A 72089-nucleotide genomic window follows, 5' to 3' on the forward strand; every position below is an offset into this window, starting at 1 on the left:
AACTTAGGCCTGGCTGAGGAAGTCCCTGTCACCCCATGTGGAATATTCCATTCTGGACCTACCTGAAAGTAGTCCCTGAGTAACTACAGCCTGATTTTAACTCTTTGACCCATACAAGCTAGACCCTAAATCCACCTCCTCGCACAACCTCCATCCCATGAGAAGGTTATGCCCTTTGCTGTTCTTCAATAAACAGTCCTTGCCTGTGGAAGATCAAGTCTGGCCTGTTTCCTTTTTCCCTCCTCCTCCATTCTCCTAACACCTCTTATGGTGGAAGCAGTATGCTAAGGGCTTGAGAGAGATCAGTGAACAAAACAAATGTCCCTTCGCCCATGGGGTTTCATTCCGGGAGGGAGATGAAAGAAGAGACAACAAGCACAATGAAGTATAACTTCTTAGAAAAATATAAATGCCACAGGAAGGAAAGAAAGGACAGGAAGAATTGTGCAGGTAACAGAAAATAAGGCTATTTCAAGGGGGTGGGGGAATAGTATGAACTTGAATGCTTGAGACCCCAGATTCCACCTGAAGCAGAGCAAATAAAAAGAAAGGCACAGCTGGAGGTGTGGTTCAAATGGTAGAGCACTGCTTAACCATTGCAAGACCCTCGGTTCAAATTCCAGTATTGATAAAACAGTCTATAATGACAGAAACAGAGGCATGAGACAGACACACAGACAGATAGGTGGAAGGATGGATGGATGGGCAGACAAGACAGATAGCTCTCCAGACAGGCAAAGTGGCTCACATTTATATCCTAGGTCCTTGGGAGTTAAAGATTGGGGTTTGAGGCTAGCCTACCAAAAAGTTAGGGAGACTCCATCTCTTCAACAATCTGAGTATAATGGTATGAATCTGCCAGCTAGGCAGAGGCTAGAAGAGTACAGTCCAGGCCAGCCCAGGCAAGAGACAAAAGACCTACCTGAAAATAACTAAGAAAAGGACTGAAAACATGGCTCAAGTGATATAGTCCCTGCCCAGCAAAGGCAAGGCTTCAAATTTCAAACCCCACTACTGCCAAAACAAACCAAAAACATGAACAAAGTCGAGCAAATTTAAGAGAAATAACAAAAATCAAAGAACGGACAGTAAGTAGTGTGGTACTGACCAGAGTAAAGAGCAGCAGTTAAGGGTGAGTAGGGTGCTTGCCTAGCCTTTTCAAGGCCTTGGCTTAGCAAAGGAAGGAAGGAAGGAAGGAAGGAAGGAAGGAAGGAAGGAAGGAAGGAAGGGAGGGAGGGAGGGAGGGAGGGAGGGAGGGAGGGAGGGAGGGAAAAATTAGTTGGTTTAAGCTTTAAAGCCATATGTTATGATCTAAGTTGGCCACTTATGAAATTATTTTCTACAACTTTAAAAATAGATAACAAAAAAAGTGTGTCTGGGATTACTTCTATTTTCTTTCTGTTTTTTGTTTTGTTTTGTTTTGTTTTTGTTTTTTTGTCGGTCGTGGGGCCTGAACTCTGGGCCTGGGCACTGTCCCTGAGCTTCTTTTGTTCAAGGCTAGCACTCTACCACTCGAGCCTCAGCCCCACTTCGGGCTTTTACTGCTTATGTGGTGCTAAGGAATCAAATCCAGGGTCTTATGCATGCAAGGCAAGACTCTACCACTGAGCCACCTTCCCAGACCCTGGGATTATTTCTTCTAAAGTCATAGTTGGGAGATGATAGAACAGGGGATTCTGCCTGAGATGCATGTCCGCATTCCTGGACATGTTAAATTGAAAGTCCCTTGTACAAGTAGCTAAGGTTAAAAATAAAAACAAAATTAAAATGGTCCCTGGGCACCAGTGGCTCACATCTGTAGTCGTAGCTACATAGGAGGCTGAGATCTGAGGACTGAAGTTCAAACCCACTCCAGGCAGAAAAATCCATGAGACTCTTCAATTAACCCCCAACTCTCTCCAAAAAGACAGAAGTAGAGCTATGGCTCAAGTGGTAGAGCCCTACCCTTGGGTGGGGGAAAAAAAAAAAAGATCAGGAACAGAATCCTGGCCCTGAGTTCAAGGCCCAGGACCAGCAATAAATAAATAAATAAATTGTGGGCAGGAGTCTCATGTCCTTGGAAAATGGAATTCTTCTGCCCCCTGCTGACCACTTTTAAAACTGCATGGAGAAAAACTGGAAATCACATATTTGCAAAAACAAATATCTCCCTCCGCTCTCTTTTATTCACATACATAAACATACACATACAACTCTAAACAAAAGCTACTGATGTTACTCCAGCTTAAGGGCTTCAAAAATATCTACCATCTGAACCCTTTATTGCCTGTGTCACCTAGATGCAATGCTAAACACCACAGACCAGGAGGACTGCAGGGTAGCATAGATCTGTCTTCTTAGACAGCTCAAAGTGTACATTCCCTTCTAAACAGAAAATCCCACAAATGCAGAGTGGAACTTGGCGTTTACATTTCATTCTCTGTCTTCCCCTTAACACATCCTCTCTACCACAGGTTACTAATGAGTAATTAATGTACTCAGTATAACTTTCTAGCAGAATTTCTATTATAATTACTTCCCACGCTGATATCACTGCTAAGTGTTTGAGGCACTAACAAGTTCTATGCACTCGTTGTAGAGCAATCTTGATGAATGGTCCTAGAGTCCAGAAGTCTGTTTTGGAATTAGAACTGTGTCCCAGTATCCAGGGCTGGACACAGTATGAGTCTGGGGGAGTGGCTTAGCCTGGCCAGGCCTGGCCTTACTGAACCTAGGATGCCATACCAAATACTAACACAATCCCACCCCATTGTTACTTATCACTGGCCTTGCGTATCTAATCTACTGTCTCTGGGCTTTCTGCTATGCAGCGCAAGGACTACTTCCTCAGACTCCGTGGTGTTACTAGGAATCCAGTATAAGTCACTCAGCACCCTTCTCACCCATCTCTCGTGTCAGTGTCAGACAGCTAGAGATGGCCGTGTGGTGGTTTGCTGCTACTGGGGTGTGAACACAAGGTTTCCCACTTGCTAGGCAGGGACTCTACTGTTTGAGTCATGCCTCTGGTCCCTTTTGCCATGTCATTTTCTTCAGTCACGGGGCTTGAACCAGGGCCCTGGGTGCTGTCCCTGAGCCTTTGTGCTCAAGGCTAGTACTCTAGCAATTGCCGCCACAGCTCCACTTCCAGCTTTCTGGTGGTTAATTGGAGATAAAAGTCTCATAGAAACAAAATGCTGAAACAAGGGCACAGGATGACCCATTGCAACAATGATACTCACAAGACACCATGTTGGAAATGAACCTTATCACTTTGGGGAAGGGGAGAGTGGAAGGGTGGAGTAGGGAAGGGAGAAAAGTAGGAGAAAAACAAAGGAGGGGTAACAATGCTTGACAAGAAATGTACTCATTACCTTACTGATGTCTGTAACCTCTCTGTACATCATCTTTACAAGAAAAAAAAATTTAAGTTTCATAGACTCCAATTTTCTGCACCAGCTGGCTTCAAACCACAATCCTCAGATCTCAAGTCTCCTGAGTAGCTAGGATTACAGGTGTGAGCCACCGACACTCAGCTGGCCCTGGTTATTTGTGAGGAAGTCTCCCTTTAGGCCAAGGCCAGCCTGAGCCATGCTCCTCACACTTGTACTTCCCTGTGTCGCCTACCCAGTGAGTGAGATGGAGTCTTACTATCTTTCATGCCTGGGCCGGCCTCAAACCACAATCCCCTGATCTCCATTTCCCAAATAGCTAGGATTACAGGCTGGAGCCTTTGTGTCCAGCAAGATGCAGTTCTGAACAATGAAATATAAGCAGACATCTGCTAAAAACAATTCCCAGGAAAAACTTGTTTTTCCAATAACAGAGGCAAAAAAACATCTTACTTGTCCCTCCCCCCCAACTTTACTGTAGATAGATCAATGGGCTCTGCAATGGCATTTTGAGATAGATGAGTGGAAAGGTCAGAGAACTGCAGAGCTCATTCAGAACATCTACTTCTGACTAACATTAGTAGCCACCTACCTCCAAGACTTATCAGTGCTTATAACAAGTTCTATGCACTTGTTGTAGAGCAATCTTGATGAATGGTCCTATAATCAATATCCTATCAAAACCATACAAAGAACTACAAGCCTAAGGGGTTCAGACTACATTAAGAACTAAACTGTGGAGACACTAGAAAGGGCCACTAAAAGTCTGGCCATCTACCTGTCATCCCAGATACAATGAGGAGCATAAACAGGAGTATCACAGTTGACATCTTTGTACGAGCTCTGATAAAGCAATCAAGGATGAAGGGTCACGGAATTGATGAATAGAGGATGATGGAAACACTACACATCCCACAGCAGCTAAAACTGAGATTTGGTTTGCTTGCTTGCTTGTTTGAATGGTAGGGTAAACCCTAATATTAGGAGAGCATTTAAAATTCAAATTCTACACCTAATTTATCGTATCTCCTAGGGAACATCTCCAAAGTCTGGAAATATTCCTGGTGTTCCTAATTAGCTGCTAGTGGACTTCATTACACAGAAGTCCAATACGTGGCCAAACATCCTACAATGAACAAAAGACCCCAACAAAAAAATACTCATCTAAAGTGGCAATAGTGCCAAGACTGAGAATCTCTGGTGAAGATTTGGAAAAACCACACAACTAAAAACACAAATACATAATTTCATCTAGTGCAATTGATATAAGCCCAGAAACCATTAATCAAGCTGCTTCAACAATAATGAATCCCTATGTAACTGTAACCCCTCTGTACATCACCTTTACAATAAAGGAAAAAATAATCATATACAAAGAAAATCAAAATCTTGTGACAATTATCAAGTTTCATGGTATTTACTATAATAATATTCAAATATATTAATCAGTCATATTCCTAACATTACATAGCAAATCCAAGGTCTCAGTAAAACACTGCTTGGTTAAAATTCCAAACTAAAGAATATAATATTAAATCTAACTTTTTTTTTTAAATACCTTTCAGCTTAATCCATTCCTTTTGAGCTTAATATGACATTACATAGTCCTATGTTCAGCAGCCCTTAGCTAGATACAGTTGTTCCCTATAGGAAGTTTATAACTTGTAAAAGGGGTTTTATGCAGAATACAAATTGGGAGTATTACATGACTGCCTCTTGAGCACACTGAGTTGTGCAAATAACATGGCTTTATCTGACGTAGTGGCTTTTGGTTGGTCTCTTTGGTCACTCTGGGGCTGTATGGAATTATAGATGAGGGACATCACTGCCATACCCCAGCTGCTACAGAAAGCTTCTGAAAGAAAAGTAGATTTATGAGTATTGGGGTTATACTGAACCAAGGATTCAGGAGCTATTCAGCAAGGAGCCTGGTGGCTCTAAATTATAGGCATTATGCAAAAAGAAAATGCAGAGTTGGGTGCCAAGGGAGTCCTCTACAAGCAATAGGACATCTTTGTAAATCTCTAAAGAATAAATTTAACAAGTTATTAAAGAACATCACCCTGTTGTTGCAGACGCCAAACTTTATATCATCAGAAGGGATACAAGGGACTTTCTGGAAAACATCTGTCATTTAACAGTGACAGAGACCTCGGCTCTGACAAGCAAATAAAATCCCAGGTGAGCAGAGTGATTTAACCCTGTGGGCATAGTTGAGGTTTAACATTAGTGAGTTATTGATATTTTGTCAGTTGAAAGCCTTTGATGCCAAAGGAAAAAAATATATATCCTTAACAACTGTGATGAGCTCTGTTGTATGAGACATGGGTGGATAATTTTTTTCAATTGTATCAAATCATCAAGTCTTGATTTCATTCATTTTGATCAAGACCAATGCAAAACTTTAAAAAGAAATGAAGCCAGGTGCTGGTGGCTCACACCTGTAATCCTAGCTACTCAGAAGACTGAGATTTGAGGATGGTGGTTCAAAGCCAGCCTGGCAGCAAAGTCCATGAGACTCATCTCCAATAAAGCACTCAGAAAACCGGAAGTGGCACTGTGGCTCAAGTGGTAGAGTGCTAGCCTTGAGCTGAAGAGCTGAGGGACAATACCCAGGCCCAGAGTTCAAGCCCTGCAACCAACAAAAAAGAAAAGAAAGACAGACAGACAGACAGAAAGAAAGAAAGAGAGAAAGAGAGAAAGAAAGAGAGAAAGAAAGAAAGAAGAAAAAGAGAAAAAGAAGATCTTCCTGTGAGTACAAAAAAAAAATCAGTCTTTACACAGTGTCTACACAAAGTCTCTACACTTCACATTAAAGAAGTCACCTTTCACTCCTTAGCGCTTCAGAAAATTGATTTCAGTCATATAGCAATGTACCTAAAAGGACTGCTATATTCAAGTTACTGTATCTAAACTGCCCTCCAAATAAGGAAATAACTATACAGTAACCATCTTAAAAGGGCTTTTCACCAAGACTGATTGTTACAAAGTCCCAAATACTGTCAGTATGGAGGTTAATAAAGTAGAACTACTGACTTTTGTTTCCTTTTTTTTTTTCTGGGTCCCGTCGTGGGGCCTGAACTCTGGGCCTGTGCGCTGTCCTTTAGCTCTTCAGCTCAAGGCTAGCGCTCTACCACTTGAGCCACAGTGCCACTTCTGGCTTTTTTTTTTCTGCTTATGTGGTGCTGAGGAATTGAACCAAGGGCCTCATGCATGCAAGGCAAGCACTCTACCACTGAGCCACCTTCCCAGTCCTGACTTTTGTTTCCTATACAAATTCCCCCCCCCCCCCCCCCCCCCCCCGTGCTGGGCTGGGAAGATGGTTTAGCTGTAGAGTGTTTGCCTAGCATGCATGAAGCCTTGGGTTTTATTCCTCAGTACTACACAGAAAAAGTGCTATAAACAGAAAAGTGGCACTGTGGCTCAAGTGGTAGAGTGCTAGCCTTGAGCAAAGGAAGCTCAGAGACAGTACCTAGGCCCTGAGCTCAAGCCCCAGGACTAGCAAAAAAAAAAAAATCCCCTTTCTCTCTGTCTCTGTCTGTCTGCTTGACTGCCGGTCTCTGTCTGTCTGTCTGTCTGTCTGTCTCTCTCTCTCTCACACACACACACACACACACACACACACACACACCACACACACACACACACACACACAAGACAGGATGTGGAATGTAGCCTGGCTGGCCTTGAACATACCTACCTCCCCCTCCAGAGTGGTGGGATTCCAAGTATGCACCACCATGCCTACCTTGTTTCTCCCACCACCTCCACCACACTTTTTGTTTCACTAAAAAGGTTTGGCTAAATGTACAAAAAGCATTCAAATTGAAACGCTTTAGAAGGGAACCAAGAAGTCAACACTTCTTAGTGAATAGGGGAAGAAAGATCTCTTCAATGAAAAGAAAGATCCAGCCGGCACCGGCGCTGGCGCACACCAGTCATCCCAGCTACTCAGAAGGCTGAGATCTGAGGCTCACGGTTCAAAGTCAGCGTGAGCAGGAAAAGCAGTGAGACTCTTATCTCCAACAAACCACTCAGAAAACCAGAAGTGTGGCACTGTGACTCAAGAGTGCTAGCCTTCAGCTGAAGAGCACAAGGACAGAGCCCAGGCCCAGAGTTCAGACCCCACAACCAACAAAAAAAAAAAAAAAAGAAAAAGAAAAGATCCAAAAAGATCAACTGTTAAGTGTTTTAAGACAATGTTTTTCTCTTAGACAAGAATATTTCAACTATCACTCAAAGTTCGTGGCACATTCTTTAGTAGGTCCATAAGACAATATGCAATTCCAATTAATGTACAATTTGATTTAATGTTAACTTTTTAAAACAACTCCTCAAAATACATTCTCAAAATAGTGTCTTCACAATGGCCTTCTTAAAATGTAGTCTTTTCTTTTTTTTCTTAAGGTACTAAAGTTTTAACCTCTTAAGAATTTTTATTTGGGGGCTGGGAAGGTTGCTCAGTGGTAGAGTGCTTGCCTTGCATGCCTGAGGCCCTGGGTTTGATTCCTCAACAACACATAAACAGAAGTGGTGTTGTGCCTCAAGCCTTGAGCTGAAGAGCTGAGGGACAGCACCCAGGCCCAGAGTTCAAGCCCCACGACTGACAATTTTTTTTTAATAAATAAAATTTACAGTTTGTATATTGTTTATAAAGACAACTCAAAACTTATAAGTGATTTTCCTGTCTTTTGACTTTGTAGTAAATAGTATTTTGGTTCTTGTAGAAATTTCCTTTAGTCCACTTAAAACTTTTTTGTGCCGTTAGATATAAACATCTTTATCTAATGTGACTATAGTCTCTTCAAATCAGTGTAAAATTACGTAACATGTGTATCCACAATACATGAATCTGTATGTTTCATTGGTCTATGTCTCATACTCTTTATCTTTACAACTTATTACTGTAGTTTTATTGTATTTCTTGTAAGAAATAAGCCAAATTGTCCTGTTATCTTTTTTCTTGGCTATTTACTTTTGTGCATGAATTCTGCAGTTTAAGAGGCGTAATACTGCTACTACTACATAATACACAATCTCTCCTTTTCCCACAGCAGAACCCTTGCTCTGCTAGCTGGGAACAAGACCAAAGAACACAGGATTCCTGGGCTTCCTGGGATCTAGATGTGTGTTCATAAGGCTGAGAAACGGGATGAACGCAGAAAAACATCCATTTCTGGGAACAAGTTGTTTTTGTTTTTTTCTTACGCCAGTCCTGGGACTTGAACTCAGGGCCTGGGCACTGTCCCTGAGCTTCTTTTGCTCAAGGCTAGCACTCTACCACTTGAGCCACATTGCCATTTCTGGCTCTATTTATCTGGTACTGAGGAACTGAACCCAGGGCTTCATGACTGGTAGGCAAACACTACCACTAAGCCACATTCCCAGCCCCCTAGAAATAGTACTTGATATGAAGGTGTGTACTGGTCTTTTTTCCCCCTTACCAGATAGAATACAGACAGGGTTCTTGAAGAGAAGGTTTTGAAGATGGCAGAGCAAGACACAAGGAACACATCAGACTTCCACACACTGTCCACTCCAACTTTAGGAAACACGCTTTAAGATTCCTTAAGTTATCATCAATATTAATCCAAAATAACTGAAGTTATCATTTATTATCTGACGATAACTTGACATGTAGACAGTATTTTCTTTACAGACAGGAATACAGAATGTTTCTTTATTGAGGTATTATATTCTTCATTAAAATGTATATTTTTCTCTCATACAAATCTTGGATTTTTCCCAGTTTATTCCCACACTGTATATAGTGCAGATTTCTTTTTGCAAATGGGATTTTTATATTTTCAATATTGGCCAATACTGGACTATAGAGAGCGATAGATCTTCATTAGGAAAAATTACACAAAACTACCTACTATTATTTCTAGTAACTTTTCAACTGATTCTCTTGGATATTGTATCCAAAATCTTTTCCCCTGAAGTTAGGACTGTTACATTTCCCCTTAACCCTTTTTAGGGTTAAATGATATTCCTTAGGCAAAAGGCCTAGTCATATTGACCCTGACTTAAGTGTGAGTGTTCACTGACGTTCTCTAGACATTAACATTAACTTGTTTTGTTTTTAAGTTTTCTTCTATTCCTAGCCTGAAAAAAATAAAATCAAAGTTACTTTCTAGGAAATGTTTTTCATGTATTAAAATCACATTGTGCATTTCCTTTCTTTTTTACCCCGTAAGTTACAGCAGCAGGTTTTCTAATGGATAGTTACATTGTTTATGTTGTAACCCTTAGGTTATACTCTATCACAAAGTATTCATAGTATTTAATGTAATAGATTTTCAATGATAAGTATCTGACAGTAACCACCTATAAAAGAGTAATAAAGATGGCTAAAAATAAAAGAACTAAAATACTAAGACTAAAAATACAAAGAACCATTGAAATGAAGAATTAGTTCTGTGAAAAGCTAAGACAAGCGTAACAAATCCTTAGCCAAATTAACCACAAAAAAAAAAGAGAAAGAACCAAACTAATATAATCAGAGATGGCAAAGGCAATAATCACTACAAATTCCAATGAAATTCATTAGTATCATTAAGGAGCACTTCACAAACTTATGTTTTAATACACACATACTTTAATTACTAAGTAGCATAGTTCCCATCCACAGGCCATGCTGTTTCCTAGCCATGTCATCAGAGAGACCATCTAATACCACCAAGACCATCTTACCCTGTCCTACTCCTATTATATTTAATAAAAACACAGAAAACAAGCTAATGGCTTACACCTATAATCCTAGCTACTTAGGAGGCTGAGATCTGGGAATCACAATTCAAAGCCAACTGTGGCAGGTAAAGTCCATGAGACTTAATCTCCAATTACCTACTGAAAAAGCAGAAAGTGGAGCTATGGCTCAAGTGGTAGGGCACCAGCTGATAGCACCCAGGTCCTATGATCCAGCCCCAGTGCCAGCACACACAAGAAAATATTCTATTCATTTAATCATTACATAAGAAACACTTAGCCAGGTGCTGGGTAGCTTATGCCTGTAATCCTAGCTACTCAGAGGATCACAGTTTGAATCCAGCCCAGGCAGGAAAGTCTGTGAGACTCATCTCCAAGTAACCACCAGAAAACCGAAGTGGTGCTGTGGTGGTTCAAAGTGGTAGAGCACTAGCTTTGAGCAAAAGAGCTCAGGGGCACCCATTCCTGGAGTTCAAGCCCCAGACCAGGGAAAGGGTAGGGGGGAGTTTATTTTAAAGGATGGATTTCACTAATTTGATTTCTCTTTTAAGTAAAATAGTAATGAGGTTTTCTGGTCTTGTTCATAGTACATCATCTAGTCAACTGAATTTCCTGTTATTTCTTAAGGAAACAGATTTTTGGTTCCCTTTCTAGGTAGGGTCAGCAATGCACTTTCAGCTCAGAAGCAGCTACCAAAGATGGATTGTCAAACATCCACAGAATACAAAAGACCAAAGTCCTTCGCAGAAAAAATTAGTTGGTCAGATAGATAAAGAAACAGGGCAATTAAATAAAATTAATAAATACTAAAAAGGCCAGACTCAGAATTAAAACAAGGAAAACTAAAAAAATTCCAAAAACTAAATGGAGAATGGTAAAAGGGATGACACTGATTAAGAAATATTGTACTCATAAACTGACATGTTGAATTGAAACACTTTGTACAACTGCTTAAAGATAATAAAATTATTATTTTTTAAGTCTAAAACCAGACAACCTCCCACACCTTTTCCATGTTAAGTTACAGAAATAGGAAATATCAAGGGACTATCTCAATCTGTCTTCTCCTTTTGAGATGTCCACCAAAAAAAAAAAAAAAAAAAAAAGCTCTCAAGGAAGGTATGGCTAGGGAAGAGAAGTCCTAAAGTCACCTAACTGTCCTTGTGTCTAGAGGGGACATTTCCATGTTTTACAATGGTAAACAGTACCCATCTTACTCACCCAGAACCAGTATCTATGGATTAGAAGTTGCTACATAGAAAGCATCATTTTGAGTCTCTCTCATTCCCTGCTTAGGTACTAGGGAATCTAAATTTAAAAGCTTTGTTTTATATAAAAAGAAATTATCTGTGGAACATACATTTATACACATCCCACTTACTGTTTTATTACCTCATCCATCTATTTAATGTCCCAAAATGTTGAGAAGATAAACCATCTGAATTCTTATAAAAGACAAGAATCTCAAGCGCTGCTTGTCACTGACATAGATGGGTGGTCATTTGAAGATAAGTGGCTTAGAACAGATAGATCAGTGCCAGTCTCAGGTTCTCGCTGAATATAATAAGCTACCTCCCCAAAAAAAATTTCAAAAAAAATTTTGAAAGAGAAATATTTCACTTTCTCCTTTGTTTTTCAGGCAAAATACTCAACAAATGAATTAACACGGTTGGGAACTTATTTGTATTCAAATGTATTTTCAGGAAGATTTCAAGATTTGACACAGGCACAGAGAAAAGGAACAAATGAAACAAGTATAAACAAGGTCAGTTACAGACTGGCCTTTGGTATGTGTTTAAAATATATTTTAGTCACACTTCTTAAAAATATGATTCAGGGAAAAAAATTAATTCAAGTCTTCTCAATCAGCTTGAAGTACTTGTGAGCTAAACTCATACATTAAGGCAAATATTGATTTTATATACTCATTTAATTGATTAACTGTTTCATTTAAACTGCTAATCCCAGAATAGTTTAAAAAAAATAAAATAAAATAAACATTTTATTGCTACAAAGGGAACTGGGTACACAAAATGCCTGTAAGCTATCTTAATGCAAAGTACTACGCACCATCCAATGCAGTAAAAAAAAAATACACAGAGCACAAAATACTTGCCCAATTTAATCTCTTCTAGGGTAAGTATTCTTTTTTAAATGTAGTATATACTTAAAAACTCCCAAGAGCAGCATTTAAATTCAAATGATTAGAACAGATATACTAACAATACCTATCTATTATCCATAACACCTATAAGGTAATAAAAATTAAGCATAAAAATTATACAAACAATTTACGGGATCTAAGTTTGGTAGCTATAAAAACTAAACTAAATAATCTAACCTTCATTTTATTAGACAAGTGCCAAACATTTAGAAAGAATATAAAACAAATTTTAATATGTGGAATGCATGCAACTTGAGTGTTAATTCATACTTGAAGCTATTAAAATTCTTACCCTTTCCACATTAGGACAGAAATTTAAAGCTCTGTTTAAATCTAATTCCTTATATTTAATTTTCTTCTGGTTGCTCAACCGGAAAATCAACAGGCTCCTTTGCTGCTGCTTCGTCCAGTTCTGCTTCCCCTGCTCCTTCTACTTCCCCCTCTGGACCCTCTCCCCCCTCAGCCCCACCCTCCTCCCTTCCCTCTGCATCCCCCTCTCCTTCTGCTCCTTCAGCTTCTCCTGCTTCCTCCGCTTCTTCCACACCTTCTGCTTCCCCAGCTTCCTCCTCATCTTCCTCTTCTTCAATAGGTTCATCAATCTTTTCTTCATCCTCTTCATCACCTTCTATTTGCTGATCCTGAGACTGATCTTGAATTTCAAAAGGATTTTCACCCTAAAACATGAGAAATAACTTTCATGCATTTGTCTTAGCATTAGGAGAAATTTTATTTGCTACATCAAAAAGAATTTTTGTTGTTTTTCTTGGGGTTTTTTTGTTTGTTGGGGTTTTTTTTGCCAGTCCTGGGGCTTGAACTCAGGGCCTGGGCAATGTCCCTGAGTTGCTTTTGCTTAAGGCTAGTATTCTACCACTGAGTCACAGTGCCACTTCTGGCTTTTTCTATTTATGTGGCACTGAGGAATCAAACCCAGAACTTCATGTATGCTAGGCAAACACTCTACCACTTAGCCACAATCCCAGCCCTCAAGTTTTTTAAAAAAGCATTTCTAGATGCCAGGTGCCGGTGGCTCACGCCTGTAATCCCAGCTATACAGAAGGCTGAGAGCTGAGGATCACTGTTCAAAGCCAGCCTGGGCAGAAAAGTCCGTGAGACCCTTATCTCCAATTAACCACTAGAAAACTGGAAGTGGTGCTGTGGCTCAAGCAGTAGAGCGCTCGCCTTGAGCTGAAGAGCGCAGGGATAGCACCCAAGCCCAGAGTTGAAGCCCTATGACCGAACCCCCACCCCCCAAAAAAAGCATTTCTGGATATACTAATCTGAAAAGTTTGAGAAACCACAATTCACAAGATCTAAAAGAGGATCCTGACAACTTTTTATTTTATAATAGCCTCATGGGTAATTCCTTATATTTTTCCAGGTAAGAACAATACAGTTAGGAGTGAAAATAAAGACAGGTATGATGATGGTGTATGATCAAACTGATCAACATACACTGTGTGCATTTATGGACCTATCAAAATGAAACTCCTTGTACAACAAATTGATACTAACAAAAAATGTGGAGAAAAGTAGATTGTGTGGCAGTACTGGAATGTGAACTAGGGCTTCAAGCTTACTAGGCAGGTACTATACCATTAAGCTTTATACTCAGAAGCTCTACCACTCAGTGTGCAATCATATTCACTTTTTTTAAAGTATTGTCAAGAACTTAGTGAACAACAACCAATGTGATTAACAAATTAGAATACAGGCCCTAAAGAATAAGTCAAAAGACTAAGCTTATTCACTAAGCTTACATCACTTGAGGGGATTAATTTGATGAACATTAACATATGTATGTGTGTATATACATAAGTATCATGTCAGCCTTCTTCACAGAATATATGTTAATCACCACAAAAGCCAAAATACATCTCTTTTTTGAGATAAGGTCCCACTAAACTGCAGTTTAGTGGGCTCAAGTTGTCCTCAGCTTTCTGAATAGCTGGAACAACTAGCACAAGCCACAAGTTTTAGTTCAAACTAAACTTCTTTACTATGTAAGATGTAATTAACTAATCTGAACTATCAATCTTCAATGCAATGGTGCCCTTCCATGTAAAATTATTTTAAATTTATATTATTTTATAGTCTCTAAAACTAATTTCTAAAATTTATATTAATCTTTGAAAGCTAGTAAGTTCTTGTTTGTAGAGTAAATATTTACAATAAGTTATGTAAAGAAGCTTTTATGGCTGGGCAACAATAGCTCACTCCTGTAATCCTAACTACTCAGGAGGCTGAGATCTGAGGATCATGGTCCAAAGTCAGCCCAGCAGGAAAATTCCAATTAACCACCAGAAAACCAGAAGTGGTGCTGTGGCTCAAAATAGTAGAGTGTAGCCTTGAGCAAAAGAAGTCAGGAACAGAGCGCAGGCCCTGAGTTCAAGCCCCATGACCTACGGAGAGGAGGGAGGGGAGGAAAAGAGAGGGGGAAAGGAAAAAGAAAAGGAAAATAAAAGAATAAAAGTAACATTCTGTTGCTCTTCTCTCCAACTGCTGTCAATTTCTCAAATAACTGAGAGCTGGACAGTCCATGAAAGTAAAATCATTTTCTGCTTCTCCTCACCTCAACCTCAATCATTAGGAAGTATACAAGATTTTAACTAAAATCTTTCCAATGTGTTACACAATATTTAAATATCACAAAAATCTACTAATAGCCAGGCACCAGTGGCTCATGTCTGTAATCCTAGCTCCTCAGGAGGCTGAGATCTGAGGACTGCAGTTCAAAGCCAGTCCAGGTAGGAAAGTCTATGGGACTCTTATCTCCAATAAGCCACCAGAAAACCAGAAGTGGCACTGTGGCTCAAGTGGTAGAGCATTAGCCTTGACCTGAAGAGCTGAGGAACAGTGTTCAGGCCCACACTTCAAGCCCCATGACTGACAAAAAAAAAAAAAAACCTAGTATGTCGTTATTTAATTATTATAGTACTATGTATTTCCTTAAAAAAAAAAAAATTGCCCTAAAATCTTACCTTAACGAAACGTTCATATCGTGACTTCAATATTGGATTATTTAAAATGCTTGTTGCAGTTAAGACACTCTCTCTTTTTATCTGCTCCTTATAAGCCTATGAAAAACAAAACATACTGAAGGTACTAGGAAATCCATTCAATGAAAAGTGTTTAATTAAAACAAAATTTAAGATTCAAATCCTTAGGTTTAAGTGACATTAATAGCGAATTAGCTACAGATCTATTGCAACAATAACCTAAGTTACCCATGGTTTAAAACATTGAATATTCATAAAACATTCAGTGAAACACAGCCACCAAAAACTGTAACTCTGTCCACCATAGTTGTTTCCTTCCTTTTTAATCTATACATACCTCCCCCAAACCACACACTAAAAATTTCATGCTATCAAAAAAGGAATAATTTTTCATACTGCAAAAGTAATCAGTGTTTCTCTAGGTTATAGTTATTGAAAGACTAATTATACAGAGGAGGAAAGAAGTGTCTATTGCCACAAAGATGTTAAAACAATACATGCTTCAAGAGTTAAAGAAGTTGGAATTAAATGAGATTCACTTCAATATAAAATATGAACTTAAAATCAGATATTCTTTAATATAAATTTTTATTGTAAAGATACAGCGGGGTTACACTTCACATGAGCAAGGTAATGAGTCCATTTTCTATCAAGCATTGTTACCCCCTCTTTGAAAAATCAGGTATTCTTAAAACTTTAATATGTGAATCATTAAATCTGCTTTTCAGATGAAGTAATTTTCCACAATATAAACAGTGTTATATGAAGTAAATCTGATATAAAACTTGTCAATATATGAACAGAAATATGGCCGGGCGCTGGTGGCTCACGCCTATAATCCTAGCTACTCAGGAGGCTGAGATCTGAGGATCAAGGTTCAAAGCCAGCCTGGGCAGGAAAGACTGTGAGACTCCTATCTCCAATAAACCACCAGAAAACCGGAAGTGGTGCTGTAGCTCAAGTGGTAGTGCTGCCCTTGAGCTGAAGAGAGATAGCGCCCAGACCCAGAGTTCAAGCCCCACGACTGACAAAAAAAAAAAAAGAGCAGAAATATGCTAACCAGTATATATTGCAGGGAGCTCCTACACGAACATGTAACAATAGACAGTCACTGGTTTTAATTTTTTTCCCAATCATACAGAAAATGAATCAAATATAACCAAATCCTTGTTTTTATTCTAAAAGACATACTTCTAAAACTGATTTATGTAACAATTTTAAAAGCAGACAGTAGTAACAAAAGCAGTTTAACAACAGCTGTGATTTCCTAAATGCTTACTGCTACTAGGCACTATTTTAAGTGGCCTTTTGTGTTAATCTAACACATCTAAAAACGTAAGAATGACTATTCATCTTCATCTTACAAATAAGGAAACTTAGAAACTTAGACAAAGAAAAAATAACTTACTTATTCAGCATGTCTATATACTGAACAAAAATTCAAACCCCGAAAGGCCTGCTCAAGGGCCCATGGTCTTAATACTATTTAAATGACTGCATATGAGTAAATACATCTCTGATTAAGAGGGCTAGATGCAGGTAGATATGAAATAGCCAAAGGATGATAAAGGATTAAGGGGGAATTCTAGAATTTTATGAACACTTACCTGCTTCCCCTTGATGTGATCAGGAGATTTGAGGTGCTGCTGAACTGAACTATGTAATGCAGGGATATACACGCTGCAGGCACTGCAGTGAACAGTCTCTACTTTCATCATGTGATCATCTGCTGTAACACCTACAAGAAAAACTCAATTACTAAACAAATGATCCACATAGGCTTTTTGTTGCTTTGCTTTGCAGTAATGCTGACTCTACGACCTAAGCCACATTCTAGTTTTTTCCTTTTTTGGTTGTTTGGTGGTTCTGGGGTTTGAACTCAGAGCCTTTTGCTTGCTAATCAGGTGCTCTCTTGTATAAGTCACATACCCCCAGCCTTTCTTTGCTTTAGTGGGTTTTGTTTTTCGTCCTTTCAAATAGGGTCCCACTTTTTGCCAGCCTAGCTTGAACAGCAATCCTATAAATTCCCAGATCATTAAGATGACAGAGGCATGCCACCAATCCTCAACCAGGGTTTTACTAGTTGAGATGGGGTTTCAGAAACCTTATCTTTTTGTTCAGACTAGACTCAATCTGTAGTCCTCTTGATTTACCTCCTGAGTTGCTAGGATTACATTGTGAGCCACTGTACCCATCTTAGTTTGTTTCTTTATAGAGTGTCTTAATCTAACTTTGCTCAGGCTGACTTTGAACCATAATCCTCCTATCTCTACTTCAAAGTAGTTGGCATTACAGGCATGAGCCACCGTGCCCAGGTAAGAACCATATATTCTTATTTCCATAAACCAAATTCTACTGCTAGTTTTCATGATCATACATAGTGCTTCTTTAAAAAGCATAGCATAGGTATATGTTGAGTTCTTCTATCACATCTCATAAATCTGCATACACAGATCTTTCAAATTGAAAGTGAAACTACACTGTTTTTCCTAGTCATGTTATAGACTCAAACTCTAAGGCCTATAAGGCTAGCTACCAAAAAATATAATATGAAGAAAAACATGTTGATTGTATAGTAAAAATAAGAATTTTTATGATTATGAATTTGTTAGGCAAAGGAGAAAAGATGCCAAAATTAAATTTACAAGGAGTAACATTTATGCTGGAACTAATAAATGATGATCAAGGTTTACTACAAATAGAAATATAAAGGATATAAAATAGCATGCAAGGGAAGGGTATAAAATACAGCATTTTCTGGAAAGTAATTAATTCAGTATGGCTAGGGTGCTAACTATAAAGGAGAAACAAAAGATGAGAACAGAAAATAATGGGCCTAAGCTATTTAAAAAAAAAAAAAAAGCTTTGCATGTCACGCCAAGGAATTTGAACTCTATCCTATAGAGGACGAAGAGCATCTGAAAAATTCCTAACGTAATAGCATCATAGAGTAGAATTAGAAATAAGAAAACCTAAAAGAAGACCAGTTAGAAAATACCATAATTGTCAAAGAACAGATAAAGACTTAAACAAATGCAATATAGAGAGGAAAAGAAACAGTTTCTGTTTCAGTATTTAAAGCAGGCAGTAGGCAGCTGAATGAGATTAGAGTTCAGAATACAGATGTGTGCCAGAGATACAGATCTATATATAATTCACACAAAGATGTTACTTTAAACTCTATAAATACATGAATTCATCAAGAAGAAATGTAAGGAAAAATAATCATGAGGCTAATGACAAGAGTCCTGGGAAATACTAAATTCTTTTTTTTTGGGGGGGGGGAGGGGGGTCTGGTCGTGGGGCCTGAACTCTGGGCCTGGGTGCTGTCCCTCAGCTTTTCAGCTCAAGGCTAGCACTCTACCACTTGAGCCACAGCACCACTTCCGGCTTTTATCTTCTTGCTTATATGGTGCTGAGGAATCGAACCCAGGGCCTCAGGCATGCAAGGCAAGCACTCTACCACTGAGCCACCTTCCCAGCCTGGAAATACTAAATTCTAAAGGACTAGTAAGTTCAAGGGTAAAGAGCTTGCCTAGCAATTGTGAGACCCTAAATCTAATTAATCCCTAACACCATAAAAAAAATTGATTAATTAAAAAATACAGGGCTGGGAACTTGGCTTAGTGATCTAGCATACATGAAGCCCTGGGTTCGATTCCTCAGTATCACATAAACAGAATAAAGCCAGAAGTGGCACTGTGGCTCAAGTAGTAGAGTGATAGCCTTGAGCAAAAGAAACTCAGGGACAGTGCCTAGGCCCTGAGTTCAAGCCCTAAGACTAGCAAAAATAAATACAAATAAAAGACTACTAATAAAGAAAAGCACACTGCTGGCCACTGGTGGCTCATGGCTATAATCCTAACTACTCAGGAGGCTGAGATCTGTTCAAAGCTAGCCTGCGCAGGAAAAGTCTGTAAGACTCTTATCTCCAATTAACCACAAAAAACCAGAAGTGGAGTTGTAGCTCAAGTGCCAGAATGCTAGCAATAAGCGCTCAGGGACAACATCCAAGTCCCAACTTTGAGCCCCAGTACCAGCACAAAAAACAAATACCAAAAAACAAAACAAAACAAAAAAAAAGCACAAAATGTTACACAAGTACAAAGGGGATTAAGACAACTAGGTTAATGATATACCTAAGGTTATAATATATACAGATATACATACATATGTGTATATACATATATATATTTGTAAAACAATGTGTTTAAATACTCACCTTCCATGACATCTTTTTCTATTATCTTAACAACTTCTGTTTGATTATTTGTCTGTTGCTTACGAATAGATGTTTTCTTGAATTTATTCACCATACACTCCTGGAATACAAAATATAAAGAATGAAATTGTTTTCAATGAGCACTCAGATATATATTCACCACCATTCACCCTAAGGAAAATATCTTCCTCTGCTGTCTGTTCACAAGCCACTTATAATTTAATTGAAAAAATGTAAAAACATACTAGGAAACAAACAAACAAAAAAAAAGTACTGGACTTTCCAAAACATATTTTAGTCAGAGAAAAATCACAGAACTGAATAGTCACGTAGACTGGTATTTAAGTCACAACTGACAACCGCAATTTTCATCAAAACATAATTCTGCAAGTATCTAAGATCTGAAAGATGATTGTAATTCTAACCTAGTAGTTTTCTCTCCTTTGCCCAAATTAGTTTTATGTACAATTAGCAGACCAGTTCAAGCCTCTTCCATTAGCATTCCCAGTCCCAGATATCCTTCCCTTGTCCAAGATTCTGGAGTACTTATTTCTGTATTCTTGGCATCTCCATCTAAATGTACCATCTGTTTATCTGTGCATATGCTCTATTTCCCATTACTGTGGGGTCATTAAAAGTAGTGTTGGTTGTCTTCAAGAAAATCTACTAAATTGATAATCACATACTGATAATATGAAAGACACTAAACAAACCCAAGTCTCTCTGGCTGCCACTTACTGACAGGTCCTTTGGGGTGCTCTGAGAATGATCCTTTAATAACAATAAAAATGAGTTGCTACAGACTGAAGTTCTAAGTACAATCTAAGACACAGTGGGTTCTCAATGGATGCTAGCTGAATCTACAAGCTGTTACAGGAATTCTTTTAGACACTTCTCAGAAACTGTTTATTTTTCAAATAACAAATCCAAATTCCATAAGTGAAGAATTCAGATGTAATTCTGTGCTAATTTTTAACTTTTCTTTAAATAAGAAGCTAATTATTAATTTTTTGAAACAGTACAAAAGAACTTGTAAAAAATGAAATAAGAAATTCAGATGTTTCTTACTTGAAAAACAGCTACTTACATGCAAAAAGTCCATAACTATTTTATCAAATTTGGTTTGTTTCTGAATATGATCTAATGTCTCCTTGTGTGATGAACTTTCCAGATGCAGCTCAATATCTTTTTCTTCAAAGGTTCGAAATTTACAAAATGAACATGTAAATGCCATTCTACAACGAAAAAAGTTTTTCTTTAAGTATCACCTTATTTACTTAAGAGTTTGTAAGAATATACAACTGAGTCTAATTTTACCAGAATAATTATTTCTTCCTTCCTTTTTTGAATTAATTTAAGTTTAACTTAACTCAGAAAAAAAATTTAAGCACATATTTGCATGGTAGTCATTGTACCACCTTGTATTGCTGGTCTACCTTTAGCAGTCTGGATATGAAAAACACAATGCCAATTCAAGAGTGAGAGTAAATCTCAAGAAACACCTGGCCCCAAAGTTCTACAACTTATTTTATACTTTGCATCCTCAAGTTTACCATAGTATCATCAACAAACTCATGTAAGACACTAGAAACCACAGAAAACTACCATGTAATTTTGGGGTAATTAAAGGTGGCTGAGATCTGAGGATCACAGTTCAAAGGCAAGAAAGTCAGTGAGCCTTTTATCTCCAATAAACTACTCAGAAAAAGCCAAAAGTGGCACTGTGGCTTAAGTGATAGAGCACTAACCTTGATCTTAAAGATGCTCAGGAACAGTGTTCGGGCCATGAGTTCAAGCCCCAGGACTGACAAGAAAAAGGTCCACCCACCAGTAACTTCAGAGTAGCTAATAAATAAATAAGCCTAACTGAACAAATGTGCATATTTAGAAACTCAAAGCCAACCCAGAATGAATTCACCTACTGTTTTTAGTTTCTTTTTCCTTTAATTATGACAGTTTTCTAACTGGTTCCTGATTTCTGTCTTCTATTTTCCAAGTAACTTCTTGCAATGTTATTAGATATGTTTTTCTTGTTGAGAGTATGGGTTCTTGAATATATTACTGGGTTTATATCCTAACTTCCTTTTGTGACCTAGAGCAAGTCACTTTACTTCTCTGCCCTCAATTTTCTTATATATTACTTGAAATACTCAATTATTACTACTTCCTAAAGGAGGTATTAGTATTAGCACAGTACTGTTTCACTAACACTTAAAGGCTCAAAAAACAAAGCCAAAATGATTTCAGCATCACTCACAAGTAGCCTACACCTGTAATCATAGCTACTCAGGAGGCTAGGATCTGGAAGATGGTGTTTCAAAGCCAATTCAGGCAAAAATGCACAAAATACTCCATCTTTAATTAACTAGACCAGAGGTATGGCTCAAGTGGAAGAAAGCCAGCCTTGAGCAAGCAAGCCAAGCTATTGTGAAGGCATTTTCAAGCCTTGATACCAGAAAAACAAAACAAGATTTCAGCAACCATCTAGGAACTGCCCCAATCACAACTTTCTGTGTTGTTTTTACCTTTAGCAATGTTTTGCTCATGGTATGTCTTCCTAAACTGTTTAAATTATAGTATTTCAACCCACTACAGTCACTTTAATCTACAAAGCTTCTCATTTTCTGAATATCAGTAAAATATGCATCTCTCTCTGCTTTTATATCAAGCCATGCATTCTACCTAAGCTGCCACTCACAATTCCTCCCGCAATCCTTCAATTCCTAAACAGGCTAAATACCATCTCCACTAACAGACATCCCAGATTTACTCCCACTTATAAAGCTTCCACTCATAATTGATTGAAATATATTGTAAATATGTGTGGGAATGTGACAATGAAGGCTTTCCCATTCCCTACTCCCATATAACTGATGTGAGCTAAGTAAAAAAAAAAAAAAGGGATGTGCTTCTTTTGGCAGTGTTTCCCCATGTACTGTTGTTTGTGTACACCTCTCACACATCCATCCCTTCCGCGTCAGGCTCCTTTAAATTCCCATAGTCATGTTTTCATTCTCTTAATCACATTGAAAGCACTCAAATATTAGAGGACATATCACAATCGTTGTTTGCCACCTCCAATCCTCCTAACATAAAACTGCTCTGGTAAACTGAAATAATTACAGTAGAGCTAGAGATATAACTTAGTGGTAGAGCACTTGCCTAGTATACTCAAAGTTCTGAGTTCAAAACCCAGCACCAGAGAAGAAAGAAAATGTCTAAAATAATTTCCAAGAATTCTTATCCTAAAATGACAATGTTTAATTACATTGACATTCTGTCCAGTAGATAAGGTTTGTAACTAAAGTCATGAAGACAAAAGGTCACAGAATTTCAGTTTTCATTTTTTCCAAATTGCAACGTTTATTTTACCAACATGCTTAAATCATATTCAAATCCACAGTTTTAATGAGAAAAGTACTCACGACATAATACAAAAACTTAATCTTACAAAGCAAAATCATCTTCAGACTTCTCCACATTGAATAAAAAATGCTTAGTAACTATGCTCATTACCTCTGATAAAAGGAGAAGGAATTATGGGAAATTAGGGCAGTATAAATAGAAGAACCCAAAACAGGAGTCCTCCTAAAACCAGACCTTCTCCTTATGGATCAATTCCTAATGTGGTTAGTTCTATTGTCTCTTAAATCCCAGAAAATTAGGCATAACAAACCAGAAAACATAATAAAACAATTACACAAGTATACCAAGAGACTAAAATCAAAGACCAAATTTAATGTGAACAAATCTAATGTACATTTCAAGACTGAGTAACAAAAAGTTTCCTGTTTAAGCAAAGAACCAATACATTAAAAAGATCACCAGCAGCCGGGTGCCAGTGGCTCACACGTTGTAATCCTAGCTACTCAGGAGTCTGAGATCTGAGAATCGAGGTTCAAATTCAGTCTGGGCAGGAAAGTCTGTGAGACTCTTATCTCCAATAAATCACTAGAAAACCGGAAATGGCGCTGTGGCTCAAGTGGTAGAGCGCTCGCCTTGAGCTGAAGAGCGCAGGGACAGCACCCAAGCCCAGAGTTCAAGTCCCATGACCGACAAAAAAATAAAAAATAAAAAATAAATGAAAAGATCACCAGCAAGAATTTCAGTTCTACATTCTATCTTTCAAAGACAGAGTTTTGGCCACCTAGGAAATTCATTTTATGTGAAATGTTTCACTTTTTGTTACACAAACTGAATTTAAAAGAACAAAAATACATTCGCAGTTTATTTTTTTATGTATTGTTTTTCTTAGTTGTATGACCAAACCCTGTTTTGTATGTAGTATCTTCATTATTACTATTTTTAACATATCTGTGCTCATAGGCAAAAAAAGTCAGATTTTTATCTATTACTCTTTTTTGTTTTCTTATTGTGATCTGCTCTACCACTGAACCTCATTACAATCTTTTAGTGATTTTTAATGTCTGGAAAAGCCAGTTTCTGCTCATTTACTCATCTTATTTAGAATTCTTTTTGGGACCTGGGTTGGAAAAAAACTTATGCATAATACCCAAGACTATCATTATATTGTCATATAGTCAGATCTCAAGATTATAGTTTTCCTCAAGTTTTTTTTAACAAGAATTTATTATTTCTGTGCATTTTGTATTTTTAGAGTACTGGTAGTAATAGAATTTTTTTTCCAAGTTGTGGTCACATATAAATACTAAAAATCAGAAACATTTCTTACACATCTTTATTCAACCCTTTTAAACTTAACTTATAAGATATTCTAATTCTAAGCCAGGCGCCAATGGCTCACATCTGTAATCCTAGCTACACAGGAGGCTGAGATCTGAGGATCGCGGTTCAAAGCCAGCCTAGGCAGTAAAGTCTGTGAGACTCTTATCTCCAATAAACCACTAGTAAAGTGGAAGTGGCACTGTGGCTCAAGGGGAAGGGCGCTTGCCTTGAGCTGAAGAGCACAGGGACAACACCCAAGGCCAGAGTCCAAGCCCTACGACCGACAAAAAAAAAAAAGATATTCTAATTCATGTATTGACCTTTTCTAGGAAACTTTTATTTTACAATAGGGTCTCACTATGTATGTAGCCCAGTCTGGCCTTGAAATATCAATCCTCTGATATTAAATTCAAAATGCAACAAGATGTGACAAAGGAAATAGGACTCAAGAAACAAAGGACCTCTTCTTAATCTGTCACCTCATTTTTAGATGATCTCCCACATATGGTATATATGTACACACAGGAAGGAAGCTAGGAGGAGGAAATGGAATCAGAGGAAATAGGTGAAAAAAATATAGCAGAGGGGCCCATCAGCTGTACTGGACATGGATGAAAGTGAACTACGCAACTCAAGGGCAATGATGGGAGGGAGGGACTGAGAGATAAAGAGGGAACAGCTGACACTAAGCAAAAGAAAAGAAATGTCTACATCACCTGTTTGGAAGATAGTTGTACTGTCATAGAGTTCATAAGCTTTATAGAGCATAATAATGACAATTTTCCTTGTGAAAGTTAAAATGTGTTTGTGACTTTAGCTAAGTATCACTATCTCACAAGACTGTGAAATTTATCTAATCACTTAATCTCAATAACGAAGAAAAAAAAAAAAGAAATACCAGTTCTCTAGCTGAACCTCTGAGTGCTGGAATTACAGGCACATGTCATGGTACCTGGCTTAGAAAACCTTTTTTTCCTAAGAGAGCCCATTTTTTGACTCTATTAACACAAACCTGTATCCATCACCATATTTCTCACTGTTTTTTTCTCTTCTACGCCTTTGTTTCTCTCGTCGGGCCTCAATTCGTCGCTTTTCTTCTTCTTCATTTTTAGGGTCAGCTTTTGCTAAGATATTAGAAGAAAAAAGTTGGAACTAAAAAGCATTTTTCCAGTCTCCCTTTCCAATTACCAGTTTCTAAAGCACAGGCATACAGGGTTTGAGTGATGATAATCTAACCTGAACTCACCAGAAAATTCAGCCTGAGGCTACCCAATGTTTCTAGAACTACACAGTATTTGTGAAACTTCGCAAATTTCCTAATTGTGAATCTTGCCATATTTGCTTCTCAAGCTACATATTTTTTCTCTAAATCTTCTTATTTTATGTTATCCTTACCTTAATAATATCTTTTAACTCCCTAAAATCATGCATACCACACATACTTTAGCAAACACTGAAATAATTTTACTCACTGTGAAAATGGAAAAGTACAATAAATTCTAAGTGGCCCTCAAGCTAAGAATTCACATATTGTAGAAACGCTAAATGTTTTTAATTACATAAACTCCAAAGTAAATCAAGTTTCTTCTTTTTCTATTGTGATAAAATACCACTTTAACCATATTAAAGTATATAGTTCAGTGGCTTTAAATACATCTGAAAGTCATGCAAACATCACCACTATCTGGTTCCAGAACTTTCTCACTGCTGCAAGTACACGCCAGTAGACTTTACACAGTCCTTACCCTTTCCATCCCTACTCTAGAGTTCTGGAAACTACTAACCTGCTTTCTGTATTCTGAATATTTTGCTTAAATAGAATCTTATACTCCTAACCGGGCACCGGTGGCTCACGCCGGTAATCCTAGCTACTCAGGAGTCTGAGATCTGAGGATCGCAGTTCAAAGCCAGCCCAGGCAGGAAAGTCTGTAAGACTCTTATCTCCAATAAACCACTAGAAAACTGGAAGTGGGGCTCAAGCAGTAGAACACTCGCCTTGAGCTGAAGCAGATAGCTCCCAAGCCCAGAGTTCAAGCCCCAAGACCAACAAAAATAAATAAATAATAAACATTCCTTGTCAAACCTAAAATCATGAAAATTCGCTGATGTCTTCTTCCAAGAGTTTTATATATTTTGGTCTTGCAAAATCTTGCATTTTATTTGTATGTGGCTAGCCAACTCTTCTAGCACCATTTGTCAAAAAAGACTATTCTCTCTCCAGTTGAATACTATTTTTGAATACTGTTTTTCCCAGTTGAGCAGGAATATAATTTATTTCTGGGCTTTCAACTCTACTCCAATTATATATATGCACACACATGTATATGAATGTACAGCCACCCTATGTCAGAACCACCGTCTTGGTTAAATGTGAAATCATGAAATGAGTTTAGCTAGAAAATTCTTAACTGTTATTATAAAAGTGATATATAGAGGGGTTACAGTTTCCTAAGTCAGGTAATGAGTTTGTTTTTGTGTTTTTGTGTTTTTGGTTTCTTTGGCCATGGGGCCTGAACTCTGGGCCTGGACACTGTCCCTCAGCTCTTCAGTTCAAGGCTACCACTTGAGCCATAGCACCACTTCCAGCTTTTTCTGCTTATGTGGTACTGAGGAATCGAACCCAGGGCCTCATGCATGCAAGGCAAGCGCTCTACCATTGAGCCACCTTCCCAGCCATGAGTACATTTCTCTTTGGACAATGTCACCCCTTCCTTCATAGTGTCTAATGAGTGCCACTGCTGCCTTTGCTCATCCTTTGAATTGTAGTGCATCTCTAGATTAGATTAGGAAAAAATCTATCTTGACATGTTGCCTTCCAATCTAATTCAGTTTTTCTTATTTATTTAAAACTTTTTTTTGGGTGGGGGGGAGTCAGTCATGGCTCTTAAACTCAGGGTCTGGGCACTGTACCTAAGCTTTGCAGTCCAAGGCTAGTCCTCTACCACTTAGAGCCACAGCTCCACTTCCAGTTTTAGGGTGATTAGTTGTAGATAAATGTCTGGCAGACTTTCCTGCCTGGGCTGGTTTTGAACCATGTTCCTTAGATCTCAGCCTCCTGAATAGCTAGGATTATAGGCGTGAGCTACCAGTACCTGTCTAGAACTTTAATTTCATTCAATAATGAAACTTCAATTTTCTTTCTTTCTGTAGTTATAGAGTATATGTTTTTTTGTTTTTGCTTTGCCAGTCCTGGAGCTTTATTTCAGGGCCTGGGTGCTGTTCCTGAGTTTCTTTTGCTCAGCGCTAGCAGTCTATCAAATGAAACACAGCATCATCCAGCTTTTTCATTTTATGTGGTACTGAGGAATTGAATCCAGGGCTTCACGCACGCTAGACACATTCCCAGCCCTGGAGTATGTGTTTTATACTACTATTTTTTCTCAAATATTTTATTCTTCTTGATGCTGACATGGATGAAAATTTCTTAATTCCATGTTTAGACTGGCTGAAAACTTTGTCAATATAAAATATGTATGATCATCTATAAGGCAAATTAGTTTTCTAGAAAAAAAAACACAGTTTTGCCTAGTACCAAGATAAGGAATATTTTCTTTCCTTTGCTGTCATAAAGAAGATCCTATACAATATGATGGACAACCCTGTGACACTTACCCCAAGAAAGGGGCTTAAATAAAACTCACATGGAAAGTCCCACCACATATAACTCAGAGTAAAGGAATAGACAAGGGTATGTGAATTTTTTTTTTTTTGGTGGGGGGGTCCGGTCATGGGGCCTGAACTCTGGGCTTGGGCGCTGTCCCTCAGCTCTTCAGCTCAAAGCTAGCACTCTACCACTTGAGCCACAGCGCCACTTCCGGCTTTTTTCTTTCTGCTTATGTGGTGCTGCTGAGGAATCAAACCCAGGGCCTCATGCATGCAAGGCAAGCGCTCTAACACTGAGCCACCTTCCCAGCCCTGGCTATGTGAATTTTAAAGATCTATTTAAGTACATAAAATTGTTTTATAGCTGCTATAGAGGACTCACAGATCTAATTTCGATAATTGCAATTATTGGTTAATCTTCCATATAAACATTAAAAAATTATCTTAAAACCAATGAATATCAAAAATGAAAAATATCCTAAGCGACAGCCAACTGTGGTTTCTTACTCACTAGGTGATTTGCTGAGGCTCATCTTCTCCATAGGTTTTGCTAACTTAGGTTTCTTGATAAAGGCTCCACCAGGCTTATTAAATGGTTGTACCATTTTTCTCTTTATTCCTCTTGCAGTAGCAACTGTCACATTGGTGGGCTTGTTTTGATAGTCAACAACAATGCCAGGTCTATGAATGCTTCCAAAGTCACCCATATGCTGTAAATTTGGTGAAATCAAGAAATATTAGCATATTGTCCAAAAACAAAATATGAACTCATATAGTATTTTCTTATCACCTATGTACTAGTTTTCACCTGAAAATTCCCTGGAATGTAATCTAAATTTTACATGTCCACTCAGAAAAAGCACACTTTAAAACTTTGTAAATTATTACATGAACTCAAATCCGGTGAATTAATGTTTTTATCTGCAAAGCAAATGTAAATATTTCCTACTTATTTGATTTCTTTTACAATCAAAATTACTTGAGGTCATAAACACCATATGTGTCTGTCAGAAGGTTACCACTTGTACAACTCTTTGACAACTCCTCTTCAGAGTTCCTAAATGATGTTATGCCATGAAAACACCTTAAAAGAAATCTTTATTTTACTAAATACCTGGCTTAAAGCTAAAATACACAAAGAAGAACATATTCCAGAAATCATTTAGGATTTCTCCCTGTTGGAAAACGGAATGAGAAGGCGAGATGGAACATTAGTATGAAATAGGAGAGTTAAAGCATAACCATGCATCAACTTCCAAGATACACTTCAGATAAAGAACTGCATCTGACGTTCCATTCACATTCTTACCTAGAGAAACATACTCTGACCCAGGAGCCCAAGAACAATAGTTTACAGATGAAGAGTCATGCCATCAAATGACTCTTTGTATTCCTTCCTCTTATCTTGCCATTAACAAAACCCACTACATCAAGAGGCCCGTGTCCATACAAACTCATTCCGCTATTCTGACTTTTAGAAGGTAGACTGAGGAGTAATCTGAAGAGAAGGACCCAATGGGAATTGTACAAGTGAAGATTAAAATTAAAGACCCTATTGATATAGAAACAACATTCCATTCCAACTAGAATGGTAAGTAAATACAAAGTACAGGAATACTTGTATTATCATAAAAACAAAACTGATTATCTGAAGCCTAACAATCCTTTGCTAATATATAGCTTGGAAAATGTTAAGTGTTTTCTAAATTTTCAAACTGCAGTCGATTTTCAATTTTTAACCCCAACATCTAATAGTCCAGTGATTTTTAATTGACCTACAATCATCAAGTATGTATGGTGGAGCAGCAACATAGCTGCTTGTACTTGTATACTTTTCTTAGGAACACCTATCTAACCTAGATTTGGATAAATATTTCCAGGTAATTTATGTGGTCACATCAAAAAGAGATCTTCATTAATTAAAGGTGCAATGCATTTTACCTAAGATTAACTTAAAAATGAAAAATTTCTACACAAGCATGACAACCTATACTGACATATGGAAAGCTAAATGAACAGTCAAAACCAATGCCCTATGCCATTTTAATCAGAATTATTTCCTCTACAATAAGATTATTAAGCACAGCTGACTTTCAAAAAGAAATCTTATAGCAAAAAAACTATATAATCCCACAATCTATATACTAGGTAAAATTTCACAACTATCAAGTTATCTAAGAACATAAAGCATAATCTTTTATACCCTGAAATTAAAACATCAGGGAACTAGAGTTACTCATTAAAGCAATAATTTATAAAATACTACTTCCTAGGAAGGTGCTGCCATCATGGCTATACAGGTAGGATATTATTTCTGGACAGTAAAGCTAGTGACATGAGAAGAAATAAAACAATCACCAATATCCTAAGAGACTAAATTAACAAAATTATACAGACCACAAGTCGTTCTACAATCTACACACCAACTTCTTCACCACATAAAGATGGCTACACTATCCTGATCTAAAACACAGAGCTTTGAAGAAATTCTACTTGCTAGTGTTAAGTAGCAAACATTTTATCATACATTGCACCTTTAACCTACTCAAAAAGGGTTCAGTTAACCTTTTACAGTGATCCAAGAACTGTCCCACCAGCTAGCTGCTAGTGTTTACAAGGAAAATTGCAACTCCTTTTAACCCCTTTTAGACCAAACCTAACATCCTCACCTTTTCAATAAAGGGAGATTTGGCATAACTTCATGAGCAATCATCTCAAACTGCCACTATTTTCTGAGGTTCTAGAAAAACTTTTATAGTAAACCTAACACATATTTAGACTCAGCTTTTGCTTAAAATACACTGGGATGAACAGTGTTTATTCTAGTTGAAAACAATGGTCTTGAAAGGGTTTAAAAGAGTGACTAGTGAAAAGAATCTGAAAAGATTCTGTTGTACTTACTCCTCGGCCTCGGCCTCTGCCTGTTGATGGTCCTCCAAAAGCATCATAGTTTCTGCTTCCAAACGTACTTTCAGGATAAGCAGGGGTTCCTCTCCCCCGAGAGCCTACAGGTGCAGGCTTCATATGGGGTGAAGAAAAACTGCTGTAGGAAGAGTAATTCTCTCTTCCTCTGTCCTCCATAAACCCAGGCCTCAATTTTGAACGGGAGTAAGGTGCTTCCCAGCTAGACCCGCCCTGGTTTCTACCTCCGAAAGAGTCAAGGCTATTCCGGTAGGAGCTCTCAAATCGACCACCATAACTACCTCCGAAGCGGCTTTGTTCGGGTTCATTAAAACCATAGCCAGATCTGTACAGATCTCGCCCACCCAGAGAAGACCTGGAGTCGTAAGACTCATAAGGTCCAAACCTGGAAAAGTTGCACAGTGAGGGAAAAAACAAAAGTAAGCTTACTAATGTTAGACAATTCAAAAACAAATTATCAGATGACATTTAGCAACTAAAATTCATTTATACCATACTGGTTTGTACAGTTCTACTTTGTACACACTTGATTAGGGCTGGGCAGTTCAATATGAGAACAGATAGAAAGCTATCTGAGACAGTTTCTAATTAATTGACTTTAGTAAAACTTAGTTTAGAAATCTGCTTTTTAGCAGTTTTTCTGTTTTATTGAGAGATTTGTTGTCATTATTTAAGCCCAGCCCTAGTCTTAGAAAAGGTCATTTGCTAAAGTTCACAAACTATTCAAACTTTCTTTGATTCCATCCCTGTTATTGAGAATTACAAAGCATTTGAAATATTTTGGCTTTCCTCAGGGACTCAAATTGAAGACTAAATAGATGAATGCTAATGATGGTACAGAACACTCCTTCTGTACCCCAATAATCTACATACCTAACTCCCTCATTGAGTCTAGAATAATCAAAATCTGAGGAAATATCTCAGGTTATAAAATTTGACAATCTGCCAAACTTCAGCCAAGGACAATAATCAACCATAAATACTTTTTACTTATTGACTAGTAAACCTAACAAATGTAGAAGGATAAACAGAACATAGAGGTGACCAACATATATACCCTCTGTATATGAATTTTCAAGGCAGAAACAATACATTTTATATTACCCACAATTATCTTAAAAACTATTCCCTAGCAGGAAATTATCACATAAAACTACCCTAAAAAAAGGAGCACACAGTCTTAAGATTCAACAGAAAAACAAATCATCTCAGAAATCTAAACCATGGATTACAAAAGGTTGTTTGTTATCTTACAACAGTTTTATAAAAGCCCACAAATACACAAGAAATGAATGATAACATCTACAGAAATAGCTTATGTACATTACATTTACAATGTAATAAGGCATTAGCTGACATATTAAAACGTCTAAATGTTACATTCCTTCAATTATTTACAAATCACTAAATCAAAAGTACTATTTACTTCTGAATCCTAGCAGTCATACAAAAATCATTTCTCTTTTCAAAACTATCATATAAGTTACTGTTTCCTTGATTTTTCTTTACTGTAAATCATAGTGATATACTTGAAACAGAAAGAGGAAAAGTAATCATCATTTAAGTCCATCTAGGAATCCAGATCCTTCCATTTAAGAAGGACAATGGTTTCAAATTATCTCCTAACTAGTTTCAGTTATATTCATCAGGAAGTTTTGTGCCTCAAAAGAAAACCCCCTTTGAATGTTCTTGAGTATGTAGTCCTTTTTTTAACTAGGGTTCAGTCTCACACAGTATCATCAGTGAAATATAAATGTGTTCTAGATGATAGTGGAAGATATAGTATTCATGGCTTTAATACAATTCTCTTAACCAAAAGCACAAGTGTTTTTGGTCGAAGTTGTAGTTGTCAGTAAATAACCTTGCTATACCTCTTTTTAACCTTTTTTTTATTATTACAATATGCTTCACCACTTACTTTAAAATTAAATTTTCTTAATCTATCTTAGCCGGACACTGATGGCTTATGCTTGTAATCCTACTCAGAAGGCTGAGATCTGAGGCTCAAGGTTCAAAGCTAGCCCAGGCAGGAAAGTCTGTGAGATTCTCATGTCTAATTAACCACCAGAAAACCAGAAGTGGTGCTGTGGCTCAAGCGGCAGCCTTGAGCAAAAGAGCTCAGGGTCAGCACCCAGGTCCTGAGTTCATGCCCCACAACCAACCAAAAGAAGAAGAAAAAAACTATCCTAAGTATTTCTTAGAAATTAAATTTTGCTAAACTGGTTAGTCTGACCATTTTGCTGTTTTACTTACAAACACCTTAGAAAAATTTCTTCTTAATCAGTAAGAAAAAATTAGGGCTAGAGGCATGGCTCAAGTGGTAATAGCACCTGCCTAGCAAGCAAAAGGCCCTGAATTCAAACCTCAACAGAAAGTTTCACAATATTACCAACAACATTTTTTAAACATTTTTCAAGATACTCTAACTGATAAGGAGTTAAAAGGAAGAGAAGTAAAAAATGAAATTTGAAAGTTCACTAATAAAGACAATATTTATTTTATACTGAAGTTATGTTATCTGAGGTTTTCCTAAAATGTCTTTTGCTAGTGATCCTGAGATAATCTTTATACCCATTAACTAATACAACTAAACATATAAGGTGAAATTCAATACCAAACAGCAAAATTCAAACATAACAAACCTAAGCAATACTTAAAAAATAATATATCCAGATTCATAGTTGTGTAATTATTTGGCCAAGTGATTAAGTTATTTACCTGCTACCCCCACCACCACCACTGTGATTGTCCATGCCATATGACTGGTTTAGGTAGGAATCCATGGATCTCTGACCCCCATACGATCCATGGCCATAGTCACGGTCCATCCCTACAAGAGTTTAAAAAGAAAATAATTAAATTATGCTCACCTTTACTGGCACTCAAAAGAAGAATATTTAGATAAATATCCTTGAATGTCAGACCTCCATAAGATCCAGGACCATAATCACGATCCATTCCTAGAAGAATCAATAAGAAATTGTCAGTAAAACATATCCTCTTCAAAAAATTAAAAAACTGTAGTAAACACAAAGTTTTCACATCAATCATCTGAGTTAATAATTCATCATTAACATTTAATCAAAATTCATACTTGATACTGAAGGAACAAACATCAAAATGATACTAATGAGGAATCATATTTGCTAACAAAGCTTATTTCAAAGAAAAATATCAATTAAATTTTGTTTAGAATTATTCTCAATTTAACCAATACTTATTTGACTAGAAGACAACTACTACTACTACTAAGGCCTTGTATTTAGTAATTAATAGTATATAATTCATATTTAGTATATAATTCATATTCTTGTCTAATATCAAGAGATTCCTTTTGGGGCTGGGAAGGTGGCTCAATGGTAGAGCGCTTGCCTTGCATGCTCGAGGCCCTGGATTCAATTCCTCAGCACCACATAAGCAAAAAGAAAAAAGCCGGAAGTGGCGCTGTGGCTCAAGTGGTAGAGCACTAGCCTTGAGCTGAAGAGCTGAGGGATAGTGCCCAGGCCCAGAGTTCAGGCCCCGCGACTGGAAAAAAAAGAAATAAAATTAAAAAACAAAGAGATTCCTTTTGTCCTGAGTACACTGTGACATATGCTATTACTATTTGTGTACCTAATTACTCTCAAATGCTCTAAACACATAGAAGCAGCCACCTTTCCAATTTGATATGAATAGTAACTACCATTTTAAAAGTAAAATCACAAATTAGGGGTCAATCAATCTGAATAGTAAGAATTCTGAAAAAACAAGGACTCGCCGGGCACCGGTGGCTCACGCCTGTAATCCTAGCTACTCAGGAGGCTGAGATCTGAGGATCTCCGTTCAAAGCCAGCCCGGGCAAGAAACTCCATGAAATCCTTTTTTTTTTTTTTTCTTTTTTTTTTTTTTTGGGGTCCGGTCATGGGGCCTGAACTCTGGGCCTGGGCGCTGTCCCTCAGCTCTTCAGCTCAAGGCTAGCGCTCTACCACTTGAGCCACAATGCCACTTCCAGCTTTTTTCTTTTTGCTTATGTGGTGCTGAGGAATCGAACCCAGGGCCTCAGGAATGCAAGGCAAGCACTCTACCACTGAGCCACCTTCCCAGCCCCCTCCATGAAATTCTTATCTCCAATAAACCACCAGAAAACTGGAAGTGGGGCTATAGCTCAAGTGGTAGAGCACCAGCCTTGAGCTGAAGAGTTGAGGGACAGCGCTTAGGCCCAGAGTTCAAACCCCCTAACCAAAAAAAACAAAAAAACAAGGACTCAACAAATATTTAAATTCTTAATTCCTTTGAATAAAGGAAATGAATTCTAGCAACAGAAACACTGTAATAGAAAAAAAAAAGCAGTAAGGAAAACAGTAAGGAATACACTTATCTGCAAGTTGACCTATTTCTATTACAATGTAATAGAAAAAAATACAGTAAGTATACAATAAGGAATATATTTCTCTGCAAGTCTATTTCCTAGTCAAGAGGCTAGAAAAAGTAAATACGATGTTACAAAATTTACAGTGAAAAACTACAACCAGTTAGAATTTATTTCCCATGAAGTCTTATAAAATATTTTATTACTATTTACCCTATATTTTATAAGTAATAGTATGTACACTGAAATACTTTTGATATTACAATATAAATTTTTCATTTAATCCTAAAATCAAAGAAATACTTTGTTATTTCTACTGGTTTTTACTTTGAGTTTGCAGTGGCTGTTTTTGAATACTAAAAACTTTGTTTCTGGATGGTTGGTTTGTTTTAAATTCTGAGTGCTTCTGTTTCACTGTAGACTCATATAATGATTACGAAGTATTGAATACTTACCATATGTCAGGCACAATATAGTGCATACACTTATAAAAGAGTAATAAAAAATAAATAAATACAATAAAATAAAAACAATAATAAACATGCCTGTAATCATAGTTACTTAGAAGATTGAGATCTGAGGATCATAGTTCAAAGCCAGCCTGAGCAGAAAAGTCCATAAGATTCTTATCTCCAATAAACACTAAGTTGGAAGTGTAGTCGTGGCTCAAAATGCGAGAGCGCTAGCACTGATTACAAAGAGGCTCAGGGACAGTGGCGAGGACCTGAGTCTCAGGACTGGCCAAAAAATAAAAAAATAAAAATAACATTTAAGCCAGGTACCAGTGGTTCAATGCCTGTAATCCTAGCTACTCAGGAGGCTGAGATCTGAAGAACACCATTCAAAGCCAGACAGAGCAGAAAAGTCCCTATTAAGACTCTATCTCCAACTAACCACTAAAAAACTGGAAATGGAGCTGTGGCTCAAAGTGGCAGAGTGCTAGCCTTGCACAAAAGAGCACAGGGACAGCACTCAGGCCAAGTTCAAGCCCCACAACCAAAAAAAAAAAAAAAAGTAGTAATAATAATAAAGTTACTCTTACATAGCAGTGACTCTGGTTTACTGATCACACAACTGTATTCAGTTAATTAGGAGGAACAGTATATTATACATGATCAATTAAGGTATAAGAAAAAAACTAATTTTTCTCCTAGCTTACACAACAAATTGAAAAGTAATTTTTTCAAAAACTTTTTACAAGAACCTAACAGGGGGCTGGGAAGGTGGTTCAGTGGTAGAGTGCTTGCCTTGCATGCATGAGGCCCCTGGGTTCCATTCCTCGGCACCATATAAGCAGAAAAAGCCAGAAGTGGTGCTGTGGTTCAAGTGGTAGAATGCTAGCCTTGAGCTGAAGAGTTGAGAGACAGAGCCCAGGCCCAGAGTTCAGGCCCCATGACCGACCAAAAAAAAAAAAAAAGAACCTAACAGTCTCTCTATGGTTAATATTAAATGATAAAGTAATTTGCATAGAAAAATAACTCACCTAATAATTTGAATCAAATCAGTTGCTTGAATCACTATAATATATATGTATATATACATTTATATCTATACATATAGATAGTACTACATATAAATATGTATATAGATGTATATATAAAATTCAAAAGTTAAAACTTAAAATTAAAACAAAGGGGCTGGGAATGTGGCCTACTGGTAGAGTGCTTGCCTAGCATTCCTCAGTACCACATAAACAGAAAAGGCCAGAAGTGGTGCTGTGGCTGCAGTGTTACAATATTATTAGCCTTGAGCAAAAAGAAGCTCAGGGACAGTGTCCAGGCCCCAAGTTCAAGTTCCAAGACTGGCAAAATAAAAAATAAAACAGAGTGTGAAGTCATTTGGAAAAAACCTAACTTATGCTCAAAATAATAGCTGTGTAACAGGAGATCTTGAATAGAACTTTCTTTACACCATCTCTGAACTACTAGAACAGCAATACAGGATGCCAGTATCTACCACCTTTAAGCTCTTCAGCTCAAAGCTAGCACTCTACCACTTGAGCCACAGCGCCACTTCTGGCTTTTTTCTTTTTGCTTATGTGGTGCTGAGGAATCGAACCCAGGGCCTCAGGCATGCAAGGCAAGCACTCTACCACTGAGCCAATTTCCCAGCCCCCAAGTAAAATCTTATTCAAGTAAAATGTAAAGCCTTAACCTGTAGGACCTTATAGGTCTATAGTGATTCTAAACCATGGACAATTTTTGACCAAAGGACACTAGTCACATCAGTAAACATTTTGGGTTGTCACAACTTGCAGCAGATGCAACTGACATCTTAGTGCATAGGGGTTAAGAATGCTGCTTAAACCTTCTGGAATGCACAAGACACACACACACCCCAAAATTATCAAATCTGAGGTATCAACAATGCCAAAGTTGAGAGACCCTGCCCTCTATGATCTGTCCTACCATTCATAACTTCATTATCTACCTTATAACCCTCTTCATTCACCCTCTTCATTCATACTAGGCTCCTTTGCTGTACCTAGTATATGACAAACATGTATCCATTTTTGCACTTAATGCTCCTTCTGCCTGGAATGACATTTCTTGGCATCTGTACAGTTCACTACCTCACCTCAGGGCTTCATTTTCTATTGCTTCTTATATATATTCAAATTACCTTTGATTTTTTCAATACCTTACATCTCATCTCTAGCCTTTTCTTCACAGACTGCTCAGTAAAAATAATCTAGTCAAACCAGCCTTACTATCTTTGAAGTTCAGCTGACTCCACTTTATCTGTCTTTATGCTGTTCCCTCTATCTTTATGGAAGTACCTTTATGGTACTCCCTTTTTCTCTAATATTTACATAAGAAGAGATCCTATGAAATAAGAAAACATTGAAACACTGAAAATACAAATTCCTTTCAAAAGGAAAAGGAAAAGGAAGTTTGTATCCTGGTTTTACCTAATGTCTTCTACTTCATTTCAGTAAGATGAAAAATCTAACAATTCATGTATGTGGTTAGTTTCATTTGGTACCTTATACATCTTTCATTTACTAAAACCTGTTAATGTTCTTGGTCTAGATTACCTTTCAGAGGGCATCCTTCAACTTCCTTAAATCTATGCTTATATGTTACCTGTTTACTCAGTCCTTCCCCTGTGACTCTCCTTAAAATCACAATACACACACACACACACACACACACACACACACACACACACACACACACACACACACACACACACACACACACACACACACACACACACACACAGTCTCTCTTTCTTGCATTATTTTTCTTCTTAAAAGTATCTTCTGGAGCCGGGCACCGGTGGCTCACGCCTGTAATCCTAGCTACTCAGGAGGCTGAGATCTGAGGATCTTGGTTCAAAGCCAGCCTGGGCAGGAGAGACTGTGAGACGCCTATCTCCAATAAACCACCAGAAAACTGGAAGTGGCACTGTAGCTCAAGTGGTAGAAGCTCGCCTTGAGCTGAAGAGCTGAGGGACAGCGCCCAGGCCCAGAGTTCAAGCCCCACAGCCGACCAAAAAAAAAGAAAGTATCTTCTGGAGCTGGGAATGGCCTTAGTGGTAGAGTGCTCTGCTCGCCTAGCATGCATGAAGCTTTGGGTTTGATTCCTCAGTACCACATAAATAGAAAAAGCCAGAAGTGGTGCTGTGGCTCAAGTGGCAGAGTGCTATCCTTGGGCAAAACAAGTTCAGAGACAGTGTTCAAGCCCTGAGTAAAGCCCCAGGACTGGCAAAAAAAAAAAAAAAAAAAAAGTATTTTCTAATATGTAATATGTATGTTAACATTTTTTCTTTTCCTTTTTTTTTTTTTTTTTGGTACTTAATTGGAGATCAAGAATCTCAAGGATGAAGTACAAGTTGTCATGTCGAAAACGAACTTTACAACTTTGGTGGGGAGGGGAGAATTGGGTGGGGGGGCGGGGGGAGGCTGGGAAGGGATGGGAAGGGGAAACAAAGGAGGAGACTACAATGCTAGATAAGAAATGTACTCATTATCTTGCTCATGTAAGTGTAACCCCTCTGTACTGTATTTTCACAATAAAAAATAAATAAAAATTTTTAAAAAAAAAGAATCTCAAGGACTTTTCTGTATGGGCTAGCATCAAACTGCAATTCTCAGATCTCAGCCTCCTGAGTAACTAGGATAACAGATTGAGCCACCTATGCTGGGCTTATGTTAATTTTTTATCTTGTTTTCTGTCCACTTCATCCATAGAGGAAGTTGCATAAGGGTAGGAACATGTGAACTGAGTTCACTGCTACAGATTCAGCAGAGACCCAGCTCTCAATACCTAGTAACTAAACAATACCTGGTAACCAGACAACTAAAACTGTCAAGACACTTTCAAGTTGTGACCTTGTGTGTATGTGTGTCTGTGTGTGTGTGTGTGTGTGTGTGTGTGTGTAAGAGAGAGAGAGAGAGAGAGAGATGGTGATTGAACTCAGAGCCTGGGTGATGTCCAACACTCTAGCTAGGATTACAGGTGTGAACCACCAAGTAGTGATCTTTAAATAGAGGTGAAAACCAAAACCAGAGAGCTTTTACACTACATGCATATACTTCCAGCCCTAAAATTAAGAATTCAGAAGGCTGGGTGCTGGTGGCTCACACCTGTAAACCTACTTCAGGAGACTGAGATATGAGTATCACAGTTTGAAGCCAGCCCCTGCAGAAAAAGTCCCCATGAGACTTTTTTTGGGAGGTCGGTCATGGGGCTTGAACTCTGGGCCTGAGTGCTGTCCCTGAGCTCTTCAGCTCAAGGTGAGCATTCTACCACTAGAGCCACAGGGCCACTTCCGGTTTTCTGGTGGTTAATTGGAGATTAGAGTCTCACGGACTTTCCTGCCTGGACTGGTTTTGAACCATGATCCTGAGTTCTCAGCCTCCTGAGTAGTTAGGATTACAGGTTTGAGCCACTGGTGGCAGGCTCCATGAGACTCTTATCTTCAATTAGCCATCAAAAACCAGAAGTGGGGGGCTGGGAAGGTGGCTCAGTGGTAGAGCGCTTGCCTTGCATGCATGAGGCCCTGGGTTTGATTCCTCAGCACCACATAAGCAAAAAGAAAACAGCCGGAAATGGCACTGTGGCTCAAGTGGTAGAGCGCTAGCCTTGAGCTGAAGAGCTGAGGGACAGCACCCAGGCCCAGAGTTCAGGCCCCACAACTGGACCAAAAAAAAAAAAAACCAGAAGTGGTACTGTGCCTCAAAGTGGTAGAGTGTTGGCTTTGAGCAAAAGAGCTCAGGGACAGTGCCCACCCAGCCTTCTGAGTTCAAGCCTCACAACTGACTGACAAAAACAAAAAGAATTAAGAGATCTAGAAGACAAAAACTGTATATGAAAACTTTGATGATGCTCCCTAGAGGATTCATACAGTGACTCTTACATAAAGGCCATTACTAGAACTAAATTAAAAGAATAAATCATTAACCTCAGATCTTTTTGTAATACCATACATTAATAAAGAAATAAACTTCTAGCCACAGTACTTTACATTTCAAGTCCAATCTTAAAGCCTTCTATCATATCAACATACACATTCTCTCTCTGATAAAAACACCAATCCTGGGCTGGGAAGGTGGCTCAGTGGTAGAGCGCTTGCCATGTATCCATGAGGCCCTGGGTTTGATTCCTCAGCACCATATAAGCAAAAAGAAAAAAGCCGGAAGTGGCACTGTGGCTCAAGTGGTAGAGCACTAGCCTTGAGCTGAAGAGCTGAGGGACAGAGCCCAGGCCCAGAGTTCAGGCCACACGACTGGACCCAAAAAAAAAAAAAAAAAAAAGCACCAATACTAGAAAGTCTACTTTAAAATGCTGGATTTGTTTTTTTCAGTCAACCTTCTGAATATTCTATCCCCACTGTTTACTAGCCTGTTAAGTTCTGTGGAAAGCATATGATTTTTTTTTTTAATACTGGTACCAGGGCTTGAATACAGGAACTCACACTCACTTGGCTTGCTTACTCTGGTTGCTTAGTTCATGCTCTGCTACTTGGGCCACACCTTTAACCTGGCATTTTGCTGGATATTTTGGAGGAGTATTTGGACTTTTCTGCCTACTTTTCATGACTTCAAATAATGATTCTCAGTCTCCTGAGTAGCTAGGATTACAGATATGAGCCACCAGCACTCAGTGAATCTGAGTATTTTTTAGTATTTTTAAATAGTGAAGTAAGCCAGGCCCAAAGAAACATAGGTCCCATGGTTTCCCTTATTTGCAATAACTAGTATATGTCTGAGATAAGCAAAACAGGTCAGATAAGATGATGTTAGGCAAAATGAATCCCAAGATAAGGACACACGTGGTTTTTCTAACATATTTATAAGGTGATTTTTTTTTTGTTGCTTTGTATGTCCCTCCCCCAAGGTATAACCCCTGTTTTCACTGTATTTGATGTTGGTATAATTTGTGGAGGGGAAGGGAAAAAACAAATTGTTTAAATAGGATACAGGTGGACCCATTGCAACAATGAGATGTACAAGATGCTTTGTCGAAAAATTAACTTTGCAACTTTGGGAGAGGGGGGAGTATAGTCGTGGAGATGGGAGGGCAGGGATGGTAGAGGAAAAACAAAGGAGGAGGCAACAATGCTTGATAAGAAATGTACTCATTACCTTGCTCATGTTATTGTAACCCCTCTGTACAGTATTTTCACCATAAAAAACATTTTTTAAAAAAAGTGCTATTGGGGGCTGAGAAGGTGGCTCAGTGGTACAGCGCTTGCCTTGCATGCCTGAGGCCCTGGGTTCGATTCCTCAGCACCACATAAGCAAAAAGAAAAAAGCTGGAAGTGGCCCTGTGGCTCAAGTAGTACAGTGCTAGCCTTGAGCTGAAGAGCTGAGGGATAGCGCCCAGGCCCAGAGTTCAGGCCCCACGACCGGAAATAAATAAATAAATAAATAAAGTAGCATAAGCTTTAAAAAAAAAAAAAGTGCTATTGGTTAGCCAAGTCCACAAATCATAATAATATCCATATAACTAAGTTCAAGAAATGGCTTTCTAGCTAATTCTCCAGCTTTCAATCTCATCTATATAAACACTGTCTTCAAAATATACTCCCCAGTGCTCATTGTACACTGACCAGAGTTCCTACATGGTGAGCCCTAACAAGCTCTATAAAATCAAGCATCTCTCTCAATTCTTAGAGGTAAGTAAAATTCAATGCTATTGTAATTATTTCCAAAAAGATGACCATCTTCTTTTAGCAGTACATTTGCTTCAGTTTTATTTTGATTATACTCTGTACAACAGCTGGGTTTCACATCTCTCTGGCAATCAGGATAATTAATGCCACTCCTTCAAATCTTTCTTTTAATGCTTTCTTAACCTTCTGAAATTGTTCAGTGCTCTTTTTTTGTATTATTATCTTGTCTGGCAAGGATTTAACTCTAATAACTATTTAAATAACATGCAATTGTATTCTGCACATCTCTCATCATTTTATCTAGCTCAGCAGTCACAAGCCTAATATATATCATGCTTCTTTATGTGCTCCTCTAAGAAGCTCTTTGTATATCAACACACTTGAACATACTAAGAAAAACAACCTCTAAAACAAGGTCAAAATGCATTCTAATAGCCTAGCCACCTGTGTTGCCCACATGTAATCCTAACTAAGCCACCTGTTTTACAGCCCACATGTAATCCTAACTACTCAGGAGACTGAGATCTGAGGATCATGGTTCAAAATCAGCCTGGACAAGAAGTGAGACTCGTATCCCCAATTAACTACCAGAAAACCAGAAGTGGCTCTGTGGCTCAAAGTGGTAGAGTGCTAGCCTTTAGCAAAATAACTCAGGACCAGCACCCACATCCTGTATTCAAGCCCCAGAACTAACAAAAAAGAAGGGAGGGGAGGCGGGGGAAGGAGGGGAGGAAGCATACAGACCTTGAGTTTAAGACCTGTGCATGTATGTGAGCACAAGTGAATACACACACACACTCACAAGCATTGTAACAGAGTTTGTTTAGTACCAAGGCAATGGTCAACTTAATCCAAGATACTAAATACCAAAGTCTCTGATTAAAAAAAAAAAAAAAGAAAAAGAAAAAGAATTCAGCCACTGTTTTCTAATTAATCGCTCAATGATGTCAGGTCCTTTGGAATAAATTAAAAGAATCATTAGCAAAAATATGTCAAAATATCAAAGCAATCTGAATAATCCTAACTTTTCCTAATCCAAATGCCCAATTAAAATATCAGATATAGAGGCTAGGGATGTAGCTCAGGGGTGGCTAGGGATATAGCTCAAAGACTGAACGCTTATGTAACATCCCTGAAGTCCCCAGTAAGTCCCAGCACTACAAACAACAAAACACGGCGTAGAATATAACAATATTAACATTGAGAAGTGATAAATCAAGAGCCAAACCAATGTTTGAAATAAGATGGGGCTGGCTTTTTACACTGATATTTCAGGTGTATGTATATGAAGAGAAAAATTAGAATACATTCTTCCCCAAAATATGGGCAAATAAAAATAAAAATAAAAAAATACTCACCATTAAAGCCCTGATAAGTATTCCTGCAAGCAGAGTGTGTGTAATCTATGAAGACACATTTAACAGACAATTAGTACAATATTAGCAAAATTAGCAAACAACCAAAATTATATACCTATTTTAAAAAAACACAATTTAAAAATGTCATACTCCATTATCTGCAAAATTGAGGTACAAATAATAGTGGCTACTAATACCCATTGGCATCCAACTGGGAAAACATACATACCTCCTTCACTAACTCCCAAATGGAAAGTTCATTATCCAAATTACAGCAATATAAAAATAAGTTTGTAAGCCTGAGACTGGTGGCTCATGCCTATAATACCAGCTACTCAGAAGGCTGTGATCACAGTTCAAAGCCAGCCTAGGCAGAAAAGTCTGTGACTCCTATCTCCAATATTTTAAAAAAAAAAAGTCAGAAATGGTACTTTGGCTCAAGTGATAGAGCTCTAGCCTTTAGCAAAAAAGCTCAAGAACAGTGCCCAGGCCCTGAGTTCAAACCCCAGGATTAGTACATACACACATAAACAAAAACAGCCTGGAGCTGAGGCTGAGATTTGAGGATCAAGATTCAAAGTTAGCCTGGGCATAAAAGTCCCCGTTTAACATTTATGTTCAATAAACTACTCAGAAAAAGCCAGAAGTGGTGCTATGGCTCAAGTGGTAGAGCACTAGCTTTGAGCAAAAGAGGCTTAGGCACAGCACACAGGCCCTGTGTTCAAGCTCCAGGACCCATAGATACACACATACATAAAAATAATTAGCCAGGAGTTGAGGATGAGATCTGAGGATCTCATTTAACTGTTATCTCCAATAAACTACTCAGAAAAAGCCAGAAGTGGTTCTGTAACTCAAGCATTGAGCAAGAAGCTCTGGGACAGCACCCAGGCCCTTGAGTTCAAGCCCCAGGACTGGCACCAAAGATAAATTAATTAATAATTTAGTTTATAACACCTCACATAACATCCAAAAAAGAGGACCTAGCACTAATTTCTACTGAATAACAAAGAGGAAGGCACATAAATTTTATTCCAATAATATAAATGCCAGATATACCTGAAAAGTGATTCTATGTAGTACTCTAACAATCTACTCCACAAAGATTTCAAGATCTTATCTGAAAACTACATATGCACCTATGTACAATGAGTATATGCCATGGTCCATCCAGGATTTGGCATCACTGAAAGCCATACAACCAATTTGCTGTTAAGACTAATTTAACAATGCTAAAGCCTTTATTTTATTCCACAAATATATCACCTTTATAATAACAATTTTTTTACAAACACTGGAAAATCACACTATAATTGTAACCATTTGGATACAAGAAAACACTGCAACATTAAACAGAATTAGCCTAGGATACACTGTTAGTCAAATTCCATTTCTCAAAGGCAGCAGTGTAAACTGAGCATGGAAAAGAGAATGTTTTATCAGTAACAATGTTTCTAATTGGAGGTGATAATAAAAGAAAATCTAATTTCACCATTATTTTCAATTCGCTACAAAACATTTAAAAAGTATATTGTCTTGTTCCCATTTCCACCCTGCCAGGGCCTCCCCTCTCATGGTAATGGTAGCTTCTGCTGTACCTTGTTTTGTTGGTACCCAATTCAAACCCAGCACATTTTTTTATTTTCCTTCTCTACTCTGGCCAGCTCATCCATTCATAGTTTTAAAGTATCAAAATGAAACAAAGTCCAACTAAACCAAAAACACCATTATATGTTACAAGAGCTGAACTTCCAGGACTGGGGTGGGGCTTATAGAATGCCTGCCTAGCAAGCAGGAAATCCAGAGTTCAATACTAAAAACTCCACCCTCCAGCCAGGAAATCTTAACTCCCTTGCCCCAAAAAAGAAATCTGAAGTTCTCATTTCAAAGCAACTGGAAAGCATATACAAAAGGTTATTCGTTCCTTTTTCTATACTTAATTTGGCAGATTTAGTTCCTTGAAACATGAAATTAAATCTTAAAAAAAAAAAAGACTTTCAGTATGGCTTAGAAACCAAGATTGCTCACTCAATACTAAAGAACTCAGGGCCTGGCACTGTCCATGAGTCACAGTACCACTTCTGGCTTTTTCTGTTTATGTAGTACCGAGGAATCAAACCCAGGGCTTCATGCATGCTAGGCAAACACTCTACCACCACTAAGCCACGTTCCCAGCCCGGTTTTGTTTTTTCGTGTTAGTTTGTTGTGTTTTTATTTTTTTAAGCAGGGTTAGAGGTTTACAAGTTCTTAGTAAACTGGTTTTATTTAGAAACGCCTGGTTACTCAAGAATAAATCCAGTTTAATCACACAAGCTCTCTCTTTCTCCTATCTACTTAGTGTTTTAACTAGATTGTGATCACTTTATCTTGACACATACCAAAAGCTGGACAAGATTCTGGGTTCTGCAAATTAACTCCTAGTGACCTGTGCAAAAGGAATTGTTTAGTTAAAAAAAGGGGGGGGGGGGGGGGGAGGGCCTGGGATTGTGGCTCAGTGGGTAGAGTGCATGCCTAGCAAGCATGAAGTGCTGGGTTCGATTCTTCAGTACCACATAAACAGAAAAATCCAGAAGTGTCGCCGGAGAGTGCTAGCTCTGAGCAAAAGAAGCTCAGGGACAGTGCCCAGGCCCTGAGTTCAAGCCCCAGGACTGGCAAAAAAAAAAAAAAAAAAAAAAAATGCCCGCTGGTTTACTAAGTAACCACAGGGTCTGAAAGGAAAAGGCATCTATCTGATGCTTTGCAGGGCTAGAATTCTAACAAGTTCCATCCACACACAAGCCAAAAAAGTGCTTCGGCTCACGTAGGCTGCCTCAAACTAGGTACTTGAAAATAGATCATTTAAAAGGTAAATCTCGATGCATAAAGATACCCCAGTTTGCCGACCACGATCTATAGTATTCTCCGGTCCTATCAACAGTGACCATATTATCGTGGGTGTCCCCGAAACTCATATTCAACGAAGGAGGCCCTGGGCATCGGCGGAAGCCTCTGGAATTTCTACTTAGCAAGCAGTCACGCGGGATGGAGGGTTAAGTCCTCGCGTGGTCCGCGGGCCGCCCAGCCCGAGGTGGGACGGGCGTGGGAGCCCCCTCCCCTTCCGCACCCTCCCCTCCCCTGCGCCCCCTGTCCCGCCCCCCCGCTCCCCTTCCCCTCTCCTCGGCCGGAACCCGGGGCCGGGCCCAGGCCCAGGCCCAGGCGGACGACCGAAGGCAGGCGCGGGACACCACAGAGGGCCGGGCGGGTCCGAGGCCCTCGCGGCCTCGGCGAGTTCGGTCCGGCGGCGAGGCCGGCCGCGACCCCCCCCCCCCAGGACCCCGCCAGCAGCGGACCTCGGGTAGCCCGGATGGCGGCGCGCCCGTCGGCTCGGAGGCCGCGTCGCCGCGCCGGGCCGGCGCCGGGCGGGAAGGCGGACGGCCTCCGGGCCCGACAGAACAAAAGCCCACACGGCCATCTTGTGACGGTAAACAGACCCCCGGCGCGGGCCACCCCGCCTCCCGTCCTCCGCGGAGACCGGCCAGAGGCGGCGCTTACCGTCCTCGAAGTCCATGGCTGAGGCTGAGGGGCGGACGGCGGCGGCGGCGGCGGCGGCGCGGGGCTGAACGATGGCCGGCGGCGAGAGCCCGCGACCCACCGTCCCACGCTCCAGTCTGCGCGACCGAGAGCGGCGCTACCGGCCCGAGGCCACAGCGAGGCTGGGGGCGGGGCCGGCGGCGCTGCCAGACCCCGCAGCGCGGCCTGCAATTGGCTGGTGTCAGGCAGCTGGGCGGGCCCTGGGGCGGGGGCGGGAAACAGGTCGGCTGTCAGGTTAGTGGGCGCTGACCGGCCGGCCGGGACGTGCAGGGGGAGCTCCGGGAAGCGGCAGGCGGCGGAGAGGCCGACCGCGGCACGCCATGTTTGAAAGGTTCTGGAATACCCTCCTTCTGCCTCAACTCATCAAACCGTAGGTCGACCTTTGGCTTTTCATTGGCTAGAGATGACTGATGAGACAAAGTTTGAGGAGTTCTGGAAGGACGTGCAAGGAGAAATGATGGCCGAATATGAAAAAACGATTATGAGAATGACTCACACTGACCATCGAGCTAGCTCTCGATTTTTCTTGCGTTTTTGCTTTTTCTTTTATTATTTATTAATTTATCGTTGTACGAAGGGGTTTTAATTCCACATGTTAGTCTATGAATACAGTGCATCTCCCCTTCCCATCCCTACTGTCAAGTTAACTTAGTTCGGTTTCTACATAATCTATATGATGCTAGTTCTGATGTTTAAGGTGCAAGTAAAAGAGCTGGAAAAGTTCCCAAATGATGAAGATTTGTGGCAGAAAGAGTCACCCCAAACATGAAGGAAGGCCACACACACACACACACACACACACACACACACACACACTGCTATTATTGTCATCTTGGAAATGGTTATTTAACACTGAAAAAAATCTGTTTGGGTCATTCTGGCTCTGGAGTACCTTGACCCCCAGGTTTTAAAAATCAAAACTCACTGCGCAAAAGTGGCAACAGTGGGCTGGGAAGGTGGCTCGGTGGTAGAGCGCTTGCCTTGCATGCCTGAGGCCCTTGGTTTGATTCCTCAGCACCACATAGTCAGAAAAATACGGAAGTGGCGCTGTAGCTCAAGTGGTAGAGTGCTAGCCTTGAGCTGAAGAGCTGAGGGACAGCGCCCAGGCCCAGAGTTCAGGCCTCATAACCCACAAAAAAAAAAAGTGGCAACAGTGAATTGATTACCAGACAGGAATCAAAAGTGTTCTCTTTTCTTCAGGGTCCAACCAGTTGCTGAAACCAAGTTCTCTGAACTGGAACAAAAATGGGTGCACTCCATGTGTATCTCTATAGTCCCAGATCTGAGCAAGGCCTATTTCCCCATTGCCACTCTCCTTCTCCACCCTGGTTGACTCACTCTTCCCCACCCTTTCCTTGTTTCCTTCTCTTTGTTTTTTTTTATTCACCTGAGAACCTGTTGAAAACTGGACTCTTAATTTCCCTCCTCAAACTTGCTCCTCCTCCTGTTTTCTTTCCTGTCAGTGGCACCATGATCACCCACCCACTAATCCCAGTCAGAATGCTGTGTGGTATGCCATCTGGTCAAGACTAAGACTTCTACCTGCCTCTCACCTCCAATCCATACTCAGGTCTTTCATGGGCTTAGTAAGTCCTCAGATTTCATAAATATGGCTCTTCCTTCCCATTCTCCTTGCCACTACCTGAGTTAAGACTCTCACATCCCAAGCCAGGTACTAGTGGCTCACATCTGTATTCCTAGCTAGGAAAGTCTGTGACACTATTATCTCCAATTAACAACCAAAAGAGCTGCAAATGGAGCTGTGGCTCAACTGATAAAGCATTAGCCTTAAGTGAAAAAGGTAAGGGACAGCACTCAGGCCCTTGATTCAAATGCCTCTCCGTGTTTTTAGTGCTAGACATATATGTTTACCAAGTAGAACTGAGTTCTCTTTCAAGGTTTTTATTTTTATTTATTACCTATTTTCTCTCAATTTACTTTCTAGTAAAGAAATTATTTTGTGGGGCTGGGAAGGTGGCTCAGTGGTAGAGTGCTTGCCTTGCATTCCTGAGGCCCTGGGTTCAATTCCTCAGCACCACATAAGCAAAAAGAAAAAAGCCAGAAGTGGTGCTGTGGCTCAAGTGGTAGAGCGCTAGCCTTGAGCTGAAGAACTGAGGGACAGCACCCAGGCCCAGAGTTCAGGCCCCATGACCGGACCCCCAAAAAAAATAAATTAAAAAAAGAAATTATTTTATGGGCTGGGAATGTGGCTTAGTGGTAGATTGTTTGCCTGGCATGCATTAAGCCCTGGCTTCAATTTCTCAATACAACATACACAAAAAAATCCAGAGATGGTGGTGCTGTGGCTCAAATGGTAGAGTGCTAGTCTTGAACAAAAGCTCAGGGACAGTGCCAAGGCCCTGAGTTGAAGCCGTAGGACCGGCAAAAAGAAAAAGAAAATAAAGAAGGAAAGAAATGATTTTGTAACCTACAGTCTGGCCATAACTGAAAGAGAACATTGGGACACTGTGTTTTCTCTCTCTCTCTCTCTCTCTCTCTCTCTCTCTCACACACACACACACACACACACACACATACACACACACACACACACACACACACACACACACACATACACACACATACACAGCTTTCTCCTCTAAAAGAGAAAAAGTGCCTGCCAGACAAGGAAATATTAACTCCAGAAGAAGTCTGGCCCCAGGACAAATGAATGGATTCTAGAATACACACATCCCTTCTCCCCTTTCATCCTCTTTCTCAAATAAGAAACTCTCTTACACAGGGAAGTGGCCATATTTGAGTGTCCCCTGCAGTGCATGAGGCCATCAAGTTATTTCTTAAATTTATTTCCTCGAGACATTGATTATGTACCAACTATGTGCTGAACGTCATTTTCTCCCTGAGTTGTCAGCTCCCACCCATTCTTACCTCCCACAGTTAAGTTCTAACTTTTACCCTAAGGACCCAATCATTTGTACAAAGGTGCCATTTCACCTTCTGTGTATTTTAGAGTAAGTACCAAGTTAATAAGTTCTAGACCAATAGAGTCTATTGGAATTTTTGTAAATACTTTGTGTGTTTGTGTGTGCGTGTGTGTTTTAATGTGCAGAACAACAAAGTAGGGGGTGGGCACTAAGATTAAGAGCAAGGAGAAGGACAAAATAGAAGGTTAGCCAGGCTCTGGTAGCTCCCAACTGTAATCCTAGCTTCTCAGGAGGCTGAGATCTGAGTACTGTGGTTCAAAGCCAGCCTCAGAAGGAAAGTCTGTGAAAGTAACCAGCAAAAGGTCAAAAGTAAAGGGTGACATTGTCCACGAAGAAATACTCTTGGGTCTGGGAAGGTGGCTCAGTGGTAGAGCGCTTGCCTTGCATGCTCAAGGCCCTGAGTTCGATTCCTCAGCACCACATAAGCAAAAAGAAAAAAGCCAGAAGTGGCGCTGTGGCTCAAGTGGTAGAGCGCTAGCCTTGAGCTGAAGAGCTGAGGGACAGCGCCCAGGCCCAGAGATCAGGCCCCACGACCGGACCCAAAAAAAAAAAAAAAAGAAATATACTCTTTAACCAAGTTATATAACTGTAACCCCTCTGTACATCACCTTTATAGAAGCCATTTTTTAAGTTAAAAAATTACATGTATGTATGAAAAATGACAATAAAATCTGCATATAATTAACATGAACTAATAAAAAAAGATAATTATTTTAAAGGGGGGGAGAAGCTAAGAATGTGGCTTAGTGGTAGAGTGCTTGCCTAGCATACATGAAGCCCTGGATTCCATTCCTCAGCACCACATAAACAGAAAAAGGTGGAAGTGGTGCTATGGCTCAAGTGGTGGAGTGTTAGCCTTGAACAAAGAAGCTCAGGGACAATGCCCAGGCCCTGAGTTCAAGTCCCAGGACTGGGGCATGTGGGGAAGTCAAAAGTGGAGCTCTATGGGGCTGGGAAGGTAGCTCAGCATGCATGAGGCCCTGAGTTCGATTCCTTAGCACCACATAAGCAGAAAAAGCTGGTAGAGAGCTAGCCTTGAGCTGAAGAGCTAAGGGACATCGCCTAGGCCCTGAGTTCAGGCCCCATGACCAACCAAAAAAAAAAAAAAAAGTGGAGCTATGGCTGAAGTGGTAGAGCACTACCAGTCTTGAACAAAGATGGCTAAAAGATAACTCCCCAGTTCTGAGTTCAAGTCCCATTTTACACACACACACACACACACACACACACACACACAAGCAAAGTTCTACCTAGGATCTATTCTTAAGGAAGTTATCTGAGAAGTCCCCCCCTTGAACATGAGAAGAGCTAGGACTCCCAGACCTTTGCTCCTCTGCTCCTACCCCCTCCTCCTACCTACCTTCTGCTACAAGAGCACAGGACCATCTGCTGGTCCCTGAATGAGCTGCATGTTTTCTCCACGCCTTTGCTGGTGTTTTATTCTGCTTCTGCTCTCTTTCCTCACTTCCTTCTCTGTTCTTCAGGTTCATATAAATGTTGCCTCTTTTTAAAACCTCTCCCTAAGCTTCAGGGTTTCACAGTTGGATTCTTTAGTTGATGGTAGTGTTAGGATACTAAGGTTTTTTGTTTTGTTTTGTTTTGGTTGGTCTGGGCCTGGGCGCTATCCCTTAACTCTTCAGCTCAAGACAAGCACTCTACCTCTTGAGCCACAGTTCCACTTCCAGTTTTCTGGTGGTTTATTGGAGATAAGAGTCTCATGGACTTTCCTGCCCAGACTGGATTTGAACTGTGATCCTCAGATCTCAGCCTCCTGAGTAGCTAGGACAGGCATGAGCCACCAGCTCTTGGCTGATACTAAGGTTTTGTTTGTTTGTTTGTTTGTTTGTTTTAATTTTATTTTATTTTATTTGAGAACATACTGTACAGAGAGGTTACAATTACATGGGCAGGATAATGCATACATTTCTTACCAAGCATTGCAGCCTCCTCCTTTGTTTACCCTTCACCTCCCTTCCCAGCCTCCCCCCTCCCCCCCACCCAATCATACCCCCCCTCCCCCCCCCCCCCACACCGACATTGTAAAGCTGGTTTTGACATGACATTTCGTACTTCTCATTGTTGCAACAGGTCCACCTGAATCCTTAAACGACTTGTTTGTCCCCATCTCCTCCACATGTTATACCGACATCAAATATAGTGAAAGCGGGGGTTACACTGTGGGGGAGGGATACTAAGGTTTTGAACCCAGAATGTTGTAGTTGCTAGACAAGTACTTCTACCACTGGAGCTAGACAAGTACTTCTACCACTTCTACCACCCCCTTTTTGCTTTTAGCTATTTTGTCAGATAATGCCTTGAGTGTTTTGTTGCTGGGGATGGGGGTGATGTTTTGTTGCCCAGACAAGCCTGACTTTGATCCTACTATTTCTGCCTCCCAAGTAGCTGGGATTACAGGCGTGAGTTATTTCCTTGTCTAGCTCCTTATTCGTAGGCTTTTGGGTAAAAACCCATCTTTGTGCCCTTTTGATGGCCCTAACAGAGCACATCATTCCTATACATGTTCAGAGGAAGAACTGTTAGCCAAAGCACAATTGAATAAAAAGACTTAAGCTGACATTACTTGCCAGCGATTGCCCCAAACCATTGTATCATATGATTATTTTGGAAAGTAAGTGACAGCAAGTCCTGATTTCACAGTGGGTTCCTAGTTTACCACCCAATCACCCTCCCTCCCCACAAGTTTAGGGAATCCATAAACACTTTGAAAGGGAAGTCAAGAACTAAGAGTAATCAGAAAAGCAGTTCTAACTAGCTCTGACGTTTTTATCAAAGGTCATGTTGCCAGAGGAATGCTGAAAACAGCTGGAAGGACAGCACTGAGTGGAATGTGTTTATGCGTGTAATATCAGGTCTCCCCTGGGGTGGTTTTGTTTTTGTTTTTGTTTTTGCTTTTTGCTAGTCCTGGGGCTTGAACTCAGGGCCTGGGCACTGTCCCTGGGCTACTTTTGCTCAAGGCTAGCACTCTACCACTTGAGCCACAGCACTACTTCTGGCTTTTTCTGTGTATGTGGTACTGAGGAATCAAACCCAGGGCTTCATGCATGCTAGGCAAGCACTCTACTACTAAGCCACCTTCCCAGCCCTGAACATTAGCCCTGCCCTGGTTTTAATAAAATACTTCAAATAGATGCAGGAATCTCTGGAAACCAAAAAGGAGAAGAACAACAATAATAATAACTAAGCTTTATTAAGCTTTCTATCAATGAGAAAACAGAAACCAGGAGAGGTAAAGTTCTTTTCCCAAGGAAAGCTACTAAAGAGTAGAATCAAGATTCAAATTCAGTCAGCCTGGCTCCAGAGCCTAAGCTTGTGTCTCTTATCATTCTTCAGCACCTGTGGTGCTGCATGAGTAGCTAGTGTGTTTCAGGAATTGTTTGGGTTTGGGGTTTTGTGTCAGTAGTGTGGCTTGAATTCAGGGCTTCAAGCTCTGACTTGGCTTTCTTACTCATGGCTGGTGCTCTACCACTTGAGCCATGCCTCCAGCCCAGTTTTTACTGGTTAGTTGGAAATAGAGTCTCACAGATTTTTTTTTTTTTTTTGCCTTGGGTGCCTTTGAATTGAGATGCTGTTCATATCAAGAACTTTAATGGACATTTTGCATGCCTTTTTCTGATATTTAGTATAAGGTAGTTTGTACCCTTTCCAAATGTAGAAAATCAAAGAGACATTGTTTTCAGCCAAGATCACACAACTAACTAGCTCCACATTTATGATAAGTATTATATAAGCATGCCTGGGTCTATTGATACTTAGAGGAGGGCCATCTTCCAATAGAAAATGAGCCCTTTGGAAGTGAAGATCTAATATCATTATCTGAGTGCTCAGATTCAAAAAACTTCACTAATCTATAGATGATTTCACATAAACTGTGCATGATGTGATCAAAGAGAATTGCATATCAATAGAAGTGCTCACAAATGCTTTATCCTGTGCTCCAGGATTGCTTCAGGTCAGAAAAATGGTTAAGCTTTATATGAATTCCATCCCAAGAGAGCAAGGTAAAGTCACAAATTCAAAGGGGCTTCAAAAGGTAATGGTGCCAGATGCCAGTGCTCATACTTGGAATCCTAGCTATGCTGAGATCTGAGGAACACAGTTTGAAGCCAGTCCAGGCAAGAAAGTCCATGAGATGCTTACCTCTAATTAACTCCAAAAAAAAGATTAAGGGGCTGGGAATGTGGCTTAGTAGTAGAGTGTTTGCCTAGCTTGCATGAAGCCCTGGGTTTAACTCCTCAGTACCACATACACAGATAAAACTGGAAGTGGCTCTGTGGCTAAAGTAGTAGAGTGCTAACTTTGAACAAAAGAAGCCCAGGGACAGTGCCCAGGTCCTGAGTTCAAGCCCCAGGACTGGGAAGAAGAAGAGGAAGAAGAAGGAGAAGAAGAAGAGGAGGAAGAGGTAGAAGGAGGAGAAGGCAGAAGGAGGAGGAGGAGGCAGAAATAGAGCTGTGGCTCGAGTGGTATAGTGCCAGCCTTAAGAGAAAAACTTCTAGCTCTAAATTCAAGCCCCAGTATTGGCGCGCATGCATGCGCACGCACACACACACACACACACACACACACACACACAAATGGTGAACATCCTTTTTTGGCTACATATTATATAAAGCGTACTTTTCTCTACATGAAGTTTATTTCATCATAGGAGTTCAGTTAAAAATACATTAAAACCAAGTGTCCTTGGCTCATGCCTGTAATCCTAGATACTCAGGAGGCTGAGATCTAAAGATTATAGTTCAAAAGCAGCCAGGGCAGGAAAGTCCATGAGATTTTTATCTCCAATTAACCACCAGAAAATTGGCAATGGCACTGTAATTCAAAGTGGTAGAGTGCTGACCTTGAGCAAAAAAAGTCAAGGACACCTAGGCTTTGAGTTCAAGCCCCACTACAGACGAAAACACAGAAACAAAACAAAACAAAGCAAAATGCTATATTTGCCATTCATGTTATCCTAATGTGTTATAGTCTACATAAATTTTTTCTTACTAGGTAAATTGAGAGCAACTTGGCAGCTTAGGCTAGCACTCTACCACTTGAGGCACAGTATCATTGCCAGTTCATTTGTTCTTTCTTTCTTTCTTTCTTTCTTTCTTTCTTTCTTTCTTCCTTTCTTTCTTTCTTCCTTTCTTTCTTTCTTTCTTCCTTTCTTTCTTTCTTTTCAGCAGTCCTAAGGCCGGGACTCAGGGACTGGGCACTGTCCCTAAGCTTCTTTTGCTCAAGGCTAACATTCTACCACTTGAGCCACAGCACCATTTCTGGCTTTTTCTGTTTATATGGTAGTGAGGAATCGAAACCAGGACTTCATGCATGCTAGGTGAGCACTCTACCACAAAGTCACATTCCCAGCCCAGACACATATTTTAAGGTGCACATGTCCAAACCCTTGTCTTTTTCCACAACCTAGTTTTAAAGGGGCACTTTGCTGGAATAGCCAGTAGAGGGCACCATAAACCAAAGTTAGCCAAGGTTAACAAATTTAAGCCCAAACTCTTAGGTCCTGAAGGTTCCACCTAGCTAGAGAATGGTCTATGGGTCTGTATTCTGCCAGGACCTGTACTTCTATTTTACTGTAATATTTTAGTGTAGTCATAGAGATGTTCTATCTGCCTCGGTTCATTGTTTTCATTTTTAGCAATGATTTTGAAAGAAACAAATGAATACTGCGCTTATTATTAGGATAGAAAAATTGAGAATATAGATGCAAAATTGCATAGATAAAGCATAGAATATAATAGAAAAATTCCAAAGCATGACTAATGATTCTTTTCATAATAACTTTTTATATACACATGTGTACTAAGTCTTCGAGCTGCTTCAAATCTCTTGAGTACTTTCATACTAGAAAATACATATTGGAAGCAGAATTGGATGTGCTATGCATTGAGGACTAGTGTTTAGAAACAGTTGTCTTTCATCAAATTCCACTTTTCACTATCTGGAGATGGTAGGGGAGGATCTGATGGCTATTTGAGTCATGACTCTTGGTCCTGATGCTATAATCATCCAGGATAATTTAAGTACCAACACTCAAGAGTTAATTCAGGGATTCTGATTTGAAGAGACATCCAGTGTGTCACGATGTTTTCACAATATGTACAAGAGATATTATTTTTTGTTTCGGAAACTTGCACTTGAAAGGGAGGGGCAGATGTGGTCGTAAACTAAGCACACATTAACTGATTGGCCTAGACTGGAAAATGGTGTAACAATACCAAGTCTGGACAGTACCAATGCATGTATATTTTGTAGCTCTAAAGGCTAGCATGATTCCAGTATTCCTTTAACTACCCATCAGCCCTTGGGAGATAATTAGCTAATGATAGTTAAGGGATCTTAGACTTAGGAGTTGTATAAGTGCTAAACACTGTAAACACACAGAGGATTTCCACTGGTTGTCAATATTCCTCAATCAGAGACACCTAGATGCATCTTTTGGCTAATTTATCTTCGCAAATAAAATCTAGCCTTTCATCTGATTATTTTTAATGACTTTCCTACAAATCAAAGACTAAGAAGGTTATCTCTTTTTTTCTTTGTCGGTTGTGGGGCTTGAATTTAGGGCCTGAGCACTGTCTCTGAGCTTTTTCACTCAAAGATAGGGCTCTAACACTTTGAGCCACAATACTACTTCAGATTTTCTGGTGGTTAATTGGAGATAAGAGTCTCACAGACTTTCCTACCCAGGCTGGCTCTGGACCTAAACCCTCAGATCTCAGCTTCCTGAGTAGCTAGGATTACAGGCATGAGCCACAGGAACCTGTCTAGATTACCTTTTTTTGATGTCTCAGAAGTAAGTTTCCTGTTTAACAAAATACCACCCTGTGTTGTGGTTGGTGTGGATAAAGTTTAGGCAGTTGCTGGCTGGTTTGGAAAACTGAAGGCAGATACTGTACAAAAGCAGGTCATACCAGGTCACCCAGCAGGAATGTTGATACATCCTCCCATCATTGCTTTTTCTGGTTTGGTATTGTTCTTCTGTGTTTTGTTGCCTTCCCTAGTTTTACCCGGCTGGTCTTGAACTCTTGGACTCACATAATCCTCCCACCTCAGCTTCCTGAGTAGCTGGGACTACCACACCTGCCTCATCTTTTGTTCTAAATCAAAATAGTTGTGCAAATGGTAATAAGTCACATTACAGCCAAGAGCCTATGGTAAAAAGCAGATTCTCCCTTTCATGGCTCTCAAAGTCTCCTCTTCATTTATTGATTTAACTATCATCAATTAATCAATTGACGTGGAAATGAGCCCATACCACATTATCTTCCTCTCTCAATGTTTAACATCAGCAGTAGTGATATGTGTGTGTGTGTGTGTGTGTGTGTGCACGCGCGCGCGTGTGTGCGCATGCTTGAGTGCATGCACACCAGTCCTGAGGCTTGAACTCAGGGTCTGAGCACTGTCCCTGAGCTTTTTCCACTCTACCAATTGAACCACAGCTCCAATTCCTTTTTTTTTTTTTTTCTGGTTCATTGGAGATGTGAATCTCACAGACTTTCCTGACCAGGCTGGCTTTGAATTATGATCCTCAGATCTCAGTCTCCTGAGCAGCTAAGATTATAGACATGAGCCCCCAATGCCTGGCTACCAGTAGAGTGTGTGTGTGTGTGTGTGTGTGTGTGTGTGTGTGTGTGTGTGTGTGTACAATAGTTTAGCAGTTACTTATGAAACTCATATACAAGAGAAATGAAACAAATCTACACAAAGATTTGTACACAAACATTCCCAGTAACTTTATTCATAAGAACCCAAAATTGGAAATAATGAACATATCCATAGCAAGTGAATGGATACATATGAATGTTTATATCCATAATCACCATACAATGAAATGCTACTAAGCAATAAAAAATATACTAGAATACTAGTACTAGTGATAAATGCAACTGCATGGATGAATCTTTAAAAATATACCAAGTAAAAGAAACCATACAAAGCTAGGTGCTGGTGGCTCATGCCTGTAAATCCTAGCTACTCAGGAGGCTGAGAATCAGGATCATGGTTCAAAGCCAGCCTGGGCAATAAAGTCCATGAGACTCTTATCTCCAATAAACCACCAGAAAACTAGAAGTGGCTCAGTGGCTCAAGTGGTAGAGTGCTAGCCTTGAGCTGAAGAGCTGAGGGACAGCACTCAGGCCCAGAGTTCAAACCCCAAGACCTACAAACACACACACACACACACACACTAAAAACAAAAGGTGTATAATACTATATGACACCCCCCCCCCTTGTGTCTAGAATTTGTGGAGTACCCTATACTTAATAGAAAAAGGCAGAGAGATAGTTACCTGGAATCAAGGGTGTGAATGGATGTAGACTGCAAAAAGGATAAGAGGATTTTTCTTTTAAAGACAGCCTCACTATGTAGTCCGGTCCTCTGCCTCAATGTCTCGAATGCTAAGATTATGGGCATATGCCACTCTGCACCGTCTGAGGCTGCTTTCTGAGGTGATGGTGACTTTCTGTAGCCTGAGTGTGGTAGAGGTTGCCTTTGTCAAAATCCTCATTTAAGACAGATGCCAGTGGTGCATGCCTATAATCCTAGCCACTCCAGAGGCTGAGATCTGAGGATTGCAGTTCAAAGCCAGCTCTGGGCAGGAAAGTTCATGAGACTCTTATCTCCAATTAGTCAAGAGAAAATGGGAAGTGGAGCTGTGGAGCAAAGTGATAGAGTGCTAGTCATGAGCAGAAAAGCTCAGGGACAATACCCAGGCCCAGAGTTTAAGCCCTGGGACCAGCCAGAGAGAAAGTGTTTGTGTGTGTGTGTGTGTGTGTGAGAGAGAGAGAGAGAGAGAGAGAGAGAGAGAGAGAGAGAGAGAGAGAGAAAGAGGAGAAAATTTTGATAAGACTAAACGCTCATACAGAATACCCCAAAGTACCAAAGACTCCCTTTGACATAACAGTACAGAGACAATCCTGAAGAACACAGTTCAGTATGGAATTATTCTAGGGCGAGACTTTAAAACCTGCTGCCTTCATTTGTCTCCTCAGGTCTGCAATTAAACATTCTCTAACAGCCTTCTGTAGTTTCCCAAGTCTAGACACTATAATTATCACGACAATTCTTCCAGCGCCCTAATTAACAAACCGTGCTTGTGGAATGCCTGGACCCCCAGCAGTCATATCTGCCAATGGCGTGAGGAATTTAGCCAAATATAGAGGAGAATGATTCATCTACTTCTTCCCTTCCCTATCGCCCCTGGCAATGGCCTTCCTGCATCCTTCTCAAAAGGACTTATCAAAGGTTTGCTTCTGCTTGTCTTTCCTCCTATTTAATCTCCTCAACCCACATAGCTCCACAGGGGCCCACCCTGACTTTCAGAATTTACTAGAACTTACGGAGCTAGACCGAGACATTCCTCTGAGTGAGCTTTTGAGAACTTGTTTGCAGATAAATTATGGACTTGTGCACTTCAATTGTTCGTTTTTTGTACTAATACTCAGGATTGACCTCAGGGCATGCGCACTGTCTCTTAGCTTTCCCACTCCAGGCTGGTGCTCTAAGCCCTTGAGCCACAGCTCCACTTCTGGGTTTTTTTTTTGGATGGTGAATTGGAGATTAAAAACTCTCAAGGACTTTTCTTCTGGCTTTGAACCTGGATCTTCAGATCTCAGTGGCTTGAGTAGCTAGGATTCCAGAGGTGAGCCAGTGGTACCAGCCGAGCTGGTTCAATTCAACAAGGAACAACTTGAGCCTATTTAAACAGGATCCTAGTTTCAGATTTTTGGAAAGGAGTGGGGGACAACTTTTACAGCACCCTTCCATTCTTCCCCTCCCCATGAACTGAATGGTAAAGCGTGGGTGCTCAGGCCAGGGCGCCACCCTCTCGGCCTATGTCTGCAGTGAGTTGAGGGTCCAAGGGAGCCCAAGATCACAGCTACTTTTCATACAAAGGCCTTGATATTTACGAGCAGCTGCAGGATGTTTAGTTAGAAGCCAAATTTCCCAGCAGTTCAGTTGTGTGTGCTGAGCTGCCCCACCTTTCTGGGAACTCACACCCAATATCTTCTTACTTAGGGCCTATTCTGTGTCACCTCTCCCTTTTCAACTCTCGATTCCTTACTTCCTCTGTGCTGTTTATCTTCATTTCAAATTTTTGGAGAGAGTTAAAGAGTGGAGACATGGTAGTTTAAACGGGGAGACATGGTAGGAGGGGAGGAAGAGCTAGGAAAAGAGAGAAGAGGCCACCTCAATTCCCTGTCACTAATCTCATGCTCAGGCACACACACATGCATGTACACACACACACACACACAAGTATGCAGAGCCTATGAGAGCCTCCATGTCAGGGCTCCTGGCTGGCTTCCTGAGGACATCCCTTAATACCGGGCAGATAATAGGAGATTCTGGACCCCAACACCCCACCATCCTTGTTCCCTTTCTGGATGAATGGATAGCCTTTCTGCAAAGCTAAGTGGGTTGAAATGACTCATTAGGTTACACCTCCTTTCTTTCTTTCTTTCTTTCTTTCTTTCTTTCTTTCTTTCTTTCTTTCTTTCTTTCTTTCTTTCTTTCTTTCTTTCTTTCTTTCTTTCTTTTTTGCCAGTCCTGGGGCTTGAACTCAGGGCCTGGGTGCTGTCCCTGAACTTCTTTTGCTCAAGGCTAGTACTCTCTATCACTTGAGCCACAGCACCACGTCTAGCTTTTTCTGTGTATGTAGTACTGAGGAATCAAACCCAGGGCTTCTTGCATGTTAGGCAAGCACTCTACCATTAAGCCACATTCCCAGCCCAGGTTAAACCTTCTTGATGGAATATCATTCATGTCATATTTAACAGTCTACAAAGCACTTCACATACACATGTGTCCTATAAAGCCTCACAGCAAGCCTATAAAATAAGTTTTGTGACAGTCCTGTGTTATTGGATAAGAAAATCTGAGGGCTGGCTGGTCAGACAAATTCGGTATGAACTGATGAAACCAGAGTGCTCAAACTATAGGTGTTCCACATAACAGGTCTGCCCACTTGCCTGAATACATCAATTAAAGACATATGATAAGGGGCAGGAGGAGAAAAGAGATTATTATAAGAAAGAGAGCATTTCAATCTATCGTCAGCCATCTTGGGGTTACAGACATGAGACTAAAGAATGAGGAGTAGGAAGACAGAGGTATTCATATGTATTAAATAATCCTGATCCAAGTTCAGCCTGGTTGATTATTATTTTAGCCCTTATTTTGAAAAGGTTTCCAGAGATGTTGCAATTGTTGCCATCTCTGGTCAGATGAAAGAGCTGATATTTGTGTGTGTGTGCGCACATATAGTACATATGCCAGTCCTAGGTCTTGAACTCTGAGCCTGGGCTCTGTCCTTGTGCTTTTGTGCTCTACCACTTGAGACAGCTCCACTTCCAGTTTTTTGTGGTTAATTGGAAACACAAATCTCAGGGACTTTTCTGCCCCGGCTGACTTCAAACCATGATCCTCAGATCTCAGCCTCCTGAGTAGCTTCAGGCATGAGCCACTGGGTCTGGCTTTGGGTTGGCATCTTCAATAAGAGAATTTCTTCTGAAATTATACTGTGGAGCAAAAGCTGCTTCAGAACCTTTCCCTTGGACTAAAGCTCTATCAGGAAGGAGAGGGACATATGGAAGAATTTTCCATTTCAAGGAAAGGGTTTTCTTTTTTTATTGTTTCCTCCCCTCTCCCAGGAGGATATATTTTCCACTACCTAGATTTAACACAACAAAATCTAATCTGACACATCATCTGAAACCAGCTTCTGTAGGCTTTTTTCCCTCTTCACCTTGGCCCTTTCCATTTTCCCTTTAGCTATAATTTTGTAAAGTTAATCCATCATTTTTTTTATTGTGCACAGACCTAGGGAGGAGTCATTTTCCTGAATTCTTGTTACCTGTTTTAACAAGAAGCATCTTGAGGGAGGCCCAGGTGTTTAAATCAAAGCCCGTCAAAGGGCAGCTGGCTTTTCCATCCTGAGACAATTGTAAGCAAATACGATTCAACTACAACTTGTGCACATGCCTAGAGCTTTCCAAACAGGACGATCCTGGCACAGAACAGAATTTAGAAAGTATCTGCATTCGGTTTCAAAGCTAAGATACAATGGTTTAATCCCCTGGTGTTTGTTACTAAGGAGGCGGGGCCATAAACAGTTTGAAGCATTTAGTGAGGAGTTTGGTTGCAGATTTTAACAACAGGGGCGGAATTCACCTAAAGGGTGAGAGATTTAGTAACTTCTCACAACATGTAAGTAGGGATAGATATTTCGGTGGATGGCATCTTGGCAGAGGGCAAAGTGCTTTGCTAAGCTAACTCCCAGTGTGTGCCAGACAGAAGCATCTCCCAGTTGAGGTGCAAAGCTCTCAGGCCTGTCCTCAGGGGCAAAAGCAAAGTCTCCTTCTAGAGACAGTGCTGAAACATCTTTGCTTAAGCAAGCTGTGTGCCATTGTCAGTAGTAACATGTGGATGGTCAGACAGAGAAAAGGTACCTTCAAGAAAGGAAGGCCCGGGCTGGGAATGTGGTTTAGTGGTAGAGTACTTGCCTAGCATGCATGAAGCCCTGGGTTCAATTCCTTAGTACCATATAAACAGAAAAAAGCCGGAATTGGCACTGAGGTTCAAGTGATAGAGTGCTAGCCCTGAGCAAAAGAAGTTCAGGGACAGTGCCTAGGCCCTGAGTTCAAGCCCCAGGACTGGCAAAAAGAAAAAGAAAAAAGAAAACCAGAAAGGAAGGCCCAGGGAGGAAGCCAGTATTTGAACTGGAGGTGACCTGCTTGGCTTTTTGCCACCTGATTCTTCAGGGCTCAGTCTACTGAGAGATCCTTCCAGAGCTCTACCTCAATCTCTGATGCTAAATGATATGCTTTTCCTTAGTGCTTGGACAAAATCTTGATGTTTCTTCTCATCACATCTCTTTCTCATGTGTAAGTTTGTTTGATGTCTGCTTTTCCTATTAGATATGGTTTCCATATTTGTCATGTTCATTTCTCACGCACTTTGCACAATTATCTGGCATGTAACATGTTCTCAGTAAATTGTTCTTAAATGGCACTAAACTGATTTTGCTCTCCTTCTAAATATATTCATCAATGATTACATGTATTTATTATGTGCACAATTATTTGTTTAACATGCTGACCTATTGCCTCCATGAATGGACTAAGTCAGTCTGACTCACTTTTCAGCTATACAAGTATAGATATGGCTTTTTTCCCCATTTGTTTTGTGCCAGTACTGAGACTTGAACTAGGGGCCTCCAGCTCTTGCTGCCCAAGCCACATCATTTTTGGCTTCTCTGTGGTTAATTGGATATAAGAGTTTCTTGGATTTGTCTGCCCAGGCTGACTTAAAACCTTGATCCTTAGCTCTCAGCCTTTTGAGTAGCTAGGATTACAGTCCTGGGCCACCAGCTCATGAGTACAGATGTTTAATGAACACGTGTTGAGTGACTGGTTACTTTAGTTAAGACAAGACTCTGAGTTTCCTAATCCGGTAATGATAACCATTCATGAGTAAATGTCTTACATATGTAAAAGCTCAATAAATATTCATCCATTTCCTCCCCATTATGAATCCATAGTCTGAAGTTCTGGGATTTGCCATAAAGATAAAAGATCACATAAAACTCAACTTAGCTGGAATTCTATCCCACAAACTTACATCTACAAAAAGCCCATGATAAGAGCAAGGGGTTTGTATTCGTTTCTAGAGCTGCCTCAACAAAATACAATAGGTTGAGTGGCTTAAACAACTCTCGGAATCCTAGATCAAGTTGTTACCAGTATTGGTTTTGTTTTGTTTTTCTGCAGCCTCTCTAGTTAGCTTGTGGATGTCCATCTTTTCTGTGTCCTCGTGTGATCTTCCACATTTTCTTTCCTTCTTTTTTTTCCTTTTTTTTTTTTTTTGTCAGTCATAGGGCTTGAACTCAGGCCTGGACACTGTCCCTTAGCACCTTTGCACAAGGCGAGTGTTCTACCCCTTTGAACCTCAGTGTCACTTCCAGTGTTGGTGGTTAATTGGAGATAAGAGTCTCATGGACTTTCTTGCCTGAGCTGGCTTTGAATCTTGATCCTCAGCTCTCAGCTTCCTGAGTAGCTAGGATTACAAGCATGAACCACCAATACCTGGCCTGTTCTACATCTTCATCTCCTCCTCCTCCTCCTCCTCCTGCTGCTGCTCCTCTTCCAGCTCCTCCTGCTCCTCCTCCTCCAGCTGCTCCTCCTCCTTTTCCTCCTGCTGCTCCTTCTCCTGCTCCTTTTCCTTTTCCTTCTCCTTCTCCTTCTTTTTGCCAGTACAAGCACTTGGACTCAGGGCCTGGGCACTGTCTCTGACCTTGTTTTGCTCAAGGTTTGCACTCTACCACTTGAGCCACAGCACTACTTCTGGTTTTTTTCTGTGTATGTGGCACTGAGGAATCGAACCCAGGGTTTCATGAATGCTAGGCAAGCACTCTACCACTAAGCTACATTCCTAGCCCCCTAATCTCTTCTTATAAGCATACTAGATATTATTGGTTTATGGGCCTCTGGATGACCACTTTTTAGCTTTCATGGTTATTTTAGATGCCCTATCTTCAAACACATTCTGAAGCACTAGGAGTTGGAGCTTCATCATATAAATTTTAGTGGATACTGAAAAATTGAAAATTATGCTGGCACTCTCCCTTTAATAAAAAAAAAAAAGAACATCTCCTGCATAATCTGGTAGAGGTTAACAAATGTCAAAAAGCAGACAGACTGCTAAGAAGCTAGTCTATCAGCCATTCTACTCCTTACTACAAAACTGCTTCTTAGAGTAGAACACTTTCCTACCAACCATGGGGAAACAGTGGCTCAGGTGAAAGAGAAGGTCAAGAAATCCAAAATAAGTAATTTACACTTATAAATTAGGTAGGCCTTTGAATAATGGCAGATAGAATTTACTAGATAGCACCTATGTGTTATGCTAAGATTGAATGACGTTAGTCAATTTCTCTGACTTGTTCCTCACATTAACTTGAGGAGTCAGGTATATTATTTTCATCCTAATTTCCCAGTGCAAGAAGCTTTGACATAACAATTAGGTCAGGGAAAGAGACAAAATTAAAGTCTCTAAGGCGAGAACACATATTTCTGCTTTCTAGCCTGGGGACAGGCTTAAATATAAAGTACACAAGAACCATGAAGGTCAGAATCTCAAAAAAGAAAAATAATAATAAAAGGAAGAATAGGGCTGGGAAGTGGCTCAATGGTAGCATGCTTGCCTTGTATGGGTGAGGCCCTGGGTTCAATTCCTCAGCACCACATAAGCAGAAAAAGCTGGAAGTGGCACTGTGGCTCAAGTGGTAGAGCACTAGCCTTGAGCTGAGGAGCTCAGGGACAGTGTCCAGGCCAAGTGTTCAGGCCCCATCAATGACCAAAAAAAAAGGAAGAATAGCAAAAACAAACTTCTACTCCAGACTTTTTGGGAGAAGAAAAAAACTCAAGTATCCATTTGGACACCTCTACTAGAAGCTATCAGTACTAGGAATATAGATGTCAAAAGCTCACCCCCAAAATATTAGTCCAACTTCACAGGCATAAATCTCATCTCTGTAGGAAGGGCCATGGCTTAGCCCTGGGTGTTCCCCATTTTGGAAAGCCTGTGGAAACAGATTCTGTCCTTAAATTACTCCATGAGTCAGGTCTTTTTCTATGTCAATGGGTCTCCACCCCATTAGACTCATTCCCCTTTTTTCTTTACAACATATATTTTGTAACTTTCCCTTTGGCATCAAGAAATTAAATACTTAGGTATTATAACCTATCTACACAAGTAATTTCAGAGGGAAAAGAAACAACAACATCATCTAGGATGAACAACACTCCTGGTTTGCCTGTAACTGAGAGATTTACCGGAACATAAAGCTTTCATTGCTAAGGCTTAACTACACTATAAAGGAAAAATAAAAGAGGGGTAATTAAAATAAATCAGCATGTAGTAGAGGCCATTGCTAGGGCTAGGTAACATTAGAAGATATACTGAGGTAGTTAGTTGCTTCCACCTATTTACAATGAATATTAGGAATGACAGGATATAAAGAAATAAGAACATCTGTACAGGGCTGGGAAGTTGGCTCAGTGGTAGAGCACTTGCCTTGCATGCATGAGGCATTTCTCAGCACCACATAAGCAGACAAAAAAAAAGCCAGAAGTGGCGCTGTGGCTCAAGTGGTAGAGTGCTAGCCTTGAGCTGAAGAGCTGAGGGACAGTGCACAAGCCCAGAGTTCAGGCCCCACGACTGGACCAAAAAAAAAAGAACATCTGTACAAGAAATACAAATATAGTGGAAGAACAAGAGTGTGTAGAATACACTAGGATAAAATCTAGGGTTTAGAAAAGTAATGACAGACCAAATTTATTCATGTAAAGGAAGAGAAATGATCCATTTAATTGGAGTGGTGATAACATGCAAATACAAATGACACAATGTCAAAATTGAAAAGATGAAGAATCCAACCTCCATGGTGATGAATAGTGTCTTGTCATAAACATAAAAAGTGTTTCCTTGCAAATGTCTGTGAATCTACGGACAGGATCATGACTCTGGAAATGGCCCATGCTATAAGACATTTACATACTACTTAAAAAGACTCTGGGGGACCATTTACTTGAACAAACAACAGGAACAATAGTAGAAACAAGGAAAGATTCTCAGGAGTTACATAGATATTACTGGGGATAGCCTCAAAATGACCCTAAAATAAATTTTAAACAGTCCCTTTGTTTTGTAATTTTCACCTTGTGAGTTTGCTTCATCAACGTCTTAAAGTTGTTGAAATTTAGGGTGATAATGTTAAATGATTTTAAAATTACCTTTACTCAGACAATTCAATTATATTGATTCTAAATGAACGTGTTTCCACAGGACAGCCACAGGTGCAGATGCATGCAGGTGCAAACTCCTCAAGACTCAAATACCAGGAGTAATATTGTAGGGGATGATATGTTTTCTGAAATGGTGATTTCTTGAAAGAGTTCCAAATGGAGTCCAATTTTTTTCTCCACTTTGATTGGTGATTGGGTATATTCCTCAATGGATCATGCTTATATGTGAAATGGAATTTGATCTTAGGTTTGGAGAGTAAGAACAAGTTTTTCCTCTAAGTAACCTCCATCTGATAGGACATGACAATCTGACATAATGAGGGACAATCCAGTACAGACCATCTCACTTATTGGTAGTGGGTCTCTCCTTCTTGGTCTCTGCTCACCCATTCACAAATGGCCCCAGTAGAGATCCACTTCCCTGAATGCCAACTTAGAAGTAAGGAAATCAATCCCAAGTGCTGATAGAACTGAAGGCCAGCCTGCAAAGTAGAGATGTGAATATCTGCCTTAGAAGGAAGAGTGAGACTCAAAATGAGTTAATGAGTCAAAAAGTGAACATTCCTGACTCAGACCAACCACTCAGTGAATGCTAACCAACCTCACTTTTTTCTATTCCTTGACTATCTCAAACTTACTCCAGTCTGAAAGCCCTAGAACTTTTCACTCCCCCTTGCCTGGAATGTTCTTTCTCAGTTGGTTCTTTATCATTCAAGTCAAATTCATCAGCGATGCCTTCAATAACCACCGAGCTGAAGAATTAGACTCCATCCTTCCTTACAGTCACACAATCTTTCTTGATTTCATTCACAGCAGTGTTAATAAGCTGTGTTTGTTTTCTCCTCCCAGTAGATTTGGTTGAAGCAGCAACCCTGGGCCCTTGTACCTTCATCTAGACTAGGGCTTGCACAGAGGCCTCAGGAGGGATCAGAGTGACCATTGGACCACCATGGACATGGTTCTACCATGACTAATCTAGTTGAATAAATCTAGTTAGAGCTGAGAGATTCTTCATGAGATCTCCCAAACTAGCTTCAGGAGTTTCTCTTTGTGGCAAGACAGGAGGATTCCTCACAGTCTGAACAAGCTGAGATTTGACCCCATCAAACCCACCCTCTGGCACCTGAGCATGGAAGACAAGGCCAAGGACCTCACGTAGTCAGCCCCAAATACCCAGGGACATCAAGGAACCTCTTCTCTTCTTCCGGGAAGGTAAGCAATTAATTTCCACAGAGGTGAAATAAGAGCAGAGCTGGAAACAAGACCTAAGCAGTTGGTGCCTATTCCATAGCAGCACTCACACACACACACACACACACACACACACACACACAAAGGTGGGGAGGATATCAACAGGTTACTACTGGAGACTTTGACAAACACTATGAAAGGAATGCTCTTGGCACTATCTATAAGCAAAGCAAAGGATTGGAAATCAAATCGCCATTTTCCAGACCTAAAGGCATCTTTACTCTGAGGAGCTTGGAGGGTGGCATCTTTTTGTCATGACTTTTTTTTGGGGGGGGGGGAGGGATCCGGTCATGGGGCCTGAACTCTGGGCCTGGGCGCTGTCCCTCAGTTCTTCAGCTCAAGGCTAGCACTCTACCACTTGAGCCACAGCACCACTTCTGGCTTTTTTCTTTTTGCTTATGTGGTGCTGAGGAATCGAACCCAGGGCCTCATGCATGCAAGGCAAGCGCTCTACCACTGAGCCACCTTCCCAGCCCCATCCTTTTGTCATGATTGAACATCTGGGTCTTTGGAGACTCTGTCAGCTCATATCAAGAAAAGCCCAACCAAGGGCTGAGAAGGTGGCTCAGTGGTAGAGCGCTTGCCTTGCATGCCTGAGGCCCTGGGTTCAATTCCTCAGCACCACATAAGCAAAAAGAAAAAAGCCGGAAGTGGCGCTGTGGCTCAAATGGTAGAACGCTAGCCTTGAGCTGAAGAGCTGAGAGACAGCGCCCAGGCCCAGAGTTCAGGCCCCACAACTGGACCCCAAAAAAAAAAGAAAAGCCCAACCAAGCAGGCTCAAGGTACCTTCATCTTCTCCAGGTCTATGGAGATTTTTCACTCTTAAGGATTTGAGGCACAATTTGTAGGGCAAATACTAGAAAGAATTAGTGGTTTGAAGCTATATGAACATGGGTTTAAACTTTACCACCTAATGACTATTAAGACAGACATTTGATGTATTTTGTGCATTCTTCGGCTTTCCACTTTGAAAATGGGCCTCTAGCATTTCTGTTGCACAGTTTCTATAAGGATTAAACAAGAGGGAAATGTATATAAAAGGCTTAATATACCTTTCCAAGATTTTACAAGCATTCATTTTCTTACCATTAAACAGAAGAGTGGTAATTGCCTCCAACTAGGAGAAATGGTAAGGGAGCACTTCCCACAGTCTTGTTCTTGGAGAAAATAGAAGAGACCAGACGAGGATGCACAAGTGACTAATCCAGGAAGAAGCGACATCTGAGTTCCTAAATAAGACAAATTACTTGGATCATAATCAATAATAGGATGCCTTGGTACAGCATGAACAATTCTGCTTGTTTTCTAGTCACAAAACCTGGTTTTCTGCTACTTGCCAGAGAGCTGGAGAAGGTTATTTTACATCTCAGATTCTCCATAGGTAAAATTGGTTTAATATCACCTGGCTTCCAGGCTTATTGTGAATGTGACATACAGGAGGGAAGGCACCTGGCTTTCAGCCAGACTCATACATAGTAGTTTTTAACCAGTTGAGTGCTGCTAAGCCAGTCTGAAGAAACATGACTAATAATCAATTCTTTTGGGAGGATGAGATGTATTTAGGAATTAGACCTCAAGGCCTCACACTTACCAAGCAAGTGTTCTACCAGTTGAGCCAAACCCTCAACCCCAATTCTTAAATCTTCAACCCCAATTCTTTATTAGTATTTCATTGTTTTCCACTGTGTTATATAAGTAACATCCAAATTTCAATGGATTAAACTTGAAGATGTATTCACTTTTGTTGTTGGTGGTGGTGGTGGTGGTCATGGGGCTTGAACTCTAGATCTAGGTGCTGTCCCTTAGCTCAAGGCTGAAGGCTAGTGCTCTACCACTTGAGCCATATCACCACTTCTAGTTTTCTGGTGGTTTATTGGAGATAAGAGACTCATGGACTTTCCTGCCTGGGCTCGCTTTGAACCATGATCCTCAGATCTCAGCCTCCTGAGTAGCTAGGGTTACAGGTGTAGCCTGGCAATGTATTCACTTTCCGTGTGTGTCAGTACTGGGTCTTGGACTCAGGGCTTGGGTGCTCTCCCTCAGCTTTTTCACTCAAGGCTGGTGCTCTACCACTTAAGCTATGCCTCTGCTTCTGGCTTTTTGGTGATTAATTGGGGATAAGAGTCTCATGAACATCCTTATCTGGACTGGCTTTGAACCATGATCCTCAGATCTCCGTCTCCCAACTAACTAGGATTACAGGTATGAGCCACCAGCACCAGTTTGAGGAGGTATTTCTATTTGTGGTAGAGGATCATGGTAACAAGAAACTTTATCTCACACCATTGTCATCCTCATTCAGAGCCCCAGACTGACAGGGAAACCCTTTTCAGGAACACTAATGGTTGCCATGGAAAAGGATACAATGGTGAAGCCATTGAGCTTCTCTCAATTCATTGGCCAAAGCATGTCACGTCGTACTGCCTTCAAGTGGGCAGGAATTACAATGCACTCTATAGGTCAGGAAGAGAAGCAATCAGTATTTGTGAACAACCCTAATGACTATGGTAGTTGGGAGCAAAGATTTCAGAAAGAATTAATTATCTCTTTTCCCAGAGAAAGACTTGCCATGAATTAGCTTGCTGAGAATTGGCACGTTACCAAGGATATGTTGTTTCTATTCTTGATGAAAATAAATTATTATCAAAAACTCTTGCTGTGTCGGTTGCACTTTTTGCAATGTTTTCTGTTGCCATACCAACTGCTGAGTTTAGCTAGCCGAACTTAATGGCTGTTGCTTTCTTTAGTATGAACACTGCCTTCTCTTCGTTTGTTTTTTTTTTTTGGGGGGGGGGGGGGTCTGGTCGTGTGGCCTGAACTCTGAGCCTGGGCGCTATCTCTCAGCTCTTCAGCTCAAGGCTAGCACTCTACCACTTGAGCCACAGCACCACTTCTGGCTTTTTTCTTTTTTGCTTATGTGGTGCTGAGGAATTGAACCCAGGGCCTCAGGCATGCAAGGCAAGCGCTCTACCACTGAGCCACCTTCCCAGCCCTCTGCCTTCTCTTCTGCAAAGCTCTTCGTCTCCCTACTCCAAGGTCAGAAAGCTGTGCTTTGAAACCCCAACTCTATAACACCACCCAAAACATGAGATGCTTCATCAGAAACAATGGATTTGGAGCTGGATGTCGGTGGCTCACGCCTGCAATCCTAGCTACTGAGGAGGCTGAGATCTGAGGATCACTCTTCAAAGCCAGCCCAGGCAGGAAAGTCCATGAAACTCTTATCTCCAATTAACCACCAGAAAACCGGAAGTGGTACTGTGGCTCAAGTGGTAGAGCGCTAACCCTAAGCTGAAAAGCTCAGGGACAGCAGGCAGGCCCAGACCCCACAGCCGCCAAAAACAAACAAACTATGGATTTGAAATGGTCTCTGTTTTCATGTACTTTTCCCACAGTGTTGTCCCTTGTAACCCAGAAGAATAGGATAATGTCACCTGCTTACTAATCTTTAACATGCAGTTACTTCTCAGATTGTTCTTCTGTGAGGAAGGAGGAGGTCATGTCAATTATCTACCATAACACTTAGTGCTATAAAATACCAGTAGCAATAGGCAGGCTAGGAGTGTAGCTCAGTGGTAGAGTGCTTTGCCTGGTATGCTCAAGGCCCTAGGTTCAATCCCAGGGAATATAAAACAACAATAGAGTATACTGTTTCTATGAGTCAGGAATGCTGGTGCAGCTCACCTGGTGAGTGATTTTGGCTTGGGGTCTCCCACCAGTCTGCAGATAAAGCTAGGAGGTGAACTTGCATAGATGACAAACTAGAAAGTTTGGGCTGACTGCTGACCAGCCTTCTCCGTTCCTCCTGCAGTGTTGGTGCCTCTCTGCAGGGCTGTTTGAGGGGGCTTCCTGCTGTGGAAGTAATCTAGGACAGGCAAAGACAGATCTGCAATGTTGTTTTTGTTGTTTGGGTTATTTTTAGGACTGAAACTCAAAAGTACACATTGTTATTGTTACTTCCTTGGTGGGTTATTGCTCAGACAGGACAGTGTGGGAAGG

At 40.2% G+C, this 72089-nt stretch overlaps 1 protein-coding gene across 4 annotated transcripts; it reads right to left on the reverse strand.

Annotated features, from left to right (window-relative positions):
- Nucleotides 1-11753: 11753 nt before the first annotated feature.
- On the reverse strand, nucleotides 11754-47171 carry Znf326 (zinc finger protein 326). Of its 4 annotated transcripts, XM_042680465.1 has the most exons (12): nucleotides 47032-47171; nucleotides 43501-43545; nucleotides 33597-33632; nucleotides 33391-33502; nucleotides 30652-31057; nucleotides 28262-28460; nucleotides 25160-25271; nucleotides 20549-20696; nucleotides 19462-19561; nucleotides 16847-16977; nucleotides 15222-15317; nucleotides 11754-12917 (listed from the first exon to the last, which is right to left on the reverse strand). In XM_042680465.1, the coding sequence occupies exons 1-12, from the start codon at nucleotides 47045-47047 to the stop codon at nucleotides 12591-12593; spliced, it is 1728 nt and encodes a 575-aa protein (XP_042536399.1). In that variant the 5' UTR covers nucleotides 47048-47171; the 3' UTR covers nucleotides 11754-12590. The 4 variants fall into 4 exon arrangements, with proteins under 4 accessions (XP_042536399.1, XP_042536407.1, XP_042536414.1 ...); XM_042680473.1 differs by lacking the exons at nucleotides 33597-33632; nucleotides 43501-43545; nucleotides 47032-47171 and having other exon boundaries at nucleotides 30652-30768; nucleotides 33391-33463; XM_042680480.1 differs by lacking the exons at nucleotides 30652-31057; nucleotides 33391-33502; nucleotides 43501-43545; nucleotides 47032-47171 and having other exon boundaries at nucleotides 33543-33629.
- Between the last annotated feature and the right edge of the window lie 24918 nt (nucleotides 47172-72089).

Source organism: Dipodomys spectabilis, unplaced genomic scaffold (genome assembly GCF_019054845.1).
Source record: "Dipodomys spectabilis isolate Male_0828 unplaced genomic scaffold, ASM1905484v1 ptg000002l, whole genome shotgun sequence".
In the NCBI taxonomy this organism is placed as follows: Eukaryota; Metazoa; Chordata; class Mammalia; order Rodentia; family Heteromyidae; genus Dipodomys; species Dipodomys spectabilis.

What these genes read in the sequence shown, in the direction of transcription:
- Znf326 (XM_042680465.1), bottom strand. An exon ending in AAATATGGTGATGGATACAG is followed by an intron (nt 20,697 to 25,159) that starts GTTTGTGTTAAT and finishes TTTTCGTTGTAG; the next exon opens with AATGGCATTTACATGTTCAT. An exon ending in AGAAAAAGATGTCATGGAAG is followed by an intron (nt 16,978 to 19,461) that starts GTGAGTATTTAA and finishes TTTTTCTTGTAG; the next exon opens with GTGTTACAGCAGATGATCAC.